Below are 69,510 nucleotides of genomic sequence, written 5' to 3' on the forward strand. Positions count from 1 at the left end.
CCACAAAAACCATCCTGGATGGACTGATTGGTGTGAAAAGATGTTCAATATCATGTTATTTAAGAAACACTTATTGAATGCTGAAACACCTATTTATTGATATTTTAACAATTTAATTGTTTTTTATCAATACGATCTGGCCCTTTAAGAACATTCAGATTTTTGATCTGGACCAAAATGGAAATCAGTTTGATGCCCCTGAAATACGGGATACAAACAAGTGAATCATGGACCATTTTGAATGTAAACAAGAATAAAGAGTGAGATATTTGCTGGTGGAATGATGTCAAAGCAAAGGAAGACTCTGTGATGTCACAGGCGATGAGGTCTGTGATGTCATCAACTGCAGAATTGTATGAAACACAAATCTGCATATCTTTCATTGCTTGCAATATCACTGACCCGTTCAGACATTCGCAAAGCTCTTTTCAGGTAGTTTACGATCAACGATTTTAGCGATTTAGTGTATTTAGGAGAAGATGTCTCATCATACGCCGATATACCAGAGTGGAGTGATGGGGCCCCATCACTCCACGAGAAGGGGAGTCCAGCAAAACCCCCAAGGCAGGTTCCCTCCTGCGGACCCGTATGCCTTTCACAGGGAAATCCAACGACTGCGATCCCTCCTGGAAATGGAGAGAGCCAGAAGTTTTGAAGGCAACCAGAAACTGGCCCACCTGGAGGCAGAACTGGAAGAGACCAAACTCCAGTTAAAAAGGCAGAAAGCTCTCAAAGAAACTTTTATTAACAAGAACAAAGAGGTCAAGAGGGAACTTGAGAGAGTAGAGAAGTTCAGTGATCCAGCGGTCCTTAACGCTGCGGTCATTGCTTCCAAGGTTCACAACGATGTGAAATGCAAGAAGAAGAAGGACTTGCAACAAGATTTTGAGGAATTGAAGGTGGCCCACCTCCTCAGCCAGGAATCCTTTGTAGCTGAAATACAGGCTGAGAGAAAGAAAAGCAAGACCCTCCAAGAAGAACTGGACGCAGTTCAGACTTCCTACAAGGAGCTGCGCTCCAGGTACGAAGCCGACGTTTCTAAGGTGAAGCAGGAGGCCGAGACACAAAAACTTTGTGAAGCAAAGCTTATTGAGGAACGACGGCTTCTGGAGGATCTGAGAGCCGAGAAGGACCATATGTTTCAGGACATGTCAGAGAAGATCGCTCTACTGCAAGACAACGAGAAACTGTTGAAGGAAGAAATGAACCAGGTCAAACTTTCGTACAACAATCTCATCTGCCAGTACGAAAGCCAAGTTTCTGGATTGGAAAGAGACGTGAAAACATATCGACAGCAGGTGGAGCACGAGAAAGACTCCAACTCAAAAAGAGCAAATGAGAACCTGCAGCTCATCGACACACTGAGAGCTGAGAAGGAGGAGATGTTCCAAAAAATGTCTAGAGAAATCACAATTATGCAAAAGATGGAGAAGCTGCTGCTAGATGACCTTGATCGAGTTCACCTGTCAAAGGACGAGCTAAAAAGTAAGTATAATACAGACGTTATGGAATTACAGCAGCAGCTCGACACATACAAGCAGAAGACAAGGAAGGAGGAAACGGCTCTTGTAAGCAGAGAACAGAACGAGAAGCTGATCCGTGAGTTACAGCGTAGGTTTTCTACTGCACTGCACCAGAAAGTAGAAAACCTGGAGCTCCAGCTAATTCAGGAGAGAGAAGCTCATCAGCAGAAATCGGAGGAGGACGTGGCCGTCCTCCTTGAAAACACGACAAAAGAGATTCAACTCCTGAAGGAAAAGGAAAGAGACGCCCAGGCTGAGCTGGAGAAAGTCAAAGCTTTGTACCAGCAGCTAACCTGCCGGTATGAATCCGATGTAACCTCTCTGGAACAACAGGTAAAAAAATATCAGGAGATGAGTTTTGTGAACGAGTTGGAAAGAGCAAAACAAGATCTACTGGTACAAGACACTCTGAGAGGTGAGAAGGAAGATCTCCAAGGGCAGGAGGAAGAAAACACGCAGAGCCCAGTCAGCCTGGTCAAAGCTGTAAGCCAAGAGGGTTCCTCAGAGGAGGATCTATCAGGAGAAACCTTATCAGTCTCTTCCTCAGATCCGGAATCTGCGGAAGAGACTGAAATCGCTGCAGAAACCATCCTGGAGGATTTGGTCGATCCAGGCACTGAAACCATTCAGGAGGGTAAAAGGAAGAAATCCAAAATTTCTATTTGGAAAAAAATACAAAATACTTTCCGGTTCAAGAAACAAAAACGAAAACAAAAGAGTGAAGAGAGTCAAGAACAGGAGTAGAAATGATTTTGATATTTGGAGAAGGAGAAAGATGTGCGAGAGAGGAACCGTGGACAGGAACCAAACCCAGAGGTGGCAGCCTCTGAACGGTGAAACGCTCCGTCAAGATCAAATTTAAAAAGACAAAGTTTTTTCCCCCTTTGACAAACTAGAAAAAAGATCCTTTCCCAACCCAATTGTAAAAAAACGTGGCAGCACGGTGGTGCAGCGGTAGCGCTGCGCCTTCACAGAGTTGATCTGTGTGGAGTTTGCATGTTCTCCCCGTGTTTGCGTGGGTTTTCTCCGGGTGCTCCGGTTCCCCCCACAGCTCCCAAAACATGTCGGTCAGGTCAGTTGGTCGCTGTAAATTGCCCCCAAAACAGTTTAAGAAACTCCAGACATGTGCAGTGTTATTGTTAAGCTAACCGGGCGTTAGCCCTTTTCCCTTCGCTGTTCTAGCAGCAGACGGCTCGATGTTTATAGCAACACATTGATTCAAGAATTAAATTTCTTCCTTTAATAGTAACGATTTCTGTTTATTTTCACTGTACTTGTGCTTTTATGGTTTGTCCTTTAGTTTTGCCTTTCTACTCACTTTTTGTATTGAATTGCACTGAATTGTAGCTCGTTATGCTGTTTTTGTCCCAATTTTAAAACAGATTAGAAAAAGGATCATGCAGTGGCTTTTTCAGGGCGGCTGTGGCTCTGAGGGTAGATGGTCTTCTTGTGATCAGAAGGTTGTGAGTTCGATTCCAGCTTCCTCAGCCACATGTTGAGTTGCCCCGGGGCGGGGCACTTAGCGGCACGCTGCCTCCCAACCTGCTTGTTGGTGTGTAAATGCGACTGTAGTGTGAAGCGCTTTGAGTGATCAACGTGACTAGCAAGGCCCTTCATAAGTTCAGTCTATTTACCTTTGATAAATCCTGTTTTTATACCAAACATAAAGCTGATTTAACACGTTTGGACCTTTTCAGTTCGGACCCTGAAGAAGCCCAAACTTGTTATATCTGGTTTGTTTGTTATAAGAAACAAACAGGTTTTATCAAAGATAAAAGTTACTGTGTGATCTTTATGTTATGATTTAGAATAACGGATTCAAGATAGCATAACAAACTTAACAAAAAAGTGCAATTTAACATGAAAAACTGTAGAAAAGGGAAAAAAGAAGAACAATCCATGAAAGTATGAAAACAGAGAATTTAATCAGAAATCATTTCTGTTTCAGGAAGAAATCGATTCTTAGATGAAGACTTTGTAATAAATATAAAGTTTTTGTGTTGTTGAGCTTATGAGTCGTCTGCTGCTACAAAAGAGAAGGAAAAGGGGCTGGAAATGCCCAATTCGCTTACATTTTAACCAGCTTTACAACAAAACTGCAAATTATGTTCCGTTTAGGATGTTGGTTGTAGGTTCTGTTTGTCAACCTGGATTTAATTCCCAGTCCTGAGGAATCTGCTGCATGTCATTCCTTCTCTCTCCCAATTCCTGTTCAACCCTCTCATTTTCTCTCTTTCTTACATAATTAATAGGTTACTTAATACACACACACACACACACACGCACACACACACACACACACACACACACACACACACACACACACACACACACACACACACCTACACACGCACACACACACACACACACACACGTCCCCTCCATGGGCTGCCACCTTATCGTGGTGGGGGGGTTTGAGTGTCCCAGTGATCCTAGTTGTGCTGTCGGGGCTTCATGCCCCCCAAAGCAGACGGTCCCAGGTGAGGAACCAGACCAAGTGCAGCCCAAACATCCCTCATCATGAATACGACCGTTGGAAACGGATTCACTCAAAGAAATAACTGTTTGGATTAACATAAAAAAATCATGGAAAGATTTTCCTCCTGATTACTTTGCTTTATGTCAGCACTATGTAATTCTGTTATCAAATCAAATGTGTTGGATCAACTTAACTTCTGAGGTTGATTCAACTCATTTACTTTAGTTGGACCCAACTCATTTGCAATGTTTTGGACCAAATAATTGACTTTACTTGATTAAGATGAATGCAAATTTAGTTGAAACCAACTTATTTTACAGTGATACCTTCACACTACTTAATTAAGTTGATCCAACTCGTGAAAATTAAGGTTAGCTCAACAAACATGCTTCATGCTGAAAGAAAGCTATTTAATCATGTGGAAAATCTTTCCATGATTGAATTATGTTAATTCAAAGACATTTTCTTAAGTACAATTAAATTAAGTGTTTTAAGATTGCACTATTTCCAGAAACATTGTATTAATATTATCAATATGATCGAATTTACAACTATGTTTGCCATCTCCTTTGGCAATTCATTTACTAAATTAGGACCAATATTAACAAAGTACCTATTAAAGACTTCAGCAATATCCTCTGTTGTGCTATAGTGTTATGCTTAATACGTATTGGAAAATATCTATCTTTCTTGTTTTTGTAATACTATTAATTGTATTCCAAGTACCCTTAATATCATTACAATATTTGGGCAGTAGCTCATCATAATAATTCTGTTTTTGCTTCCTCAGCACTGTTGTTAACTTATTTCTATATCTTTTATATTTTTCTTCTTCTTCCTGAGTTGGGCACTTAATGAAATCTTTATAACTTGTTTTTCTTCTTACATGCCTTCTCCAAACTCTTTGTCATCCAGGGAGTCAATCTGTTTTTGGATGTTTGTTTAGTGTTGTGCTCCTTTCTGTGTTCATGCCATTAAATCATGAGGCTTCTTACTCAGTCACCTGTCACCTTCATTCCATTTTGTGTTCCAAGTAATAATTTACATATAGAAATGTTTTTCTCAACAATTCATGTCCAATGTTTCCATTTGATTCTTAATCATCTACTGACCCTGTAGATGTTTGAGGCTAATTGTGTCAACGCGACCAGTTTGGCAGCTAAGACTTTAGATTTTGTTAGTATGTGGTCATAGGACTAAAGCTGGCCCTCTGATGATGCACTGATAACTGCTACCTAGATTAGACAGACAGACATATTGCATAAATAATATGTTTTTTATTATTATTCAGTTCCACGGACTGGACTTTTTATATATGTGCTGCTTATTTTTATGTCACTTTGGCTTTGCTCTACCGCCATCTAGTGGCTAAAGAGCAGATCTTCACCTTCTCATTGAGTTTTAATTTGGAAAACTATGTAATATAATTATTATATCAGCTATTAAAGATTTTAGGGATAAATATCAGGTGTAATTACAGATGAAGCTAAAATACAGCAGACTTTATGAACTAACATGCTAAATTCAATGTTAAGCAGAAAAATAATTAAACATGAAACCAAAAATCATTTCTCACACTCTATGGTAAATGTTAGCATTTATTGTGTCTGCAATGTTAGCAGGCTCATTAAAAAGGTATTTTAGAAAAGGCTAAAAAAAGAAAAGTTGGATAATTGGACAAAACTTCAAAGTGTTTGTATCTGTGCAGGACAGAAGGTCAGTGACAAACTCCAGCCCATGACGACCAACCACCCTGCCCTCTTCATGAAGCCAAGCTTACACAGTGCAGCTCTTTCTCTAATGGGCTGACTTAGCTCTTCTGTCAACAGGAAACACTTCCAGAGAAATCATTGAGGAAATTTTCAATCTCTTTAGATGCTAGCTCTTCTTAACAAATATCTAGAATCACCAGCCTTTGCAGTTCCATTTCCAAAATTATAAAACCTACCTCCTCTGCATACTTTACCTCCGATTACAAATGTACTTTTTTAAAATGTCACATATTTTACACTCCCAACAGCATAAACAAATATCCTTTGCAAAACAGCATGCAATGGAGTTTTACATCTTCTCAGCCTTTGAGGAGCTAGCAGAAAGTTTGTTGCATTGTGCCAGAGTACGCTGGTCTGGAGCTTTAGCCACTTTTCAACACCCTTTAGCTTGGGGTTTGCCTGGGGCATTGATTATATTCCCGCAATATCTAAACTTTATATTACAATTCTTACAGACAGGTTGTAAACTGTCCCATAACAACAGATTAAGATTCTTAACAGTGAAATATAACACAGAACAGGTCAACAGGCTTTTATCAACAGGAAAAAGCAAGAAAAGAAAATGACCAAATGGATTTAAATTCTTTATTAATTCCTTCTGAAATTGAGTACATATATACTACTTTGTTTATTTCAATGTATGTATTTTACAGTCAATGGTGTTAACAACAATTAATGATTACAGAAATTCCACAGAAGAAACAAAAATAACTGAACATTACATTAAACCCACAAATGATCTAAAGCACAACGGTGCTCCACATGTTAAAATCAAAATTACTTCTGCTTCTCACCTAATTACGAGAACCAACAGAAACCCAGAAAACACCTTTTACCAACATAAATCATAGGTCACATAATTTGAACAGATTTTAAAGTGTGGATATTCTTCATCTCAAATGACCAGAATTCCGAGCATCAGCAAACTGACAATCAGGATAACAATTGATGCCAGATGGCCTGTACCATCTGATGTCAATATCTTTGGATTAACACCGTTTCTTTGGATTAGTCCACCTGTGTAAAAGAGAAAAGTGAATAAATTTTGTCAAACAATCGCAATATGATATTTGAATTTACAAATCAACAGAATGACAATTTTACCAGTGTTTGGTTGTGCCCCTAGAACTAGTGGTCCAATAGACAGAGCTGCAGAGTCATGATAAGATGCATCCCTCCTGAATCGGGCGTGGTGACCCAGATAGCAGTGCTGTAAAAGAACAACAGCAACATTAGAGACTTCTGCGGGTTTACAACTTAATTGTACATGATAAAGCTGCACCACAAACACAATAAAACTTACAGCTGTGCAGTTGTTGTTTCTCAACAGACACAAGTGGACATTGCAGTGCAAGTAAATCTCTGTGTGGTTGGTGAAGGAGAACATCCTGAAGGAGAAACGAGACACAGTGGAGACACCGTTCTGAATCACCTCTACGGTTCCATCTTCTGGATTAGGACACCTGTGAAGCAGAAGCAGATGCATCAGTTAGACTGTCAGCAAGAAGACACTGAAATAAATTATAAAGAATGACAAGATGGTCTAATTTACTGTGAAGCAATTAGATCCCAGCGGACAGGGTAGTTTGCTTGGTTGACTGGTGTGGCCCAGCAAGAGTCCAGAACTATGGCAAATTGGCGCTGATCCACCCCTTCTGTTCGCACCTCCACGTAAAACATCTCATCAACTTCCAGTTCTATGTTTCCATTAGTGCTGAAGGGAGTGAGGAAACTTTCATCCTCATAGGGGATCATCCTCACACTATATGATCCAGTGCCAGCAGGAAGCTTTTTCCTCAAAATGCTGCAGAAGAAACATTTAATGTGACAACCCTGTTAAATACGTCTGATAGGCTGGCTAAGCTATGCTAATTTGTTTAGAGGATTCAGTTATAGATAATGAATAACTGATTAAGATATAGAAGTAGAACTGGACATAATGGCACAACTAGTTAAAGGAAGCAAACAGAGAAACTGGTATCATCACCTCTCCACAGGGTTGATGCCCACAGCCATTGAGAGAGCTTGAGCCAGAGGGTAAACACAACAGAAATCCAGATGAAGATTCCTCTCACGGTTGATCAAACCTCCATGAGGATCCACATTCCCCTGAATAGTGTTCTCATACATGAAGTGAGTTCCATTGCTCTAAACAGTGAAATGACAGAATGCTATCAATAAAGTTAAGTAACATATTGGAAGCTTTAAAGAAGATGTTCCAGTTCATGAACTTTACCCTAAGAGCTGTCCCACACAGATGGTTGCCATTGTCAAAGTGGAAGACGAGTCGTCCGTCCTGAAGAGTCCCGTTGCAGGAGCTGTCTCGGAGATGGAGAGCACTGGAGTGGAAGCCCGCTTCAAACAGCTGGCAGCGAGATACTGACATGGTACCAGAACTGCTGGAGCATTCGATGTTTGAGTCTGCTCACCAGAGGGAGAAAAACACTTTGAGATTTCGTGATAAACTACACAAACTGATGCAGAAAAGCAAAGATGATGCTTCAAACTTGAACACCGACAGTAAAGCACCAACAAACAAATTATGTTTGGAAAATGACTATCATTACAGTTCTTCGTATAAAAACAGAAGGTTTAAATGGTGTTGCGCTTACCGTAGCTCTCATTGTTGGGTCGATGATGGTGCTCGTCACAGAAACAGCCATACACACCATTTTTCTTACCACACCACTCATGCTCTGCGCAGTCCAGCTGTTCACAGGGGTCCGTCTCAGCTGAGTCAAATATATCAGAAAAGGCCAAGAAAGTTTAAAAACACAAACATTGTGTAAAACCACTCATTGTTCTGACAATGTATTGATACAAATAAGCATACCACAATGCAAATGAGAGCGCCAGTCAGGGATGCTTAGACCCAAATTGGTGCAGGTTTTCTCATAAGCAGAGATGGCTGAACATAGCATGCCATTGGCTGGCGTATAGAGGCAGAGATCGTAAACACAGGAAGTGAAAAATGGTTGTGGGTCAGAATGCAGGTGACAAGAACTGAATGGGCCACTGGTGTTGGTGATGACTCTGCAGAGTTCTGTATATTCTTCTATGAAGCGGCAGTCACTTAGTCCGTCACCAGTACTTTCATCAGTGGATCCGCATCTAGAAAAGTTTTTGGTTATAAACAATTTAGAAACAGATTTTTGTAGAAATGTTTGCAATTGTTGAGATTTTTAGAGTAACCGTAATCACCCTGCTTGGCTTGTCTCAGATTTCCAGCTGTGGCCAAACTGGTTGTCGTTTTTGGCCAAAGTACCGTTGGGCAAAACTTTGTCATCAGTGGGATCACCATTGAAGTTCCCACACATTCCACTGACTCTGTTCTGGTAGTTGCTGCCCATCCTGACCAGTAATATACTAGAGCCATCAAACTGGACTACAACATCGACAGCATCAAACATTATATAACTTCCCTGCCTCATCACCTGACCAAACGTTCCTGCAGTCGTGGGAAGAGAAACCTCAGTCCCATTTACCTGTTATGATGAGAGTTCAGAGAGTAAACCAACTTTGGGGAAAGAAAACAGATTTTTTATCCTGTATTTAAAATAAAACTTACCTTGACTCTCTTGTAAGGTCCGAGCCTGACATGAACACTCTCTGGATGATTTGAGAGGTATATATCAACTGATGACACGAAAGACACAAGGTTGTTTCCTCTGTGTTTGTTGGTGGCCACGACTTTGTACTGAGTTTCACTGCTGCTGTGTCTCAAACTTTCAGTGATGATGTAAGAGCATGATCCCTGAAAATGAGCCAGGGCTCCATCGAAGGTGACGTAATGTGGGTCACCCCATACTGTACAGGTAGACATGGCATCATAACAGCCCAGCTGGCCATCTCTGATGGTGCACTCTTGTGCAGGAGTGCATGATGAGGGACTGCAGATCAGGACATTGGGTGCTTGACATTCACACCGTTGGGAGCAACCGTCTGTCCAGAAGGACTCACCAGCCTGCAAGGTCAGAGAAAAGTTAAAATATCAGGCTTTCTGACAACATTAAGAAGAAATTAAGCTTGAGGTAAGATGGCACAATTTGTTGAACTACTTGCACCATAAAATCATTAGATAACATTGGTGCAGTCATTGCCTTGCAATGGATGGGTGACTTGTGCAGGGTGTACCCCACTTCTCACCCGTTGACCACTGGTGCCATGCACCAGCACTCCAGTTGACCCTACTAGGGACAAATGTGTGAATTTGATGGACGGACGGACGGATGGACAGACTGACTGTAAAGTCATGTTCAATAAATTAGAATATGTGTGTCAATAAGGCTCATTTGTCAGATGCAAAGTACACTATAATGCCGAAAGTATTTGCCCACCCATCCAAATGATCAGGATGGGTGGGCATCCTGATAATTTGGATGCCCATGGAAGTGATTGGAGGTGCTCCAATCACCTCCATGGCCACAGGTGTGTAAATTTAAGCACCTAGCCATGCATAATTTTACAAACACTTGTGAAAGAATGGGTCAGTCTCAGGAGCTCAGTGAATTGCAGTGTAGAGCTTGTAGCCACCTGTGCAACAAATCCAGTCATGAAATTTCCTCGCTCCTAGCTATTCCACAGTCAACAGTCAGCTGTATTATGAAAAAAATGGAAGTGTTTAGGAACAACGGCAACTCAGCCACGAAGTGGAAGGCCACGTAAACTGACGGATTGGGGTCAGTGAATGCTGAAGCACATAGTGCAAAGAGGTCGATGACTTTCTGCAGAGTCAATCATTACAGACCTTCAGACTTCAGGTGCCCTTCAGATTAGGTCAAGAACAGATCACAGAGAGATTCATAGAATGGGTTTCCATGGAGCAGCTGTATCCAAGCCTCCAAGCCATCCATCATCAAGTGCAATGCAAAGCGTCAGATGCAGTGGTGTAGAGAGCACACCGCCATAGGACTCCAGAGCAATGGAGGTGTGTTCTCTGGAGTGACAAATCATCCTTCTCCATCTGGCAATCTGATGGACATGTCTGGGTTTGGTCAGTTGAGAACGGTACTTGTCAGACTGCACTGTGCAAAGTGCAAATTTGGTGGAGAGAGAATTATGGTGTTTGGGGTAGTTTTTCAGGAGCTGGGCTTAGCTCCTTAGTTCCAGTGAAAGGAACTCTGAATGTTTCAGCATTCCAAGACATTTTAGACAATTCCATGATCCCAACTTTGTGGGGAACAGTTTGGAACTGACCCCTTCCTCTTCCAACATGAATGTGCACCAGTGCACAAGGTACTGTCCAAAAAGACATAGATGGCAGAGTCTGGTGTGGATGAACTTGACTGGCCTGCACAGAGCCCTGACCTCAACCCAACACATATTTGGGATGAATTTGAGCAAAGACCGAGACCCAGGCCTTCTCATTCAAAATCAGTACGTGAACTCACAAATGCGCTTCTGGAAGAATGGTCAAAAATACCCATATGGACATGTGGACAGTCTTCCTAGAAGAATAGAAGCTGTTCTAACCAATGGATAGCAGTGGGATGTCACTTAAGCTCATATGAGATTCAAAGCAGGTGAGCGAATACTTCTGGCAATATAGTGTACCTTTGGAAAAATATTTAAGACCCCATCTCTTAATCCACCAGTGCTCTATTGTTCGGCAGGGTCACATTGATCTCAGTCCATTGCAGGGCAACACAGAAACAGACAGGACAAACAACCATGCATGCACACACTAACACCTAATGAGAATTTAGAGAGAACAGTCCTGTTTTTGCACTGTAGAAGAAGCCAGGGTACCTGGAGAGAACCCCTACATGCCCAGGGAGAACATTCAAACTCCATACAGAAAGACCCAGTGTCTATCCAATGCTCTATTTCTTGGAAAACTACGGCCTGTCTTTTATGTTAATTCTGAATTAATGACTACTTCAAAACCTTTCTGAACAGTACATTTGCTAGACATGCCTATAATTTTTTTACTTGCACATCAGTTTGAACAATACTTGTTAATTTACCAAAATAAATTGGAAGTGAAAGAACATGATACTTTCAAATAAATAGAAATTGTACCAAATGATGAATTAGATTTGTGGAGTTCCACAGATCTCTTCTTGATATTTGGGCTAATCCTTCATTTTGCTATGTCATTATGTTTTAGTTGTTGACTTGAAATGCAACAACTCAAATGGACATGAATATTTCAATGCCCCATGAAAGTGTTTTTTAGGACTCAGGGTGCATTCACACTGCAGCCTGAAGTACCCAATTCCGATTTTTTGGCAATTCCGATGTTTTTGCCGGGGCCGTTCACACTGCCACACATATGCAACCTGTATGTGTTCTGCAGTCTGAGCGGGCAAACAACCTGAAAGTATTCTGCATGCGCAGTAGAGGGCGCAATAGCGTCAGCGTTCTCAGTGTTCTGCCAACTGCCATAAAAAGAAGAAGTGCTCAGGGTTTGCAGAAGTAAACATGGAGGCTAACGGTGGAGCTTAGCTTACACATCTGAAGTTGTTGTCCAACCAGAGCAGGACATTAACAATTTAATCCTCATTATAGTCCGTCAAAGTTCTCGTTTTTCTTCCCGCTTGCGCGTATCAAGAGGCAGAACAGTGAGATTTGTTGAGTATCAGTGACGTTCATTTCGGACGAATGCGGCCTGGATGTTAGGTCACATTTGAATCGGATACTTATCGGATATGGGTTGCATTCGAAAAGAATCCGACCTGTGCTGTTCACACTGCCATGAAAAGATCAGATACAGGTTGCATTACGTTAAAAAAATCGGAATTGGGTCAATTCAGGCTGCAGTGTGAACGCACCCTTAGATTTCAACTTTCAGAGCTAACTTGATGAAGAATAAAGTTACATGAAATGACCTACATTGAAATAGAATCCATCATATTGGCAGCCACAACTTTCCACAGGGACACAGTTTGATCCACTCCTGGAAAAACCTTCATCACAGAAACATCCCTCAGAGCAAACATGGTCACAGGCAGCATTGATGCTGCTGGCACAGGTGTTGCCACAGTCTGTTCCACACAGCTCATAATGACTGTTGGCTGGGCACTCAATACCTTTACACATGAGGGAAAACAGATTGAAGAGAGTTCAAACTTTTGAGGAACATGCTTGTTTGATGGATTACTTTAATAGCACATTACCTTCCATACTCACTGCAAGTGGTGCTTTCCCTCCAAGGGTAGATTCGAACATTAGCATACTGACAGGCACTGACGTATGTCTCAATAGCCCTGCATAAAAGATCACTGCCTTGACTTCCCGACACGCAGACATCAAAGACGCAGTCATTGAAATACGGTGCTGGATCCACCTCCTCGTGGCAGAAGCTGAAGGGGCCGTCAGCTGCCTGAATCACCTCGCACTGAGCCCTGGCAGATCGGTCATCATTGCATTGTGCACATGAAGAGCCACAGCCATCACTACAGGTGTAGTTCCCAGGAACCTTCCAAGCTGCCCCAAAAACATCTGTTGAGTTGACCCAATTTCCTGTTGGGGTGTGGAAGTCATCATTTGGATTTCCATTGAAGTTTCCACAAAGTCCACACATGTTTCCTCTGATGAAGAGAAGATAATTTGAATAAAATTTAATGCAACTGAATAACGATGAGAGACTCAATCAAAGGCAGGAAAACACAACAGTATTACAAAAGTATTGAAAATAAATAGGACAAAACATGTTTAAATAGGTATTTTCAGTCGCAAACTTGCTAGCTGTGTTGGTAAAATGTCCTTAACAAGCTTGTTAGGTTGCAGGCGATAGTTCTAAAATATCATTGCAAAGCTAGTTAGCAACATTTGAATCTAAGGTTGTGAGCTTCTGACAATAGCCAAGTAAAAGCTTTTCAAATAAGATCAAATTTGATCAGATATACTTTATTGATCACCTAATTGGGAAGTTTTTGGGCAGTGGTGGGTTGGCATACAGAAAACAAACAAAAATCCTCTGCAAAACTAAAGTACAAAATATAATGTACATTTTACAATAAAACTGCAATCTAAAAAATTTACAAACATTCAATCTCTCTATACTATTTAAACAGTCCTAAATGTGCATAAAATTGAGTAAAATGACATTGAACATAATGAGACTTAAGTTGTGTGAAAGAGTAGATAGGCTACCTGTAGTCTGGAGATACAGAAATGGACACTGTGCTACTTCCATCATACATGACGCTCAGTCCAAAGTCTGTTTTGACAAATGTTTGGGATCCACTTCCAAAAATAGACAGACCTCCATTGAAGACCACAGGCAGGTTTCTTGTGATTCCATTCAACTGTGAAAAAGAAAGTATTTCATGGAGGATGTTCATGAAATGAATCCTCTATGTACATATATGATACAGACATTCCAGAATTTAACAGTTTATGAGGTTGTGACAAGAATAAATGTTTGGCATTTTAAAAGTACTTTCCAATCTACTTCATACAGTTTAATCATCAGCAGCACTCTTTTATCAGCAAAAGGTTGACTTACATCCACAGTACCCTTCTTGTCTCTTGACATACGCACTTGATAGCCAAAGATATCTACAAAAACTTCAGCCGTGATTGAAACTGGCAGTCCAAACCACGGTTCATTCTTTGCTTCTACAGAAAACTGATGAAGGTCCACAGTGTCATTGCAAACTGTTGCCAGAACATAGCGGCAGGTTCCCTGGAAGTCGTAGGCCTTGCCATCAAAGGTCAGGTAGTGAGGGTCTCCAGAGGCAGAGCAGGTGCCATGAGGGTTGGGATGGCAGCCAAACTCACCATCCACAACATTGCAAGACTCCTGAGGTCCACATGTTTTTGGCAAACATTGGACTATACCAGTTACACCATTACAGGTGCAAAAGCTCTGACATTCTTCCCCGTCCCAAAACTGTTCACCAGCTTGCCGGTAGCGTCCATCATGAAAGCATCCACAGGATGTTGGAGGCACACACTGGTTACCATTGAGGACAAACCCATCATTACACTGGCACCCCTCCTGACACTGAGTGTCACAGGTGAAGGGGAAGGAGAGGCTGGGGCAGGAAGACGGACATGAACTTCCACAGAGTTCATAATGGCTGTTTGATGGACAGGTTAGTTCTGTTGGGGGGGCACAAAGGCAAAAGAAGTAAAAAGTGATGAATATGTTCATTTTACAAGCATCTCTATCAAATGTGGTTCTAGAACTTACCACAGCCAGTTGCATTCCTCCACTGTCCCAGGGATACACTGTTATGTTGACACATTAGTGCATAATCTCGTAGGACCTCACATAGTGTTGATGTTGGATCATCGGAGCGTTGGAGGATTTCTACACATGCATCTACCTGCTGCCATGGGTTCACTGCAGCCCAGCATGATGTAAATGGTCCAGTGGGTGAAGTAAGAACTCCACAGTACTCGGTGGAATTGAAATTAGTTGTAGAGTTATGAGGTCTGTTTTCCACACAGTGATCTGCTAGGGAGCCATCTCGCCAACTGTCCCCAAACACCTGGGGGTCACTGACCAGAGTGCCATTGGGTGTACGGAAATCATCATGCTGGTCAGCATTGTAGTTTCCACAAAGTCCACCTAATAAACCACTGTAGACACCTGGTGCAGTGACACGGACAAAGTGAGGCCAGACAGTCTGCAGAGTTACACCAAAGTCTGTGCGAACGATGACACTGTGAGTGCTGCTTTGGAAGATGCGGATTCTGTTGGACCCAGAGCTGAATGGCAGTCTGATCAGCTGGCCATCAACCTTTAACAAATTAAAACAAAACACTTTTAGAAATTTCCGGTGCAGATTTGCAAAACTCTTGAAATGTGTAGAGGAATTCTCAAAAACATAACATTCAAGTCATATACTTAAAAAAAAATTCAACGTAATAATTGTTTGCAGACATTATGTGAAAAGTTTATTCACTACAAATGTTGAAAATCATTAATTCAATTGAGCCAAGAAAATGTTACTAATTTTTTCTCCTTTGCTTATTTTACATATGTCCACTCAGGATAATTTTTCAAACTGGCTGCAATAAAATACAAATTATTTAGCTCCTGCACTAAAGGGATTGAATGTATTAATAATGAACCCAAGTTCTGTTTATGCATTACATGGAGTCCAAAATCGTATACTGTTTTCAAAATTTGTTTTGTGTGTGAACATTAGTTGTCTTACTTCACTAACATAAGAAAACAGATGCTACTCTTCATTTCATGTTGTTTTATATGTAGATATGTATTTGTCACTCACCTTAACAGTGCTATTACTTGTCATCTCAATATCAACTTGTGATCCTTTTGCCTCAAACTTTAGCACATTGGAGAAACCCTGTGGCCCCTGTGGAACTTTTTCCACAGTAACCATGAAGTGCGAGTGATTAGAGGATCCCATAACTTTGGCAAGGGTCAAGCGACATGCTCCTGGGTACTGGTACATCACTCCATCAAATGTATGATATGATCCTGGGCCTCTGATCCAACATGTTGCAAAGCTGTTTGGTGTGCACCCTCTTACTCCATTCTCCACCCTGCAGGACTCATGTTGACCACAGCTGTGAGAGCTGCAAGTCATGGATCCATAGCTGCATGTACAGCGCCTCCCACAGTCTGCATCCAGTATGACAGTTTCTCCTGAGCGGTAGTAGTGACCCTCAAAGCTGCAGCCACAGTCAGCATGAGGGACACAGACCCCTCCACTCAGGATGTAGCCTGAATTGCAGACACAGCTCTCTTGATCAGGCAGGGGGCAGTTGTCAGTGGAATTGGGATTGACACATGTAGGTGGACATCCTGTACCCTGGGCCTCAAAGTGGCTATTGGCTGGGCAGGGGATTTCTAAACACAAGAAACATTTATTCTCAAACTTTGAATATTTAACACCACTTACTTTTAAAATTGAGACTAGCAGACATACCACAGAAGCCAGGACGCCGCCAGCTTTGAGGCTGGATCCCATTTTGTTGACACTGACTTGAGTAGACATTTAGGGCTTGGCACAGAATGGGCTGATACCCTTCACTGACACAGAGATCATACACACAGCTGTCTACAAAAAATCCTGGAGGGAGTTGTTGATGGCATTCAGCAAACGGTCCTGTGCTGTTCTCCAGAATACCACAGTGAGCAGAGTTTCTGTACAGTGCTGCCTCAGATTCTGTGCAGCCGGCACAGGCCAGACCTTCACACTGAGGGTCACAACCAGGCTCATCATCACCAGATGCTTTCCAGCTGTTGGCAAAAACCACATCAGAGCTCACCACTTCACCTTGACGGGTTCTAAAGTCATCTTCAGGGTGATTGTTGAAGTTTCCACAGAGTCCACACGTGCTATTTTGGTAAGTGTAGGGCACACTGATCCGGACATATAAGTACTTGTCATATGACACCATCAGGCCAAAGTCAGTGCTGACGATCACAGAGAAACCTGACTGATAAACCTGGATAGAGCCGTTTCTGAGGGAAAACGGAACTGTTGCAAAACTTCCATTGACCTGTAAGGATGACAATAAAAATAGTTACAAATATAAACACAATAAAAAAATTTAACATCTGTTTTACAGAAAGTAAGAAATTCCTGTTACCTTGGCCTGACTCTGATCTCCTTTAACCAGCTCAATAGTTTCATCATGAACAAAGACTTTGACCAGTTGTGTCCATGAAACATGCCTGCTGCCCTGATGCCCGTTCTTCCCCTCCACTCTATAGTAGGGCAGTCCGTTCTGACACTGCTCTGACAGGACGTAAGTGCATGTGCCTTGAAAGTGAAACACTGAGTTGTCAAAGGTGTAGTAATGTGGATCTCCACTGACGGTGCAGGTTTGTCTTTGTACTGTCTGGCAGGAGTACTGAAAGGCAGCTGGCCGACAGATTTGGGAAAAGGAGCAGGGATTGTTGGAGCATTGCAGCCCTTGGTTGGTGCAGGTGCACTTCTGTGCACAGGTGCTGTCACTCCAGAAAGAGTCGCCAAGTTGAACAGGCTGACCTTTAAACAAGGAAAGAACAAGAGTCATTTCAAGGCTGCTTTAATGGTGAATTAGTTTGTGGTGTTTCTGACATCACATCTAGAATTGTCAGAAAAATGAATGGGTGAAAGTAAAAAAATTAAACTACTGGCGTAGGGGATGAGTTGAACTCAGCCTAGGTGTCCACTGTCTTTTGTGTTCTGGGCATTTTCTGAATGTTAGGGTCAGGTGTAGCTTCTCTTTTGTGATAGCCTGGGTGGAACAGCTTTGCGTAGGGATCAGGCGTTGTTTGGGTGATTTTGGTTCAGATTCTGATTCCCTATGTAGTCTTTGGTATCTAGTGGCTCTGGTTTTGTTTTGAGGCAGTGTCAGGGGGTCTGTGTGGTTTGGATGGTCTGGCCTGGGTTGTTTCGGGATGTGATGGACTTGACTTCACGGTGGATTTTGGTTTTCACTGTGTGCACTTTTTGCTCCTGATGGTTGTGGGCTTTCTTGAAAAGGTGTTTTTTGGCTGCTGTAGGGATGTGCTCCTGGATATTGATGTCGTGGAGTGTTTTTTCCAGGGGGGTGCGCTTTTGCAGGGGTGTTTTGATTTTTTGGGCTTGGTGAAATGCATCTACACAATGTGGGATTTGTGTGCAGCTCTTGTTTTGAGACATGCCTTACCTGATATGAATCACATTTTATGACATGACTATTATTCTGCATGGTTATTCTGCTAAAAATAGCCATCAGAAGATGGGTACACTCTGGTTATAAAGGGATGAACATGGTCAGCTACTATACTCAGGTAGGCTGTGGTGTTGACACTCTGATCAATTGGTACTAATGAGTCCAAAGTGTGCCAGGAAAATATCCTCCACACCATTGCACCACCACCACTCTGAACCGTTGATAAAATCCATGTTTTCATGTTGCTGACATTAAATTCTGACCCAACTATCCGAATGTTGCAGCTGAAATCGAGACTCATCAGACCAGGCAATGTTTTTTTCAATCCTCTTTGTTCCAATTTTGGTGAGCCTGTGTGAATTGTAGCCTCAGTTTCCTGTTTTTAGCTAACAGGAGTGACACCCAGTGTGGTCGTCTGCTGCTGTAGCCCATCCGCCTCAAGGTTCAACATGTTGTGCATTCAATGATGCTCTACTGCATACTTCGGTTGTAACGAGTGGTTATTTGACTTTCTGTTGTCGTTCCATCAGCTCGAACCAGTCTGGCCATTCTCCTCTGACCTCTTGCATCAACAAGGCATTTGCACCCACAGAACTGCTGCTCACTGAATATTTTCTCTTTTTGGACCATTCTCTGTAAACCCTAGAGATGGTTGTGTGTTAAAATCCCAGTAGGTCAGCAGTTTGTGAAATACTCAGACCAGCCCGTATGGCACCAATCACCTTTCTTCCCCATTCTGATGCTCGGTTTGAACTGCAGCAGATCGTCTTGGCCATGTCTACATGCCTAAAGGTATTGAGTTGCTGCCATGTGATTGGTTTATTCGACATTTGCGTTGATGAGCAATATATATGGGTGATTCTATAATTGGAGATACATTTGGCACTTCAAGAAATGACAAAAAAAAACTTTTCATTTCTTAAAAATTTTCTTAGGTAGTCTATTGAAAAGGCATTAAACTTTAAAAAAATCTGTAATTGCCAAACATTAGCTACATATTTTATAATCTTTTCTCAGAAAAAACGTATATTTTGCGGTATGTTATGTCAACTCTGTTACGGACAATATAGACAGTGAGTGAAAAAAACAATAAATTCTAGCAGACTAAAATATTTTTATTCCATTACACCAAGTGTCCTACTACCCAAATACTTTAAATGGAGATGTTTTACTTAAAAATACATTTTAAACAATCAAAAGATACTCAACTTTTCACAGAGTTGTTCGCATAGGGTCAAACGTTTTTCATTAAAACTCATTGAAAACCATCATTCTTTTAGAAATAAAATTGGTCAGTAATACTAAATCACAGCAGAAGTCAACCAACAATGTATATGGTGCTCTAGACAACAGTTTTCCTTTTTTTTTTGGTGAAAGTATGTCATAAACATGTCAACTCTGTTACCTAACAGAGTTGGTGTTGGTAACAGAATTGACAGGACCATAATAATTTAGAACTGAAAACTCTGTTACTGTCAACTCTGTTACCCTATTTGGTAACAGAGTTGACAGTAACAGAATTGACAATTTCAAACATTTTTATTAAAAACTCCACTTGTGAGTAGAAATTGTGAAAAAACATGACACCACTGAGATAATGGTTTAAAAACCATTAAAAAAACTTGTCTCTGATCAAAAATCTGTTGTATTTTTCTCATGATTCTTTGGTAACAAGATTGACGTTGAAAACGATAACACCTGGTGATTGTGATTTTTAAACTAAAATATTTCCCAGAGAATGGCACATAGACCTCTGTGTGTTTCAGGTCTTATCAGTAAAAGTAAATGACTTAATTTTATGCAGTTTATATAGCCGTAGAAGGCAATTTCCCAGATTTACAGGGACAAAACCATATGGTAACAGAGTTGACAAAAAATTCTCGGACACATATTTTTTCAAAAATAAGGGTATTTTGAGTTAATTTAATGTGATGTTGTTATTAAATTGACCTTTTAGGCAGTTTAAAAAAGACAGAAAAAACAAATTCACCAAAGAAAAATAATAAAACATAGGTTTTTGCATCATTTTTCAGGTTAATAAAAAAGACAGTACCCAACTCGGACGACAAGAAATCTTGGTTTTTCAGCTATATAAAACAATTTTAAATGTATTTACTTAAATGTTTTTACTTGTTAAATATTATGATCCATTAAAATGAGTAATAAATTACGAAAACATTTAAAAATTGAAATATTTTAATATACCAGACCAAAAATAATGACTCTGGACATCAAATGTATCTGCAATTATAGAATGACCCATATATATATATATATATATATATATATATATATATATATATATATATATATATATATATATATATATATATATATATATATATATATATATATATATATATATATATATATATAAACTGAAGAGTTTTAACCCTTGTGTTTACAAATGGTGTCCAACCGACCCCACACATGTAAAACTTGTATCATTTGCAACAGTCCTCCATGTTTGCCTGAGTCCTTGCACGCACAAGGGTTAATAGCTTTGCTGTTCTACCATGAAACACAGATTGGAGTTGTACCTTATATTCCTGATACATGTGTTCATTGTTATAAAAAGGTACGCTATGTGACTGTGTTCTTACCACTGAAATTGCACCCTATTGATCCATGATCGACATGGAAGGCCCAGCGTCCGGGTACATTGACATTACTGCCAAGACGAAAAACTGAGTTTGGTCCGGTTGCCTGACTAGAGAGTGATCCAGGGATGGTGAAGTGATGAGGGGAATTGATGGTGTCATATCCAGCCTGGAAATGTGCATAGATATAGAAGTTGTTTATATTTCATGTAAACATATATCTGCTGGACCAAGACAAGGCAAGTAAAAGTAGTTTAGTATATGAACATCTAACCTGTACAGGCATTGATGTGGAGGCTATTGACCCATAATTCATCAGCACAAATGAATAATGGCCATTGGTAGTCAAGACTGCCTGAAAGGTTGTTTGCTGGGAAAAATAAGTGTATTTATTGGAGATTAATTTGCAGATTATACATAGTTTGTTTTATTTGTAGATCAAATAGGTGTCATCAGTTAAAAACAGATCACTTACTGTTCCAGTCATTGAATAATAGGCAACTTCATGCCATGTTGCTATAAAGATCCAGTTGGCCTGAAAGTTAAGAGCTGGGAAGTACGTGTTGATGTCCTGTGTAACTTGCTGGAGAAGAGAGCCGTTGGTGTACTGAACATAGTAGATATCACCATTGCCTCTGTTGTCTAAATCAGTCCAGAACGGAGCAATGACGTCTCTGGTTCCATACATTGGAAAATGTTGAGGAGTATAACTTGACCATGGATAATCAAAGGTCAGATGTCCGTTCAGATTCACCTGAAAAAAAGAAAATATAAATTAGGTATCACTATTGATACTATTTTGTAAACATATACAAAAGTGAGGTGACATACATAAATCTGAGGGTAAGACTGCCCGAAATACTTAAAGGATCGTAGGAGAGGAATTCTAGGTGAGCTTCCATCATCTGATCCAGACATTATTGTTCCACCAATTGGATAGAGGGGTCCTAGAAAATACAAGAGAGAACTTGATTAAATTAGACTCTTTTTGGATAAAAAAATAAATCTAAAAGTGTCAATGTTGTAACACAACACAGAATGCAAGGTGACATGGATACTTTGTCTCACTTAGGCTATTAAAAACAAATTTCATTGATCATCAAGCCAAGATAACTGTCAGAAATAAAACCTGTTTGATATGAATGGAAAGATTTAGACAATTACATTCATTGCAATTTTATTTATTTATTTTTTTTTTGCGTGACTCTCTTAGTTTTAAACCAATAACTCGTTAATCTGTTAAACTATATTTTCCTTTTAGTTAAAAGATCAACAACAGTAAGATCAGACAGAAAAAAAATTAAGTTAGCTGTCAATAAGAAAAGAGCTGTTTTGTGTGTGGCAAGACTTTAAAACATTACTTTGACTGGAATGACAACTATTTTTACAATGTAATATACAAGTTTGCCAATCTAGTCATACATAATTTAATGAAAGCAATAAACAAAAAATCAAAGCATAGCTTTAAACTTCAATTTTGTGTGTGGCAAGACTATTTAAACTATTCATTTGTTTAAAATGACTAACATAATGTATCAATTAATGAAAAAATAAATCAATAATGAAAAAAATAATAGCTACAGGCAAAGGAGAATAAGTCTAAAATTTAAGCTTGCCTTGATTGTGAGTTGTCACTGGAGCTATAAAAAGACATCATTAAACATCATAATTTCATTAAACATGAAATTATGATGTAAGGATCAAACCATTACGTTCATTGGAATAACTAAAGTTTCACATTGTAATGAATACTTATGCATCAATTAATTCAATAATATTAGCAACAAAAAATTATATTTACATATATATAGATAAAGATGAATTCAGAGAATGGGTCTAAAATTTAAGCTTACTTTGAGTTGTATTAGGAGCTGCTGTGGTTGTTGGAGCTGCTGTGGTTGTGGTTGGAGCTGCTGTGGTTGTGGTTGGAGCTGCAGTGGTTGTAGTTGGAGCTGTTGTGGTTGTTGTTGGAGCTGCAGTGGTTGTAGTTGGAGCTGTTGTGGTGGTTGTTGGAGCTGTTGTGGTTGTGGTTGGTGCTGCTGTCGTTGTGGTTGGAGCTGCTGTGGTTGTGGTTGGAGCTGCAGTGGTTGTAGTTGGAGCTGTTGTGGTGGTTGTTGGAGCTTCTGCAGTTGTGGTTGGAGCTGTTGTGGTTGTGGTTGGTGCTGCTGTCGTTGTGGTTGGAGCTGCAGTGGTTGTGGTTGGACCTGAAGTGGTTGTGGTTGGAGCTGCTGTGGTTGTGGTTGGAGCTGCAGTGGTTGTGGTTGGAGCTGCAGTGGTTGTAGTTGGAGCTGTTGTGGTGGTTGTTGGAGCTGCTGTGGTTGTGGTTGGACCTGTTGTGGTTGTGGTTGGACCTGTTGTGGTTGTGGTTGGAGCTGTTGTGGTTGTGGTTGGTGCTGCTGTCGTTGTGGTTGGAGCTGCTGTGGTTGTGGTTGGAGCTGCAGTGGTTGTAGTTGGAGCTTCTGCAGTTGTGGTTGGAGCTGTTGTGGTTGTGGTTGGTGCTGCTGTGGTTGTTGTCGGAGCCGCTGTGGTTGTGGTTGGTGCAACAGGGATTGTTGTGGTTGGAGCTGCAGTGGTTGTAGTTGGAGCTGTTGTGGTGGTTGTTGGAGCTGTTGTGGTTGTGGTTGGTGCTGCTGTCATTGTGGTTGGAGCTGCTGTGGTTGTGGTTGGAGCTGCAGTGGTTGTAGTTGGAGCTGTTGTGGTGGTTGTTGGAGCTTCTGCAGTTGTGGTTGGAGCTGTTGTGGTTGTGGTTGGTGCTGCTGTCGTTGTGGTTGGAGCTGCAGTGGTTGTGGTTGGACCTGAAGTGGTTGTAGTTGGAGCTGCAGTGGTTGTGGTTGGAGCTGCAGTGGTTGTAGTTGGAGCTGTTGTGGTGGTTGTTGGAGCTGCTGTGGTTGTGGTTGGACCTGTTGTGGTTGTGGTTGGAGCTGCAGTGGTTGTAGTTGGAGCTGCTGTGGTTGTGGTTGGACCTGTTGTGGTTGTGGTTGGAGCTGCAGTGGTTGTGGTTGGAGCTGCTGTGGTTGTTGTCGGAGCCGCTGTGGTTGTGGTTGGTGCAACAGGGATTGTTGTGGTTGGAGCTGCTGTGGTTGTGGTCGGAGCTGCTGTGGTTGTGGTCGGAGCTGTTGTGGTTGTGGTTGGAGCTGCAGTGGTTGTAGTTGGAGCTGCAGTGGTTGTAGTTGGAGCTGCAGTGGTTGTGGTTAGAGCTGCTGTGGTTGGAGCTGCAGTGGTTGTAGTTGGAGCTGCTGTGGTTGTGGTCGGAGCTGCTGTAGTTGTGGTCGGAGCTGTTGTGGTTGTGGTTGGAGCTGCAGTGGTTGTAGTTGGAGCTGCAGTGGTTGTAGTTGGAGCTGCAGGGATTAGTGTGGTTGGAGCTGCAGTCGTTGTGGTTGGTGCTGCTGTGGTTGGACCTGTTGTGGTTGTGGTTGGTGCTGCTGTGGTTGTGGTTGGAGCTGTTGTGGTTGTGGTTGGAGCTGCAGTGGTTGTAGTTGGAGCTGTTGTGGTTGTGGTTGGTGGTGCTGTGGTTGTGGTCGGAGCTGTTGTGGTTGTGGTCGGAGCTGTTGTGGTTGTGGTCGGAGCTGCTGTGGTTGTGGTTGGTGCTCCAGTTGTTGTGGTCGGAGCTGCAGTGGTTGTTGTTGGAGCTGCTGTGGTTGTGGTTGGAGCTGCAGTGGTTGTGGTTGGAGCTGCTGTGGTTGTGGTTGGACCTGTTGTGGTTGTGGTTGGAGCTGCTGTGGTTGTTGTCGGAGCCGCTGTGGTTGTGGTTGGTGCAACAGGGATTGTTGTGGTTGGAGCTGCTGTGGTTGTGGTTGGTGCTTCAGTGGTTGTGGTTAGAGCTGCTGTGGTTGGAGCTGCAGTGGTTGTAGTTGGAGCTGCTGTGGTTGTGGTTGGACCTGTTGTGGTTGTGGTTGGAGCTGCAGTGGTTGTGGTTGGAGCTGCTGTGGTTGTTGTCGGAGCCGCTGTGGTTGTGGTTGGTGCAACAGGGATTGTTGTGGTTGGAGCTGCTGTGGTTGTGGTCGGAGCTGCTGTGGTTGTGGTCGGAGCTGTTGTGGTTGTGGTTGGAGCTGCAGTGGTTGTAGTTGGAGCTGCAGTGGTTGTAGTTGGAGCTGCAGTGGTTGTGGTTAGAGCTGCTGTGGTTGGAGCTGCAGTGGTTGTAGTTGGAGCTGCTGTGGTTGTGGTCGGAGCTGCTGTAGTTGTGGTCGGAGCTGTTGTGGTTGTGGTTGGAGCTGCAGTGGTTGTAGTTGGAGCTGCAGTGGTTGTAGTTGGAGCTGCAGGGATTAGTGTGGTTGGAGCTGCAGTCGTTGTGGTTGGTGCTGCTGTGGTTGGACCTGTTGTGGTTGTGGTTGGTGCTGCTGTGGTTGTGGTTGGAGCTGTTGTGGTTGTGGTTGGAGCTGCAGTGGTTGTAGTTGGAGCTGTTGTGGTTGTGGTTGGTGGTGCTGTGGTTGTGGTCGGAGCTGTTGTGGTTGTGGTCGGAGCTGTTGTGGTTGTGGTCGGAGCTGCTGTGGTTGTGGTTGGTGCTCCAGTTGTTGTGGTCGGAGCTGCAGTGGTTGTTGTTGGAGCTGCTGTGGTTGTGGTTGGAGCTGCAGTGGTTGTGGTTGGAGCTGCTGTGGTTGTGGTTGGACCTGTTGTGGTTGTGGTTGGAGCTGCTGTGGTTGTTGTCGGAGCCGCTGTGGTTGTGGTTGGTGCAACAGGGATTGTTGTGGTTGGAGCTGCTGTGGTTGTGGTTGGTGCTTCAGTGGTTGTGGTTAGAGCTGCTGTGGTCGGAGCTGCTGTAGTTGTGGTCGGAGCTGTTGTGGTTGTGGTTGGAGCTGCAGTGGTTGTAGTTGGAGCTGTTGTGGTTGTGGTTGGTGTTGCTGTGGTTGTGGTTGGAGCTGCAGTGGTTGTAATTGGAGCTGCAGGGATTAATGTGGTTGGAGCTGCAGTCGTTGTGGTTGGTGCTGCTGTGGTTGGACCTGTTGTGGTTGTGGTTGGTGCTGCTGTGGTTGTGGTTGGAGCTGTTGTGGTTGTGGTCGGAGCTGCAGTGGTTGTTGTTGGAGCTGCTGTGGTTGTGGTTGGTGCTCCAGTTGTTGTGGTTGGAGCTGCAGTGGTTGTTGGAGCTTCAGTTGTTGTAGTTGGACCTGTTGTGGTTTTTGTTTATTAAAAGTATTCCAAAAAGTAATAATAGCTATAGGTAAAGTCAGTTGATAGGTCATAAACTTACCTTGATCACTAGTTGTCACTCCACCTATAAAAACACCAAGATTGAACATAAAATTTATACAACTAATATGAAAACATAAGACCGGCAGCAGAAACAGGTAATGTAGTGTCCAAATCCTAGGTAGCAACTACTGCTTTCATTTGTTGGAAAACACTTTTATTCAGAAACTTATCAGATCTAATTCTTGAGTAAATTAAACTCTATTTTTTCTGGATTACAACAGTATGTTGCAACATATAGTTTCTTTATCTGGAAGTAAGATCAGGAGTTATATTGTTACTTTGTTTCACTCTGACTACAAAAACCCACAGATGTCATTGAATATCAAATGTTCAATGTATAAAAAAGACCAGTTTGAATATTAATACAAGTTTTCTATCTGTTTTTCTCTCTTTCGTAATCAAGTAGATTTTATACATTGATTTTCTTTCTACTTTTTGTCCTTTATGTATTGGTGTGACATTAATCAAATTTTTTTCCTTTCTTTCCTTGTTTTTGTTGCTTTTTTGTGGACGTTATTAAAACAATTGCTCTGGCTGAGAAAAGTGCACAGACAAGCCAGGATTGCTGCCCAGAATGGTATATTTATTGCTATTGTTACTATAATACTTTATGGACCTGATCTACAAAGATTCCAGTAAACTGCATATAGAAAAAACTGTAAGAGCAGTAAGTGTGTGTTTTGCACTCACTTTACAACAACTGACTGTGCAAGTGATTACAGGAGAATCAGTGGTGCAGACTTCCCTATTTAAAAGATGATGATACAATTCACTAAAATAGTATACAATGTGGTAGAACACAACAGTATAAAAGCTTAACGATCAATCAAAATAAAACTCTCTAAACTGCTGTATTTAATGCCACACCCTACCACCACACTCCCCACCGGCGCGCCCTGTTCGGCTCCATCGGTTCAGCGTTATCTCCAATCGTAATGTGATCATTTCAACATAAAGGATATAATGGTCTTTTATCGCACAAGTGTGTTTCATATGAGCCAGTAAAGGAACTGGGTGGGGACTCTTGACTCTTTTATTTGTTTTATCACTGATATCTATCTTGGCTCTGTGATGTTGTTTTGAACTCGGCTGTTCATGTTGAGTTGTGTTTAAGTAAGGTGGGCCAATGTTTAAGCTTAGTGATTATGTTTTTTGATATGGTTTAAATGCATTAATATTGTCCTGAGGATTCCATCTGTCACATGCAGACATTTTGTACCTGCACAATTTGTGGAAAATGGAGCTGATATAATCTGCATCACATTTTTGGGGTAAAATAGACATGCTCTTGCAGAGCATCAAGACATAACAGAGTTCTACTGTAACTTGATGATGCACTGGAATTATTCAGTAATTGAAAGTGGACCAAAATAAATTTTTAAAAGAGTATTAGAAGCATGTTTTTAAAAATGTATTTATTTTGCATTTGTATTTACTCTTAATAAGTATATCCACTTGATAAATTACTAAAAATGTATTTGAGAACAATACAGCATATTCAAAATATACCTAAATATATTATTTTTGCACAGGGGAACACAGACAACAATTCTGCCACACAGAAAATCGCCAGCATAAGAAATGTCACCTACGTTTTGCTTATGTCAAAGAGATTGACAGACGGACACACTGACACATCACTGATGTGTAACACTGAGCATGAAACCTCCCTTATAAAATAAAGGAGCTATTATGTGTGGACGTTATGTATTCTGCCACAAGAGGGAGCTCTTATGCAGCATTATTTGAAGCTGCTCTGACCAGCTGCAGGAAACCTGTGAGAGTCTGCAGCAGCATCACATTTTGTTTCTTAATTGCAGCTGCGGAACGACTGCAAATATCTCTGGAACTGCAAATCCCACATTAATCAGAAATATATTTTCTGTGCTCTGATACAGATACTGATACAGAGCACAAAGCCAAGCAAATATCTCAACTTTGACAGGTGTGGCGGCGCAAGAGTTCTCAGAGTTTCTGCAAAACTATTAAGCGAGAGTATGAGAAACACACACACCACAAATTATTGCTTGTTCACATGTGGGCTCAGATCAGCCTTTTTCTTTTGGTCTCTGCTGTATGAAGTGGTGCAGTCATAACTTAGTGGCACAAATAATACCATAAAGAGGGAAAGAAGCAAGAAGAAGCTGCACAATTACAGCTGGAGACAAAAAATGCAGCCAAGTATCGTTGAACAAAACGAAATTTTCAGATGAGACTGTAGCAGCATAAATGATGCGCTGCCACTTTAAGGCCAATTTCAGCTGCTGCATATAAGCAAGCCTTCACCTGTCATGAGGCTGCTTGCGTTGTGACGTCAACCAAATCTGCTTCCTTTGTTTGCACTGTTCTGGGTAAGCGTGGCTGTTTTATTGTTTGTTGGCTTTAATAATTGCTAGTAATACTAATTGGTTTATCTGCTTAGCCTCCTTTGCTGCACCTCTAATATTTGGACCGATCTGTCCGTTTATTCATTTGCTGACAGTAAGGTAAGGGCTTAGCGTGGCTAAGTAGCGTCTATCCATGTAAACAAAACCTTCACATAGCGTTTTCTTACAGTTGCACTACTTCTAGGTGGAATTGGGGATCTGATTATTTGGCAGTGCAGTCATTTATCAGTTCACAGGTAAGCGGCTGCTGCAAGTTATGTTTTTGTTAGCAGTTGTATTAATAATTTGCTCTATTCTTCTTAGCCTTCTGACTCATCAGCATTGCACCTGGAGTGATGCTCGCTGCTGTTTTGCCTACTTAGAAATTGTTTTAAAATACTAATCTGCACTTTTCTTGGCGATAAAGTGCAACATTGTAAGGCTATTGTATTACTGTTTTACTTGTATTGTTTTATTTTCTTGTCTGTCTTTTAGGGACTAAGGCTTCTGTGGTGGCGGTGGTGACCCCTGGTGGCGGTGTCTTGTCTTGTGTGTTTTGTTGGAGCACCTTTTTTTTTCTTTCTTTTGTTTGCCGTGTTCTTGTAGTGTCCAGGGTGGTCCCTTTTTCTGCACTGGATGTTGCCCCTTCCCTCACTACTTCCCCCATCGGTAAGCCTCAGTTTCCTTTGAAATTTAGACATTTGATTATTTTGTTAAATGCATTCACTGTTTTAACCATTCAATTTCTCTGTAGATTATTAGAAATTAAAGATATTTTGAAGCTTAATAAATTTTGTAGAACTTTCTGAATCTTGTCTCCTCATTTCCAGTAGAACTTACCTGTGTCCTTACTACATTATATTTTCCTGGATTTATTCCAGGTGGCGTTGTTGGTCATCATAACCTTTAATATTTTATATTTGGGTTCATATTAAGAAAATCCACCCCCCAGGTTGCCACAAATTGGCGTTGTTGGCAGGATCTCTGCTGTGTAAAGGGAGACTTGATTCTTTTGTTTTATTTTTGGTTTTGTTTCTTTCTTTTTTTTTTCTGTTGTAGTGGCATTGTGTTTTGTTTGTTTTGGAGGAGAATTGTATTGTGTGTGTACAGGCAAAACAGCAGCGAGTCCATCTAATAAAGTATCCAAATCATGGAGGAGGAGGAGATCCAAGAAATGCGGGACTTGATTGCCCAATTGAAAGCAGACAACGAACGATTGCGTCAGGAACAGTCATGCTCTGCCCCAGGTACTTCTACTGCCCCTTCTACTTCAAGCACATCTCAGAGTGCTTTGCCCGCCCCGGATCCCCTTGTGTCAGAGAGGTTGGTGTTTGTGCCTCGTGACAGGAAATGTCCAATGTTTAGGGGAAGATCAGGTATAGGGTTAAATGAATGGTTGGAGGAGGCTGAGGTCTGTATGAGGGCACGTCACTTATCACTTGTTGATCAGGCTTTTTATTTGTATGATCATTTGGAGGGTGAGGCGCGAGAGGAGCTCAGGTTCCGCTCTAGTGCTGAACGGACTGATCCAGCTTGCATTATAAGAGTGCTAAAAGAGGTATATGGTTGTACTGATTCCTATGTCTCGTTGCAAGAGGCTTTCTTTTCTAGAAAACAGCAAGAGGATGAAACCCTTCAAGAATTTTCACTTGCACTAATGGGATTAATGGAGAAGGTTAAAGCCTCTGCACCCACTAACATGGTTAATGCTGATGTATTGTTGAGGGATCAGTTTGTGGAGCATGTTCTAGATGGTCCACTGCGGCGTGCATTGAAACAGTTTGTACGGGAGAAACCTGCAGCTACCTTACTTGATGTCAGGACTGAAGCTATTAGGTGGGAACGAGAGGGCTCATCCGGTGGTAGTAGGGCCCGGAGTCTTTCAGTTCCATCACTTGGATTTCAGTATGCTGTCCAAGGCACTGCTCAGATTAATCCAAGGGATCAGGGGTCAGAATTAAGGGCACTGCATGATATGTTGGCACGTCAACAAGAGCAGTTAAATCAACTTACTCAGAGCGTTGCCTCTCTTAGTCAAACTCATCAACGGAGTCGTCCCCCTCGTAATGTCTCTATAGTCTGTAGACGGTGCCAACAGCCAGGTCATTATGCTAGGGAATGTGATGGTGTACGTGTCCCTTCACGTTTTCACTCTCAAGGCTCCCAACAGCCCTCTAGTTCCTTGCCTCATAACTCTGCGGTCTCGGAAAACTAGTTCCCACTGAATTGTTGAGCCGCAGTTCGGGTGGGGTCACTATTGGCTCAGTCGCAGCACCATGTAATGGTAGGGAAACATCAGAGCTTGTTGCACCGTGTCCTCATTTAGATGTGTGTTTGGGAGGTGTTCGGGTGCCCTGTCTAATTGACACTGGTTCTATGGTGTCAACCCTTACAGAAAGTTTCTTTAAGGATCATTTTAGGTCTGGGGGCCCTGATGGTTTACACCCTTGTCACTGGTTGCAGCTTAAGGCAGCAAATGGGTTAAATATCCCCTACCTTGGCTACATAGAGCTTAGTGTCGAACTTTGTGGCAAAGATATCCCAAACTGCGGGGTTTTAATTGTAAAAGATCCTCCTGGCAAAGTGCCTCCCACACCAGGTGTTTTAGGCATGAATGTAATCCAAAAATGCTATCATGAGCTTTTTGTGCAGCATGGTGCAGGGTTGTTTAATCGAGACAATGTCCCACAGGCTCCACATGAAATCTGGCCTGCATTACAAAAGTGTCATCAAGCAAGCTTGCAGGATGCATCAGACTGTGTGGGGAAGGTAAAGGTGCGGGGTCGGGCAGCATGTAGAGTTCCAGGTGGGGTTATGAAGCTGGTGGCTGCTACATGCACTGATCAGCTGTCACAGGCTGTACTATTTGAGCCTCCTGAGTCAGGTCTGCCTGGGGGTTTGCTTGCCTCTCCTGCTCTTGTCCGTGTGGTGCGAGGCACAGCCTACATACCAGTTGTTAATGTAGGCTCTACAGACATCTTGCTTTACCCACATACTGTAGTCGGTACTCTGCATCATGTTAATGTTATCAGTCTGCCAGCTGGTGTTACAGAAGAGCCCTCATATACAGCTAAGGTGTCCTCTCAGGTTGTAGTCTCAACTGTGCAGGACCAAGTTGAGGCCATTGACCTTTCCCAACTACCCAGCACACATCAGGGTCATGTGAGGACCCTTCTTAGGGAGTATTCATCTGTTTTTGCAGAAAATGATGGTGACTTGGGGTGTACAAATATAATTAGTCATGACATACCCCTTATTGATGAAATTCCTGTAAAGCAGCGTTACCGGCGTATACCACCGTCAGACTATGAAGCAGTAAAGAATCACATCAATCAGCTACTTAGTACTAATGTGATCAGAGAGAGCTGCAGCCCCTATGCATCTCCCATTGTGTTGGTCAAAAAGAAGGATGGGAGCCTGAGGCTGTGTGTGGACTATCGGCAGCTTAACAGCAAAACCCGCAAAGATGCCTTTCCATTACCACGCATTGAGGAGTCTTTAGATGCACTCACAGGTGCTTGCTGGTTTTCTACCTTGGATCTGGCAAGTGGTTACAACCAGGTACCTGTTACAGAAGCAGATCGTCATAAAACGGCGTTCTGCACTCCATTTGGTCTATTTGAGTGGAATAGAATGCCATTTGGCCTTTGTAATGCGCCCAGTACGTTTCAGAGGCTTATGCAGCGCATTTTCTCTGACAAACAGAATCAGTCATTACTTCTGTATCTTGATGACATAGTTGTATTTTCTTCCACTGTGGAACAGCATTTGGAGCGCTTGGGGATGGTTCTTGGACGCCTGAAGAAAGAGGGTCTCAAGGCAAAGCTGACAAAATGCTCCTTTCTTCAAACGGAAGTTAAATACTTGGGCCATGTCATTTCTAATAAAGGTGTTGCAACTGATCCATCTAAAATTGAGGCAGTGGTTAACTGGCCGCGCCCCACCACGTCAACTGAGCTGAGGTCCTTCCTTGGGTTCGCCAGTTATTATCGGCGGTTCGTTGCAGGCTTTGCTAAGCTGGCTGCGCCCCTTCACCACCTAGTGGGACAGCTAAGCAGTTCAAGAGCAAAGAAGCGGCCAAGACAGGACATCACTGAGGGCTGGACTGCAGAACACCAACAGAGCTTTGAGGAACTGAAAAGGAGGCTAACTACCTCACCTGTGTTAGCCTACGCTGACTTTTCTCTGCCTTTTATTCTAGAAGTGGACGCGAGCCATGGTGGTCTGGGCGCTGTCCTCTCCCAACAACAGGATGGGGTGGTGCGTCCTATCGCTTACGCCAGCCGAGGATTAAGACCGACTGAACGTAATATGGATAACTACAGTTCCATGAAACTTGAATTTTTAGCCCTTAAATGGGCCATGACTGAGAAATTCAGAGAGTACTTGTTGGGCCATAAATGTCTTGTATTCACTGATAACAATCCCCTCAGTTATCTCAGTACTGCCAAGCTGGGTGCCACTGAACACCGATGGGCTGCACAACTTGCCTCCTTTGACTTTAAGATCCAGTACCGGTCCGGGCGTACAAACAGGAACGCAGATGCCCTTTCCAGAAAACATCCATCTACTGGAGAACAGGTTGGTGCTCTCGTTCCAGGGAGTAGTCTGCCTGAATCTCTGCAGCTGATGATGGAGAGACAGGATGCTACTCAAGCTGCCATCACTGTTCTTCCTGAACGCACCACAAAGGATATGCAAGTATTACAACATGCTGACCCAGTCTTGCAGGAACTTTGGAGCTTCTGGGCTTGCAAGAAACAACCCGACCGCACAGAGCGAAAGAACTTACCGTCACCTCTGTTGGCCCTCCTGAGGCAGTGGGATCGCTTGGTGGAGAGGGATGGTGTACTCTACCGCAGGACCTTTCGCCCCGATGGTGCTGAGGAGATCCTACAGATGTTGCTGCCCACAGCCTTGAAGGAGGAGGTCCTGACTCAGGCTCACCAAGACCATGGACATCAAGGTGTGGACAGGACTCTCTCACTTCTGAGGACAAGATGTTATTGGCCAAAAATGTCCTCTGATGTTGTTGATTGGTGCAGGTCATGTGAGCGATGCCAAGTGGCAAAAGATACTCGGCCTACTGCACGGACCTATATGAGCCATTTGTTAGCATCACGGCCCAATGAGATCCTTGCCATGGATTTTACAGTCCTAGAGCCTTCTCAAGATGGCCGAGAGAATGTGCTCATCTTAACTGATGTTTTTAGCAAATACACCCTGGCCATACCAACCAGAGATCAACGTGCCTCTACTGTGGCCCACGTCCTGGTGACGGAGTGGTTTTCGAAGTTTGGTGTACCAGCCCGTGTTCACTCAGACCAGGGGCGTAATTTTGAAAGTTCCCTTATCCAGCAACTCTGTCAGTTCTATGGCATCAAGAAGTCCAGGACCACACCGTACCACCCTGCTGGAAATGGACAATGTGAAAGGTTTAATCGTACGCTTCATAACCTGTTGCGTACCCTCCCCACCACCAGCAAGAGAGCATGGACTGCTTATTTGCCACAAGTTGTCTTTTGTTATAACACCACACCACATCAGAGCACTGGAGAAAGTCCCTTCTTTCTGATGTTTGGCCAACAACCTAGGCTTCCTTTAGATTTTCTGCTCAGCCATGTATCGGAACCAAGTGCTGGCAGTGTTAACAAGTGGGTTGCAGAGCACCAGACGCGCTTGAAACTGGCTTTTGAGGAAGCAAGGGAGAAGCTGAAGACTGCTGCAAATAGGAGAAAGAGAAATAATGACCAGCATGTTCAAGACTCACCTCTGCATGAAGGCCAACTTGTCCTACTTCGAAACACCAGTCACCAGGGAAGACACAAAATTCAAGATCTGTGGCGCTCCAAGGTGTATAAGGTCCTGAAAGTACTAGGTGACACTGGAGCAGTTTACACTGTTGCTCCTGCAGATGAATTGAACAGAACAAAAAGGGTCCATCGGTCTCTATTGAAGCCAGTTGTTTGTAGTGATGTCCCAGCATCACCTCGTGGTGAACCACTGTTGAATGATTCATCCTCTGAGGATGAATATGATCCTGATTTGTTTTTGAAGGTGAATGTCAACCCGCCACCACCTTCTTTGCCCGCCGACCCACGAATGGTCAGAAATGACACTGTTCCTCTGTCCTCCGGGGCATCCCTTCATGAAGCTCCTTCAACATCTGCATCTCAAACTCCTAGTGTTGCCAGCTCAAGTAACGATCAGGGCCCTCCGAGGGTGATGAGGAGAACTACACGTTCAACAGCAGGTCAGCACTCCAATGTCCACCATCTCCCAAGACCAATGGCACTAGCTCATGGGGCTGCAAACTCTCCTGATTTAAATTGCAATGCTGTTTCTGTAGTATTTAGACCTTGGTGCTAGTATGTTTAGGGGTCGTCGTCGGGGCGTCGACGCAAGTTGGGGGGGTAGACTGTAGCAGCATAAATGATGCGCTGCCACTTTAAGGCCAATTTCAGCTGCTGCATATAAGCAAGCCTTCACCTGTCATGAGGCTGCTTGCGTTGTGACGTCAACCAAATCTGCTTCCTTTGTTTGCACTGTTCTGGGTAAGCGTGGCTGTTTTATTGTTTGTTGGCTTTAATAATTGCTAGTAATACTAATTGGTTTATCTGCTTAGCCTCCTTTGCTGCACCTCTAATATTTGGACCGATCTGTCCGTTTATTCATTTGCTGACAGTAAGGTAAGGGCTTAGCGTGGCTAAGTAGCGTCTATCCATGTAAACAAAACCTTCACATAGCGTTTTCTTACAGTTGCACTACTTCTAGGTGGAATTGGGGATCTGATTATTTGGCAGTGCAGTCATTTATCAGTTCACAGGTAAGCGGCTGCTGCAAGTTATGTTTTTGTTAGCAGTTGTATTAATAATTTGCTCTATTCTTCTTAGCCTTCTGACTCATCAGCATTGCACCTGGAGTGATGCTCGCTGCTGTTTTGCCTACTTAGAAATTGTTTTAAAATACTAATCTGCACTTTTCTTGGCGATAAAGTGCAACATTGTAAGGCTATTGTATTACTGTTTTACTTGTATTGTTTTATTTTCTTGTCTGTCTTTTAGGGACTAAGGCTTCTGTGGTGGCGGTGGTGACCCCTGGTGGCGGTGTCTTGTCTTGTGTGTTTTGTTGGAGCACCTTTTTTTTTCTTTCTTTTGTTTGCCGTGTTCTTGTAGTGTCCAGGGTGGTCCCTTTTTCTGCACTGGATGTTGCCCCTTCCCTCACTACTTCCCCCATCGGTAAGCCTCAGTTTCCTTTGAAATTTAGACATTTGATTATTTTGTTAAATGCATTCACTGTTTTAACCATTCAATTTCTCCGTAGATTATTAGAAATTAAAGATATTTTGAAGCTTAATAAATTTTGTAGAACTTTCTGAATCTTGTCTCCTCATTTCCAGTAGAACTTACCTGTGTCCTTACTACATTATATTTTCCTGGATTTATTCCAGGTGGCGTTGTTGGTCATCATAACCTTTAATATTTTATATTTGGGTTCATATTAAGAAAATCCACCCCCCAGGTTGCCACAATACTTTTATCCTGAGTCTTCTAACAGACAATCCCAACAGTCATAAAGCTGCTGCAGAAAAGTTTGTTTTATGGTGTGACTCTCATAAGCTACAGATTAACACCTCAAAAACTGTTGAGTAATTTCTGGATCCTAAGTCAATCAGGGACCGAAGCCCCATAGCCATACATGGCTGCTCCATCAAACAGGTTACATCTTTTAAATATTTAGGTGTGCACATAGATGGTGATCTGAGTTGGCGCACATATGTGACAAGCGTGTGCAAAGGTTCACCAGCGTCTTTATTTTCTTAGACGACTTCAGTTGTGTTGCATTTCTGAAATGATTATGTTGATCTTTTATAGGGCGACTGTCGAGTCTATTCTGAGATATGGCATCACTGGATGGTTTGGAAATCTTACTGTTAAATTAAAAACTCAAATTCAAAGTCTGGTGAAGACAGCAAGTAAGATCATTAGCACTTCAGATCTGTCTTCTCTGTCAACAGCTGTTTGAGCAGGTTACCATCAGGCAAGCTCAGAACATCTTGTCTGATGGGTCACATGTGCTCACATCAGAAAATGTTCTCATGAATTCAGGGAGAAGGTTCAGGGTCCCCCTGTGCAAATATAACCGTCTGTACCACTCGCCATGAACCTGGTAAATGGCAGACTAGCCGGGCCTGGACAGAGTAATAGGAGGTCCAGACGGTGATCAAGACTAGTAGTAGAGGATGTATCGTATGTGAATGGAAATGGTTATGGGGATGTGCTGCCTTTCTGACATTTGACTTGTATGTATTTTTTGTTTTTATTTATGGTTACTGTCCTTTTGGATGAGCTTTTATTGTTGCATTGCAGTTTTGCCCCTGCTTCCAAGACAAATTTCTCCTGTGGGAGACTAGTAAAATTGTCTTATCTTAAAATAATAAAATGATAAATACAGCAGCAGTATAGACAAAAAATGCTTCAAAGACTATTTAAAAATTAGTTAAAGCCTGTTATTATGAAATAACTTAGTGTGAAGAAGTTTTGCATACTGAGGTATTTTTGGTTTTACAGTTTCTCTCTGTTGCCTTGGTGAATTTCTCACATCACTGTTAACATTCGTTTATTTCTAATTTGCTCGCAGCATTGTGCAAAAGCAAAGCACAAAATTAATTAATTATTATTTAAGAAACACTCTTTGGGTAAAGCTGGGCACTAAAGCAAATAAGATCAAATATTTGTTCAATCTGGAAAATGTTTTCTGGTAAGAATCACAAAGAAATGCATAAAATTGACAGATAGTGAGAATGGCTCAAGCAATGAAATAAAAACTTAATGTTTTACACAGAACAACTTCAGCATTCATTCATGTAGTTAATTTTGATTGACAGAAGTAAATTAAAATTATATTAAGCAGCAATCTATTTTTTTTAAATTCAGTATTTTTAAAAACCAATTAATAATATGCTCAAATTTGACTCACCTGCATCTTGAAGACTTACTCCACCTGTGAAAATGAACACATTTTGTCAAACAATTAATTATTAATATCAACCAAATACAAGATTTTTCTGCAGATAAGCAATACAAAGGATGTGATGTAAAATACTCACTTAAGGTCAAAAGCAACACAAGCAAAGTGAGTTGACCTGCCATTCTCTAAACCTCCAAACTCAAACCTGTTGATCAAATGACTAAATACATTAAGTACGTGTCAGTACAGACTGATAGATTTCAGTTTCAAACTGATAGGTTTACCCCCTGTACCTCTCGTGTTCATGAGGTAAGACAGAAATGTAGCGGGATTTTATTCAGTAACATTTGGCACATCTCCAAAAAAGGGGCTGGATTATCAAGTTTATTTCCTCATAGAGGCCAATTCTGACATTGAGCCATGACAATGATCAAGGCTTTGAAACCAATGAAAGACTTAAAAGTGGTCTTGGGTCCACAAATAAAGCAAACAATCCAAAACTGTATATTTATATCAAAGGTGTTCCAGTATCTTCATGTCAAATGAAGCAAGAATACAAGACAATAAAAACTGTTTGGTCTCAAATTTGTCAAACTATATACTAAATTTTGCTTCAATGTTAAGAAGGATCTAAAGGAATATTGGGTAACACTTTATTTGAAGGGGGTTGCATAATACTGTCATAAACATGACATAATACCAGGTGTGAACATGAATGAGTCTGCATGAAGGTTTATGATTGTTATCATGAAGTGTTATTCTGGGAATAATAACACTTTTAATGAAAAGTGGACACTTAATCTTAATTTGAAGGAGGTGTGCTATGGTAACGGTAAAGTGAAACTGTGTAAACTAGAAGAACAAAAAGCCTGAAAGAAGTAAATGAACACTTGGGATAACAAAGAGATTTGTAATCTAGCATGCATCACCAGATGAAAGCATGGTGCTTTAATGTGGCAGCGACTCACATCCTCATCTCTCTCCTTTGACTTTTCACTTACACACTGACAGCAAAGACACGTTTTATGAACAAATGTTTGGTTTTAGAAATAGATTAATCAGAAGGTGGGTTAGTGTTTTCCTTGCATTTTACGACCTTTTTATTAGCTGTGATATTTATCTTAGAATTGGAATGATTCTGCAATTTTTAAAGCACTTTGGATCTTGTACCCATAAAGTACGACATTCTTTGCAGGAACAGATTAAAGGTGTGTCAGTAATAGAGTTTCCAGTGCAGCTTTGTGAAATATGGTAAAAGCTTCATCAACCCCAAAGCTTTTCACGCTACATTCAGTTATTATCTTTGGGTCTTAAGAGGAACGATCTAGAGTCAACGCAGAGCTTCAGTTATTACAGCTAGAAACTGGAGATCAGGTCCAAATCTGGGTGAAGTGATGGACTCCGACCGGAACCTTCAGAGCCACATGAAGACGGTTACAAAGTCGGCCTTCCATCACCTGAAGAACATTAGAGGACTAATGTCTCACCAAGATCTATAGAAACTCATCCATGTGTTTATATTCAGTCGCATTGATTACTGCAACAGTGTCTTCACAGGTTTGCCTAAGAAATCAATCAGATCCAGAACGCAGCTGCTGGTGTTGTTCTGACTAAAACCAGGAAGCAGTAACACATCACCCAGTGTTAAACTCCTTACACTGGCTCCCTGCAGCTCTGTCTCAGTCTGTGGTGAGTATGGAAACCAGACTGATAGATGTTAACGCTGTTGGTTATTGTTAGAAAGCTATTTAACTGTTTAAACTGCTTTTTCAACAATTTTGCTCATGAATGAGGTTGGAGATCGGCCTGTAATTCTGCTGATGAGAGGAATGAGTTACTATTTCATTTAGATCAGATGCAATGACAGGAAGAACTTTCTTAAAGACAGTTGTGGGTTGGATATCAAGACAGTAGAAGCTTAATTTATTTATTATTTTATTTACTTATTAATTTATTTATTATTTCTTCCAAGTTTTCATGGTGGATTTGCTATGTTTGGGCATAGCATTGGCACCGGATTGCAGACTAACTTTAATTTTTTTAATTTTCTATGTCAAAATGTTGGAAAATTCATTGCGGACTCCACCAGAGTGAAGTTCAGATACTACAGTCACAGGAGGGTTTGTCCTTTGTCTGTTGCCAACAAGGCAGAGGCATTATTGATGTTTTTGTAAATGATTTCCACAAAGAATGTTCCTGTTGTGTGTTTTAGTGTTGAATGAATAATTCACCTTCCCTCTTTGTAGATTTCATAATTAACTTGGAGACGAGTTTTACAAGCCTACGACAAAAGTTTCTTTCAATTTTTCTAATGGAGCATTTCTTCACCGAGGCGACGTCTTGACTTTAATGTGAGCAATGGAGTCGATTTTAAAATGCAAATTATCTTCAAACCCATCTATTGGGTTACAGGAAGTGGAAGAATAAGTTAGATTATACAGGAGAAACTCACAGATTATCTGCTCTGAAAAAAAAAGAAAATAATTGAACCAACTTAATTGAATTGCTTCAGTTGGTAACAAGTAATCCAATTAAGTATCAGTCTTACTGAAATAATATATTTTCTGGCAGAAATTTGCTCATTTGAGACATTTTCTGATTAACCTCAGAAATTTCCAAGTTTTTCATAGAAAATTTTTGCCATTAATGTCAAAATTTCAAAAAAAATTTATCTCACAAATCTTCGACTTTTGGAGTGCTTCTTTTTTCTAGAAAACTTATGAGCTTACTTTCAAAATTTGAGTTTTTTGACAGAAATTTACCACTTTTTTCCCTCACTATCTACAGTGGCCCTAATACATCATAGTAGATCCTTTGGATTTGATTGAATAAATTTATATTTATATTCATTAATAAGAACAGGTTTTTGGTCACTTTTTCAAAACACTTGTATTTAGCCAAGAATAAAAGCTGATTTGGCTGAATAAAGTAGGCTTTTCAATAAAGGTTTCTGGATAAACTTGGTTTTACATTTTGTTAAGACTTGGTTATGAAATATGAACAATTTTCTGTACTTTACATTTCCCTGTGGAAAACAATTATGTTGGTAATCTTTTTACAAATTAAAAGTCTCCATCTGCAACATTTGTATCCTTTTTAATTGCAGTTGGGGGCCGCACAAAATTAGTCCCAGGGCCACAAATGGTCCCCGGACCGCACTTTGGACACCCTGTTCTAGATTATTTCCACTGGGTTCATTTTCTTGTTTTTTCTGTATTTTTATCGTGAAGCTTTCTTGTTTTAAGATACCACTTTTACTCATGCTTAACTTTATTGTTATTACACTTTTTCCTGCTCCATCCCAACCGTCAGCCTGTTATGGGAAAGCTGTTATAAACTGGAAGGTTGTGTGTCCTCCATAAAAACATCCAACAGTTTCTGCTCATCTCAGGTTCTACAGTTGATGAGCATAGAAACTAAAATCTGCTACAAGAAAAAAACAAAAGTTGTTTTTAAATTTTAAATTTAAGTCATGCTTTTTTCTGATTTGCTTCCTTTTCCAAGTGTTTTCCTAGCATATCCAGTTGTACAAGCACAAGGCGAAGGTGAGGAGAAACTTCTAAGCAATGCCTCTACTGACTAATGAATGGGGTCATATTATTGTTAATCCTCAAAACAATGAAGCCAGTTTCGATATTTTACAAATGCAAAACAATGTTTAATTACAAGCGTTGATAAAAAAAAAAATACTCTTACTTTACTGAAAGGATTTTCAGCAAGAGCAGCAGCTATGCATGAAATGGGAAATCTTAGTATTGTGGTTGGAAATAAGGCTGGCATGCATTCTCTTCTTTTTACGGAAGTTAAATGGAGAACATGAAAAAAAAATTCTGAAAAAAAATCATTGTCACACATTATATTAATAGTCATGGACTGATTGTTCTCTTTGAAGTGTAATGAAAACACAAAACACCGCAGCTGCTGTTATAAGATGATAAACTGAGTGACTGGACTCAGACTCATTTTTACCTTTGTGACATTTTGCATTGTTTTATTGGTCTGTTTCACTCTGAAATATAACAGAGTGAACTAAGATAAAAATTTACTTAACGCAGGAATAATTAGACAAAAAGCACCTAGAGCAGTATAATGGTTTACATATTGCCTTCTTACAATAATAATAATAATAATAAAAATAATTCTGAGTTTATTAAGCTTACTTGTAAAATAAAACTGCATTAAACATTTCTGTGTCACATTTGTTTGGCTTTTCTAGTTTCTTGTTGTTGTTGTTGTTTTTGTTGTTGTTGTTGTTGTTGTTTTGTTTTGGCTGAATACTTTTGACTTGATTTTTGATCACATGGCAAAATGTTTGGACACTCCTGCAGTAATGGAGGCAAATGGTGGCAGAACACTGTCTATATATTATATTAGCTATATCTATGCAACAAGGTTACAGCAGATTATCTTTGTTTATTTTATTTTAAATGTGTTTGTTTCATAGCTGAATTGTATTAAAAGGTTTTAGTTTTAGATCCACTACATATTATCTGACCTGATCTAGTCAGAATCATGCCTGAGTTACAATGACATTGTAGTACTTAAAAAATAACAGACATGCTACAATGCAGTTTTAAATGTTGATTTAAGAGTTTATATTTCTAAGAGGCTCTAGAAACCTGCAGCTAAAAGGCAGTCCATTTTATTTACCTAAGCTTAATGGTTATGTAACTTACAGCTGAACACAGTTTAAAGGAGGTGGGTTATATTTCCTGTAAAGTGAAAATGTGTAAACTATAAGAACAAAGGCTGAAGAAGCTAGTAAATATAAAGTATTAAATAAACTCTTGGGAAAATAATGTGATTTGTAATCTAGTGTGCCTTATCAGATGGAGCGGTGCTTTAATGTGGCAGTGATTTAGCAGAATTGATGATATCTGCTAAATCAATAATTTAGCAGAATACAGTAACAAACTGTTTATCACAAACACAATGCCAAACGTTTTAAGGTGAAACAGAGGTCGATATTAAAAATTGGCTGTTGATATTTCAACACAGAAATGAGAAATTGTAAGTAATTTCTGTCGGCTGCAACACTGGCCTGTGTTTTGCTAGATGTAAAGAATCTTTCAAACTCTCCCGATGCTCGTGTTTAAATTGGGAGTGAAATGGCGCCATCTGCTGTCGCTGGTACCGTATAGCAGTCATGGGAACTGTGGGTCTGTTCTGTTGCACAGGACGCTAGAAACCAGGTGAAGTATAATATTTGAATCATGTCAGAGTACTTGAGAACCAAAAGCTAGCTATATTATGTTGTGTTTTATGCTTCTTGGTCTGTTTTATCCATGTTTGGCTGTTAGTTATTGGATTTTATTGTCTATGGCGCAATTTTATATCCAAGCATTCAGCTAGGCTAGCAGCTAACTGTTTTCAAATCAAAATGGAGCGCATGCCAATTGTTCACAAGATCTCTATCTACAACGACTGAATAACTGGTATTTTGTGCAGATATGTTACTATGCACAATTTGGGAATGTTATGTAAATGCAAATGTTATGTGATCATTTTTATAGAGTTGTATTCTTTTGTTGTTCACGAGAGTTGCACATTGTGACATTTTAAAAAACTGTAAAAATGACAAAGCAGCTTTTTTGGGTCCTATTTTAAAATAATTTTATATAACTTTGTATTTATTTTTGTTATTAAAGTTTTTATTTGTTTCAGAACACACACAATCCCCCACATCCTCCAAAAAGAAAAAAAGGTAAGAATATCAATAACATAAAAGTTTCACAGATTTTTGTATATAAATATCCTCAATGGTAACAGAAACAACCACAATAAACAATATTTTTTTTATTATTCTACTGTACAAGCACAAGATGTGAATATTACCTGTACTGTTATCATTAATGAAGAAAATACTATTGTATTAATTTGGCATAGCTGGGCTTATTGCATAGGATGACTCAAGATGAGGCAAAACAGTTAAATGTCCAAAAGATCTTTATGCACAACTGAAATTTATTTTGTGTGGATAATGAACTGCTGTGGATAATGAGTGGAACATTGAATTTTCCACTCAGTGGAACACTGAGTAGCAAAGAGATATGACCAGACACACTTTGGTCACATACATCCATACCTATCAATCTATCTATGCGGACATATATAGATAGATTTATCATCAGTTTTTCTCATGAGAGCAGACTAGTAAAAAAGTGGGTAGACTTCACAGAAACACATTCTTTGAGCTTTCACTGTGTCCGTAGTTCCTAGTGGAGCGAGCAGATCGCGGTGGTTGCTAGCCCTGAACAACTGCCGCTTGACCTTTTTTGATACGCGGTCAGTGCAGAAATGCAGAGAAAACAGCTTCTGATGAGGATGCAACACCCAGCACTACTAGCAGAACATCCGCCTCACCAGGTTGGGGACAGACTCCAGTTAAGAGCTGCTGATGTTCCACAAAGTGGAAAACTTATGAGGGAATATCCTCTAGTTTACTTGTCTGCTCATGATCCCTGACCCTCATCCTTCAAAGTGTCTTCAATTTTATTTTCCAAGGATTTTATTGGTGATTATTTACTAACCCATTTTTACAACTGCTGAGGTTGAATGCCGTACCATAAAAACTAAATATTAAGATCCTAAACTGGGGAAAATATAATACAGAACATCTCATACATGAAATGGACAATTTAACGCTTTTATCATCAGGAAAAAGCATGAAAAGGTACACAATAAAATCAATTGGGTTTTTTTATTAATCCCTTTCATAACAGAGTACATATATCTCCCATCACATAAAACATCCTTAAACAGAATTTAGATAATGACAAAATCATACTTAATTTCGTTCAGTTTGACATTTCAAGATCATTCCTCCAAACATTAATTAGCTTTATATGCATACATGGAACCTAAAATTCAAGAGAGTTAATATTTAACATCTTGTGATATTACCACAAATAACTAAGTAAACAAATCCCTGAAAAGAAACAAGAAAACTGAACATTACATTAATCCTACAAATGATCTAATACACAACAGTTCTAGATGTTTGAAAAGCAAAATTCTGTTTCTCGCCTAATTAGGAGTACAATCTAAAACAGAGAGAACACCTCTTATAGCTAATAAAATTTACTGGATTTTAAAGTCTGATTATTCTTTGATCTCAATTGACCAGAATTCCGGTCATCAGCCAACTGACAATCAGGGTAACAATTGATGCCAGATGGCCTGTACCATCTGACATCAATATCTTTGGATTAACACCGTTTCTTTGGATTAGTCCACCTATAAAAAAAGAGAGATGCATAGATTTTGACAATCAATTGGAATATAATCTTAGTAATTACAAAATAATAAAGATGTGATAGAACTTTACCAGTGTTTGGTTGTGCCCCGAGTACCAGTGGTCCAATTGACAGAGCTGCAGAGTCATGGTAAGATACGTCCCTCTTGAATAGAGTGTGGTGACCCGGGTAGCAATGCTGGACAAAAAGGAGAACAGCAACATTAAAGGTGTGCAACTTAATATAGCCACAAAAAGCACACAATGAAACTTACAGTTCTGCAGTTGTTGCTGCTCAACAGACACAAGTGGACACTGCAGTGCAAGTAAATCTCTGTGTGGTTGGTGAAGGTGAACATCCTGAAGGAGAAACGAGACACAGTGGAGACGCCGTTCTGAATCACCTCTACGGTTCCATCTTCTGGATTAGGACACCTGTGAAGCAGAAGCAGATGCATCAGTTAGACTGTCAACAAGAAGACACTGAAATAAATTATAAAGAATGACAAGATGGTCTAATTTACTGCGAAGTAATGAGATCCCAGCGGACAGGGTAGTTTGCTTGGTTGACTGGTGTGGCCCAGCAAGAGTCCAGAACTGTGGCAAATTGGCGCTGATCCACCCCTTCTGTTCGCACCTCCACGTAAAACATCTCATCAACTTCCAGTTCTATGTTTCCATTAGTGCTGAAGGGGAAGTGGAAGCCTTCATCCTCATAGGGGATCATCCTCACACGATACGATCCAGTGCCAACAGGAAGTTTCTTCCTCAAAATGCTGCAAAATCCAAACCAAGATTAAATGTGAGCATCCAGTTAAATGCATGCGATAGACCGACAAAGCTAATCTAATTTGTTTAGAGGATTCAATGATAATGAATAACTGATTAAGATATAGAAGGAGAACTGGACATAATGGTCAAAGGAAGCAAACAGAGAAAATAGTATGATCACCTCTCCACAGGATTGATGCCCACAGCCATGGAGAGAGCTTGAGCCAGAGGGTAAATACAGGAGAAATCCAGATGAAGATTCCTCTCACGGTTGATCAAACCTCCATGAGGATCCACATTCCCCTGAATAGTGTTCTCATACATGAAGTGAGTTCCATTGCTCTAAACAGAAATGACAGAATGCTATCAATCAAGTTAAGTAACATAACTGAAGATTTAAAGGAAATGTTCCAGTTCATGAACTTTACCCTAAGAGCTGTCCCACACAGATGGTCATCATTGTCAAAGTGGAAGATGAGTCGTCCATCCTGAAGAGTCCCGTTGCAGGAGCTGTCTTGGAGATGGAGAGCACTGGAGTGGAAGCCCGCTTCAAACAGCTGGCAGCGAGATACTGACATGGTACCAGAACTGCTGGAGCATTCAATGTTTGCGTCTGCTCACCACAAAAGAGAAACATATTTTGAGATTTCGTGACAAACTAAACCAACTGATGCAGAAAAACTAAGTTTATCCTTGAAACTTGGAGAACACCAACAGTAAAGGATCATCAACCAAATCATGTTTGATTCTGGAATGCGACTATAATTACAGTTCTTATGAAAAACAGAAGGCTTAAATGGTGTTGCACTTACCGTAGCTCTCATTGTTGGGTCGATGATGGTGCTCGTCACAGAAGCAGCCATACACACCATTTTTCTTACCACACCACTCATGCTCTGCGCAGTCCAGCTGTTCACAGGGGTCCATCTCAGCTGAATTAAATATATCAGAAAAGGCCAAGAAAGTTTGAAAACATAAACATTGTGTAAAATCACTCATTATTGTGATAATTTATTGAGCAAAACAAGCATACCACAATGCAAAGGAGAACGCCAGTCGGGAATGCTTAGACCCAAATTGGTGCAGGTTTTCTCATAAGCAGAGACGGCTGAACATAGCATGCCATTGGCTGGTGTATAGAGACAGAGATCGTAAACACAGGAAGTGAAAAATGGTTGTGGGTCAGAATGCAGGTGACAAGAACTGAATGGGCCACTGGTGTTGGTGATGACTCTGCACAGTTCTGTGTATTCTTCTATGAAGCGGCAGTCACTTAGTCCGTCACCAGTACTTTCATCAGTGGATCCGCATCTAGAAAAGTTTTTGGTTATAGACAATTTAGAAACAGATTTTTGTAGGAATGTTTGCAATTGTTAAGATATTTAGCATAACCGTAATCACCCTGCTTCGCTTGTCTCAGATTTCCAGCTGTGGCCAAACTGGTTGTCGTTTTGGGCTAAAGTACCATTGGGCAAAACTTTGTCATCAGTGGGATCACCATTGAAGTTCCCACACATTCCACTGACTCTGTTCTGATAGTTGCGGCCCATCTTGACCAGTAAAGTACTTGAGCCATCAAACTGGACTACGACATCAACAGCATCAAACACTATGTAACTTCCCTGCCTCATCACCTGACCAAACGTTCCTGTAGTGGTGGGAAGAGAAACCTCAGCTCCATTTACCTGTTATGATGAGAGTTGAGAGAGTAAGACCAAAGGTTTTAAAACTAAAAACTTGGTTTTTCTGAACTTAAAATAAAGTTTACCTTGACTCTCTTGTTAGATCCGAGCCTGACATGAACACTCTCTGGAGGATTTGAGAGGTATATATCAACTGATGACACGAAAGACACAAGGTTGTTTCCTCTGTGTTTGTTGGTGGCCACGACTTTGTACTGAGTTTCATTGCTGCTGTGTCTCAAACTTTCAGTGATGATGTAAGAGCATGATCCCTGAAAATGAGCCAAGGCTCCATCAAAGGTGACGTAATGTGGGTCACCCCATACTGTACAGGTAGACATGGCATCATAACAGCCCAGCTGGCCATCTCTGATGGTGCACTCTTGTGCAGGAGTGCATGATGAGGGACTGCAGATCAGGACATTGGGTGCTTGACATTCACACCGTTGGGAGCAACCGTCTGTCCAGAAGGACTCACCAGCCTGAAAGGTCAGAGAAAAGTTAAGATAAAAAAAGGTAAGATGGCACAATTTGTATCATAAAAATCATTATTTAACATTAGTGCAGTCATTGCCTTGCAATGGACGGGTGACTTGTGCAGAGTGTACCCCGTCTCTCGCCCATTGACCACTGGAGATAGGCACAGGTACCCCTGGTTACCCTACTGGGATGGATAGTGAAGTCATCCATCCATTTTCTGTACACCCTTGTCCCTCAGTGGGGTCAGCAGGGTTGGCGGGGTACACTCTGGACAGGTTGCAGGGCAACACAGAGACAGACAGGACAAACAACCATACACATACACACACATACACACTCACATCTAGGGAGAATTTGGAGAGGCCAATTAACAGTCATGTTTTTGGACTGTGGGAGGAAGCCAGAGGAGGAAGCCAGAGTACCTGGAGAGAACCCACGCATGCACAGGGAGAACATGCAAACTCCATGCAGAAAGATCCAAGGCCGGGAATTGAACCCAGAACCTTCTTGCCGCAAGGCAACAGCTCTACCAACTGCACCACTGTGCAGCCCTAGTGAAGTCATATTCAATAAATTAGAATATGTGTTCTAATAAGATCCATTTGTCAGATTTAAAGTACACTATACTGCCAAAAGTATTTGCTCACAACAATCTGATGGATGAGTCTGGGTTTGGTCGGTTGCCAGGAGAACGGTACTTGTCTGACTGCACTGTGCCATGTAAAGTTTGGTGTAGGGGGAATTATGATGTGGGCTAGTTTTTCAGGTGCTGGGCTTGGCTCCTTAGTTCCAGTGAAAGGAACTCTGAATGCTTCAGCATACATTTTGGATAATTCCCTGCTCCCAACTTTGTTGGAACAGTTTGGAGCTGACCCCTTCCAACATGACTGTGCACCAGAGCAAAAAGCAACGTCTGTAAAGACATGTATGGCAGGTCAAAAGACCCCCATAAGCAAGATCCCCATAAGCACACTCCTAAACCTTATTGCCACTCTTAGGACTTGAAGCTGTTCTATCCTATGGATTAGGAATGGGATGTCACTTCAGCTCATGTGTGAGTCAAGTGAATACTTTTGGCAATATAGTGTACCTTTGGAAAACCTTTAAGACCCCATCTCTTAACCCACCTGTGGTCTTAAAAGATGGGGTCATTTGTTTCCCACAAGTTTTTACTCTGTTCGTTGTCCGGCAGGGTTACACTGATCCCAGTCCATTTCAGGGTAACACAGAGACAGACAGGACAAACAACCAAGCATGCACACACTGACACCTATGAGAATTTAGAGAGAAAAGGTTATGTTTTTGCACTGTGGAGGAAGCCAGAGTACATGGAGAGAACCCATACATGCACATGGATAACATTCAAACTCCATACAGAAAGACCCCAGGCCAGGATTTGGACCCTGGATCTTCTTGCTGCAAGGCAACAGTGCTACCAATGGTCCCTCTGTGCAGTCCGAGAAATTTCCAAACTGAGTGCCAGTGTGTAACATGATCTCTATGACTTATTCTCAAACGTAACTCAGGAGCACATAACACCCAAATAGTTACAGGGCAATTAAGATAAAGTCACTACAGCTAATTTATCCCAAAAATGAACAGAAATGGACTGAAATGTTGCGCTTTTCTAGTCATAGACACAACTCAAAACCTTTTAAAACATGGCAACTTCATCCAATTAGACTCATTAAAGTGCATTCTGATTTGCAACTAAAATCAGAATGCACTGATTTTAGTTGCAATGTTGTTGTAATTATGCCATGCCATGTAATAATGTTGGCATTATGCCATGCCAACATTATGGCATGGCATAATGTTGTTGCACATTATGCCATGCCATTTGGTGAAGTGCACCAGTCAGTCTCTTCAATGTTGCATTTCTTGGAAAACTATCACTTGTCTTTTATGCTAATTTTGGATTAATGGCTGCTTCAGAAACTTTATTAAGAGTACAAGAAGCATGCCTATAATGTTTATACATGCACACTAGTTTGAACAATATTTGTTAATTTATCAAAATACAGTGAAAGTGAAGAATGTTGATGCTTTCAAATAAGTAAAAATTGTATCCAAGAATGAAATAGATTTGTGGAGTTCCACAGATCTCCTCTTGATATTTGGCTGATTATTTTGTTATGTCAAACCAGGAGTCATTATAATTAAGTTTTTGCCTTGAAATCCAAAACTCAAATTACCTTCAATATGTCAACGCCTCACAAGAGTTTTTTTTAGGACTTCAACAGTAAGAGCTAACTTGATGAAGAATAAAGTTACATGAAATGACTTACATTGAAATAGAAGCCATCATATTGGCAGCCACAACTTTCCACAGGGACACAGCTTGATCCACTCCTGGAAAAACCTTCATCACAGAAACATCCCTCAGAGCAAACATGGTCACAGGCAGCATCAATGCTACTGGCACAGGTGTGGCCACAGTCTGTTCCACACAGCTCATAATGACTGTTGGCTGGGCACTCAATTCCTTTATACATGAGGGGAAAAAAATTAAAATAAGTTCAAACTCAATAAATTAGTTTGAAGTCCAATTTGAAGGACTTTAGAGAAAAATACTTGTTTTATGGATTACTTTAATAGTACACTGCCTTCCATACTCACTGCAAGTGGTGTTTTGCCTCCAAGGGTAGATTCGGACATTAGCAGACTGACAGGCACTGACATATGTCTCAATAGCCCTGCACAGAAGATCACTGCCTTGACTTCCCGACACACAGACATCAAAGACACAGTCACTGAAATACGGTGCTGGATCCACCTCCTCGTGGCAGAAGCTGAAGGGGCCGTCAGCTGCCTGAATCACCTCACACTGAGCCCTGGCAGATCGGTCATCATTGCATTGTGCACATGAAGAGCCACAGCCATCACTACATGTGTAGTTCCCAGGAACCTTCCAAGCTGCTCCAAAAGCATCTGCTGAGTTGGACGATGCTCCACTTGGAGTGTGGAAGTCATCATTTGGATTTCCATTGAAGTTTCCACAAAGTCCACACATGTTTCCTCTGATCAAGATAAGAAAGACTAAAGCTAATTTCATACAACTGAATAATGATCAGACAGACCCAATCATAGGCAAGAAAACAAAATATTATAAAAGTATTGAAAATGAATAGGACAAAACATGTCTAAAACATGTATTTTCAGTAGCAAACTAGCTACCTTGCTAGTGTCATGATATGGTGTGGTGGAGGTGAGGCAAACGCAGCAGGACCCAGGTAGAATGAAGAAAAATGATGATTTTAATGAAGAATCCACAAAATCCAAACATACATGCAGCACAGGGAAGAACAGAAGGAAAAAGGTCCACGATTGAACAGACTGGCACAGAAAACAATGACATACGACAACAACCCAACAAGAGACAAAGACAACCAACAGCTGGGGTTAAATACACAGAGGGTAATCAACAAGATGAGACACACCTGGGAAACAATTAGGGAGCAGACAGGACAACACAGAGACTCACAGGGAACAGGATCAAAATAAACACAGAAAAAAACCAAAATAAACAGAAAACTCAAATCCTCACAGCTAGCTGTGTTGGTAAAATGTCCTTAACAAGCTTGTTAGATTGCTGGCTAAAGCTCTAGAATATCATTAGCAAGCCAATTAGCAAAATTCGAATCTAAGAGTGTGAGCTTCTGACAATAGCTATGTAAAAGTTTTTCAAATAAGATCAAATTGGATCAGATATACTTTATTGATCTCATAATTCGGATGTTTTTAGGTAGTGGCAGGGTGGCATACAGAAAACAAACAAAAATCCTTTGCAAAACTAAAGTACAAAATATAAAGTACATTTTACAATAAAACTGTTACCTAAGAATGTACAAACATCCAATGATGATATATACTCTTTAAACAGTCCAAAATGTCTGTAAAACTGAGCAAAATGAAATTGAACATAATATGAGACTTATGTTCTACGAAAGAGTAAATAGGCTACCTGTATTCTGGAGACACAGAAATGGACACTGTGCTACTTCCATCATACATGACGCTCAGTCCAAAATCTGTTTTGACAAATGTTTGGGATCCACTTCCAAAAATTGACAGGCTTCCATTGAAGACCACAGGCAGGTTTCTTGTGATTCCATTCACCTGTGAAAAAGAAAGTATTTCATGGAGGATGTTCATGAAATGAATCCTCTATGTACATATATGATCCAGACATTCAAGAATTGAACATTTTATCGGGCTGTGCCAAGAAGAAATGTTTGGCATTTTAAAAGTACTTTCCAATCTACTTCATACAGTTTAATCATCAGCAGCACTCTTTTATCAGCGAAAGGTTGACTTACATCCACAGTACCCTTCTTGTCTCTTGACATACGCACTTCATAGCCAAAGATATCTACATAAACTTCAGCCGTGATTGAAACTGGCAGTCCAAACCACGGTTCATTCTTTGCTTCTACAGAAAACTGGTGAAGGTCCACAGTGTCATTGCAAACTGTTGCCAGAACATAGCGGCAGGTTCCCTGGAAGTCGTAGGCCTTGCCATCAAAGGTCAGGTAGTGAGGGTCTCCAGAGGCAGAGCAGGTGCCATGAGGGTTGGGATGGCAGCCAAACTCACCATCCACAACACTGCAAGACTCCTGAGGTCCACATGCATTTGGGGAACACTGGGCTATACCAGTTACACCATTACAGGTGCAAAAGCTCTGACATTCTTCCCCGTCCCAGAACTGTTCACCAGCTTGCCGATAGCGTCCATCATGAAAGCATCCACAGGATGTTGGAGGCACACACTGGTTACCATTGAGGACAAACCCATCATTACACTGGCACCCCTCCTGGCACTGAGTGTCACAGGTGAAGGGGAAGGAGAGGCTGGGGCAGGAAGACGGACATGAACTTCCACAGAGTTCATAATGACTGTTTGATGGACAGGTTAGTTCTGTTGGGGGGGGGCACAAAGGCAAAAGAAGTAAAAAGTGATGAATATGTTAATTTCAAAGACATCTCTATCAAATGTGGTTCTAGAACTTACCACAGCCTGTTGCATTCCTCCACTGTCCCAGGGATACACCGTTATGTTGACACACCAGTGCATAATCTCGTAGGACCTCACATAGTGTTGATGCTGGATCACCGGAGCGTTGGAGGATATCTATACATGCATCTACCTGCTGCCATGGGTTCACTGCAGCCCAACATGATGTAAATGGTCCAGTGTGTGAAGTAAGAACTCCACAGTACTCAGTGGAATTGAAATTAGTTGTAGAGTTATGAGGTCTGTTTTCCACGCAGTGATCTGCCAGGGAGCCATCTCGCCAACTGTCCCCAAACACCTGGGGGTCACTGACCAGAGTGCCATTGGGTGTACGGAAATCATCATGCTGGTCAGCATTGTAGTTTCCACAAAGTCCACCTAGTAAACCACTGTAGACACCTGGTGCAGTGACACGGACAAAGTGAGGCCAGACAGTCTGCAGAGTTACACCAAAGTCTGTGCGAAGGATGACACTGTGAGTGCTGCTTTGGAAGATGCGGATTCTGTTGGACCCAGTGCTGAATGGCAGTCTGATCAGCTGGCCATCAACCTTTAACAAATTAAAGAAAAAGTTACTGTTTTTTTCTCCTTTACTTATTTAATTTAAGTCTACTCAGAATAATCTTTCAAACTGCCCAAACCAACATGTTACTTGAGGGACACCAAGTTTCATTTTTAGTTATACTTATGACCTAAAACCTTATACACTCATCTTTATCAGCATATCTTTTTGCACAGGCTACCAACCAATAACACTGAATATTACAGTTTTAGATAAATGCCTTTTTCCAAAGGTTGCTAGCAAAGTGAGTCTGGTTGAACTAAAGTACAAATTATCTCCTATTTACACCCACACTAAAGGAATGGAAGTTAATAATAGATCCGGGCTCTGGTAATTATGCATTTTATGCAGTCCAAAATCTAAAACATATGCTATTTTTGAAACTTCTTTAGTGTGTGAATAGTAGTTGTCTTACTTCATAAACATAAGAAAACAGATGCTACTCTTAATTTCATGTTGTTTTATATGTGAAAATGTATTTGTCACTCACCTTAACAGTGCTAGTACTTGCCATCTCAATAGCAACTTGTCTTCCTTCTGCCTCAAACTTTAACACATTGGAGAAACCCTGTGGCCCCTGTGGAACTTTTTCCACAGTAATCATGAAGTGTGAGTGATCAGAGGATCCCATAACTTTGGCAAGGGTCAAGCGACATGCTCCTGGGTACTGGTACATCACTCCATCAAATGTATGATATGATCCTGGGCCTCTGATCCAACATGTTGCAAAGCTGTTTGGTGTGCACCCTCTTACTCCATTCTCCACCCTGCAGGACTCATGCGGGCCACAGCTGTGAGAGCTGCAAGTCATGGAGCCATAGCTGCATGTACAGCGCCTCCCACAGTCTGCATCCAGTATGACAGTTTCTCCTGAGCGGTAGTAGTGACCCTCAAAGCTGCAGCCACAGTCAGCATGAGGGACACAGACCCCTCCACTCAGGATGTAGCCTGAATTGCAGACACAGCTCTCTTGATCAGGCAGGGGGCAGTTGTAGGTGGAATTGGGGTTGACACATGTAGGTGGACATCCTGTACCCTGGGCCTCAAAGTGGCTATTGGCTGGGCAGGGGATTTCTAAACACAAGAAACATTTATTCTCAAACTTTGAATATTTAACACCACTTACTTTTCAAATTGAGACTAGCAGACATACCACAGAAGCCAGGACGTCGCCAGCTTTGTGGCTGGATCCCATTTTGTTGACACTGACTTGAGTAGACATTTAGGGCTTGGCACAGAATGGGCTGATACCCTCCGCCAACGCAGAGATCATACACACAGCTGTCCACAAAAAATCCTGGAGCGAGTTGTTGATGGCATGCAGCAAACGGTCCTGTGCTGTTCTCCAGAATACCACAGTGGGCAGAGTTTCTGTACAGTGCTGTCTGAGCTGCTGTGCAGCCGGCACAGGACAGACCTTCACACTGAGGGTCACAACCAGGCTCATTGTCACCAGGTGCTTTCCAGCTGTTGGCAAAAACCACATCAGAGCTTACCACTTCACCCTGAGGGGTTCTAAAATCATCTTCAGGGCGATTGTTGAAGTTTCCACAGAGCCCACACGTGCTATTTTGGTAAGTGTAGGGCAAACTGATCCGGACATATAAGTACTTGTCATATGACACCATCAGGCCAAAGTCAGTGCTGACGATCACAGAGAAACCTGACTGATAAACCTGGATAGAGCCGTTTCTGAGGGAAAACGGTACGGTTGCAAAGCTTCCATTGACCTGTAAGGATGGCAACAAAAATAGTTACAAATATAAACAAAACACAAAATTCAGGGTCTATATTACAAAAAGTAAGAAAGTCCTGTTACCTTGGCCTGACCCTGATGTCCTTTAACCAGCTCAATATTTTCATCATTAACAAAGACTTTGACCAGTTGTGTCCATGAAACATGAGTGCTGCCCTGATGCCCGTTCTTCCCCTCCACTCTATAGTAGGGCAGTCCGTTCTGACACTGCTCTGACAGAACGTAAGTGCATGTGCCTTGAAAGTGAAACACTGAGTTGTCAAAGGTGTAGTAATGTGGATCTCCACTGACGGTGCACATTCGTCTTTGCACTGTCTGGCAGGAGTACTGAAAGGCAGCTGGCCGACAGATTTGGGAAAAGGAGCAGGGATTGTTGGAGCATTGCAGCCCTGCTCTGGTGCAGGTGCACTTCTGTGCACAGGTGCTGTCACTCCAGAAAGAGTCGCCAAGTTGAACAGATTGTCCTTTAAGCAAAAAAAGAGCAGGCATAATTTTAAGGCTGCTGTAATGATAAATTAGTTTGGGGTGGTGTTTCAAATGTCACATTTAGAATGATCAGAAAATGAATGGGTTAAAGAGAAAGAATTAAAATACTGGTGTGGGGTCAGGAGTAGTCCTTGGGAGGGGATAAGATAAAATCAGCCTAGGTGTCTTATGTCTTTTGTGTTCTTGGCATTTTCTGAATGTTAGGGGCAGGTGTAGCTTTTCTTTTGGGATAGGCTGGGGGGACAGCCTTGCATAGGGATCAGGCGTTGTTTGGGTGATTCTGGTTCAGATTCTGATTCCCGGCATGTAGTTTATGGTATCTAGTGGCTCTGGTTTTGTTTTGAAACAGTGTCAGCTGGTCTGTGTGGTTTGGTTTATCTGGCCTGGGTTGTTTCAGGATGTGATGGACTTGACTTCACGGTGGATTTTGGTATTCACTGTATGGACTTTTTGCTCCTTATGAGTGTGGGCTTTCTGAAAGGGCTGTTTCAGGCTGATGTAGGGATGTCAGGCATGTGCTCTTGGACATGGATGTTTTGGAGGGCTTTTTTCCAGGGGGGTGCACTTTTGCAGGGGTGTTTTGATTTTTCAGGCTTGGTGTAATGCATCTTCACAATGTGGGATTTGTGAGCAGCTCTTGTTTTGAGACATGCTCTACCCTCCTCTGTGTGGTGCTGGTCTGTGGTGACTTGTTTTTTTTTGTTTGTTTGTTTTTTTTTGTGGTCCCTGATCGGTGATGTGTGTCTGCAGTTGATGGTTCTGGCTGTGTCCCTGAGGACATATAGTGATGTTGCTGTCTCTGTGGTTGGCTTGATTTTGTCATTATTGCTTAGCTGACCTGGATGTTGGTGGTTCCTGGTCTGAGAGGAGGTGCTGCCTCGTTCACAGTGCGTGCTGCGGCATTTCTGTGCCACAGTGTGATTTGTTGCATTGGGATCCTTCCTTTAAGTGGTGTGGTGGGCATGGAGGTGCATGGTGAGGTCTGTGTGACCTACTGGTGCTGACAGCCTCTGTTTGTTTGCCTATGTAGTGGTGCATGTGCTTGCTCTGGCTAGCTGTTTTCATTAGGGTTGGTCCGCCTTTTTGGGTCTGATTTATTGGCCAACTCAGTGTTGGCATAGGGTGTGTTTCATTGTCTTGATTGGCTGATTCTGGCTATGGTAGGCTGGGGATAGTGGCCGAGGGTTGGTGCCAGTTGCCACTGCAATCTATGAAAGTGTGGCTGCAGCTTCCTTTGTCTTCTACTTTGTAGTTGCTCGGAGGGTGAAAGGAGGTGTGGTTGTCACTGCAGTAGAGCTCCTGGTGCTCTTTCCTCCAGGGCCAGTAGATAACTGTGGCTATTGAACATTTTTGTATACACCAGCATGATCACAACCACACACATACACAGGTGTTTCGATTCAGGTGTGTTTTCAGTTTTGTTCTGCAGTTGCCTCTAAAAACGTTTTGAATTAGCTTATGCTTTTTTATGATCTTATAATTGTCATTATGTATGCATGTGTTGTTTGTTGGTATGGTTTCTTGACTGCTTTTCTCCCTCTTTCTGCAAGTGTAGAAACAGACTTCTAGGTTGTTGACATGTATTCTCTTTTCATCTCTCTTTTCCATGTCTATTATATTTGAAATGAACCCAAAGAAATGTCCCATGTATATATTAAGTGGAGTATCATAGCGGAAGCCAGACTGCTCCACATGTGAAAAAAAATCAATTGGGTCTCACCTTGGCACTCAGACTACATAGATACACTTACTGCCCACTTTAATAGGTACACCTTACTAGTACCAGGTTGGACCCTCTTGTTTTCAGAACTATCTTAATCCTTTGTGGCATAGATTCAACAAGGTACTGGAAACATTCTTCAGAGAGTCTGGTCCATATTGACATAATATCATCACTTAATTGCTGCAGATTTGTCCATGACTCGAATCTCCTGTGTCACCACATCCCAAAGGTTTTCTATTGGATTGAGATCTGGTGACTGTGGAGGCTATTGTGAGGTGATTCGCACTTTGTGACATGGCGCATTATCCTGCTGGAAGTCGCCGTCAGAAGATGGGTACACTCTGGTTATAAAGGGATGAACATGGTCAGCTACTATACTCAGGTAGGCTGTGGTGTTGACACGCTGCTCAATTGGTACTAATGGGTCCAAAGTGTGCCAGGAAAATATCCCCCACACTATTGTACCACCACTCTGAACCATTGATAAAATCCATGTTTTCATGTTGCTGACATTAAATTCTGACCCAACTATCCGAATGTTGCAGCTGAAATCAAGACTCATCAGACCAGGCAACGTTTTTTCAATCCTCTTTGTTCCAATTTTGGTGAGCCTGTGTGAATTGTAGCCTCAGTTTCCTGTTTTTAGCTAACAGGAGTGACACCCAGTGTGGTCGTCTGCTGCTGTAGCCCATCCGCCTCAAGGTTCAACATGTTGTGCATTCAGAGATGCTCTTCTGCATACCTAAGTTGTAACGAGTGGTTATTTGACTTTCTGTTGTCGTTCCATCAGCTCGAACCAGTCTGGCCATTCTCCTCTGACCTCTTGCATCAACAAGGCATTTGCACCCACAGAACTGCTGCTCACTGAATATTTTCTCTTTTTGGACCATTCTCTGTAAACCCTAGAGATGGTCGTGTGTTAAAATCCCAGTAGGTCAGCACTTTGTGAAATACTCAGACCAGCCCGTATGGCACCAATCACCTTTCTTCCCCATTCTGATGCTCGGTTTTGTCATAAGGTGTGGTTGTTGGTGGTGAGGAGATGATGCAGAGAACCCAGGTTATGGTGAAGATGAATTTAATGATGAATGTAGTTCACATAGTCCAAATCAGGCAGCACGGCAGGAACAACTAGCACGCAGCTAAGCACCGGTAGCAACTGACAACGAAGACTAAATCAACTGGAACTGACGTCGACACAGGACTTAACCAGTACAACTGGGAAGACGGACGGACGGACAGACGCAGACTGCAAACGTTTGACAATTGACAAGGACCCGACAAGGAACACAGACAACAGGAGGGTTTAAATACACACGGGGTAATCAAGGGAATGAGACACACCTGGGGAGCAATCAACGGGGAGGACAGGATAGAGACTCACAGGGAAACAGGACTGAACACAGAAAACTCAAATATAAACACACAAAAACACGGATCTTGACAGGTTTGAACTGCAGCAGATCGTCTTGGCCATGTCTACATGCCTAAAGGTATTGAGTTGCTGCCATGTGATTGGTTTATTCGACATTTGCGTTGATGAGCAATATGTATGTGTGTATATATATATATATATATATATATATATATGAAGAGTTTTAATAGCTTTGCTGTTCTACCATGAAACACAGATTGGAGTTGTACCTTATATCCCTGATACATGTGTTCATTGTTATAAAAAGGTACGCTATGTGACTGTGTTCTTACCACTGAAATTGCAGCCTATTGAACCATGATCGACACGGAAGGCCCAGCGTCCGGGTACATTGACATTACTGCCAAGACGAAAAACTGAGTTAGGTCCAGTTGCCTGACTAGAGAGTGATCCAGGGATGGTGAAATGGTGAGGGGAATTGATGGTGTCATATCCAGCCTGGAAATTAAATGTGCATAGATGAATAAAATTGTTTATATTTCAGGGAAACATACATTTGCTGGACCAAGACAAGGCAAATAAAATATGTTATATTATAGTTTAGTATAAGAATATCTAACCTGTACAGATCTTGATGTGGAGGCTATTGACCCATAATTCATCAGCACAAATGAATATTGGCCATTGGTAGTCAAGACTGCCTGAAATGTTGTTTGCTGGGAAAAATAAGTGTAATTATTGGGGATTAATTTTCAGATTATACAAAAGTTGTTTTATTTGTAGATCAAATTTGTTTCAGAAGTTAAAAACAGATCACTTACTGTTCCACTTGTTGGGTAATAGGCAACTTCATGCCATGTTGCTATAAAGATCCAGTTGGCCTGAAAGTTAAGAGCTGGGAAGTACGTGTTGATGTCCTGTGTAACTCGTTGGAGAAGAGAGCCACTGGTGTATTGAACATAGTAGATATCACCATTGCCTCTGTTGTCTAAATCAGTCCAGAACGGAGCAATGACGTCTCTGGTTCCATACAATGGAAATTGTTGAGAAGAATAACTTGACCATGGATAATCAAAGGTCAGATGCCCATTGTCATTCACCTGAAAAAAAATCATAAATTAGGTGTAACTATTTATACTATTTTGTAAACATTTACAAAAGTGAGGTGACATACATAAATCTGAGAGTAAGACTGCCCGAAATACTTAAAGGATCGTAGGAGAGGAATTCTAGGTGAGCTTCCATCATCTGATCCAGACATTATTGTTCCACCAATTGGATAGAGGGGTCCTAGAAAATACAAGAGGGAGAACTTGATTAAATTAGACTCTTTTTCTGGATAACATAATTTTGTAACATATAGTTTCTTTATCTAGAAGTAAGGTGAGAGGTTATATTATTTGTTTCACTCTGACTACAAAAACCCACAGTTATCATTGAATATCAAATTAAGATTTGATGTTCAATGCATAAAATAATCTGTTTGAATATTATTAATACAAGTTTTCTATCAGTTTTTCTCTCTTACGTATTTAGTAGATTTTATACATTGACTTTCTTTCTACTTTTTGTCCTTTATGTATTGGTGTGACATTAATCAATTTTTTTTTCCTTCCTTTACTTGTTTTTGTTGCTTTTTTGTGGACGTTATTAAAACAATTGCTCTGGCTGAGAAAAGTGCAGAGACAAGCCAGGATTGCTGCCCAGAATGGTATATTTATTGCTATTGTTACTATAATACTTTATGGACCTGATCAACAAAGATTCCAGTAAACTGCATGTAGAAAAAACTGTAAGAGCAGTAAGTGTGTGTTTTGCACCCACTTTACAACAACTGACTGTGCAAGTGATTACAGGAGAATCAGTGGTGCAGACTTCCCTATTTAAAAGATGATGATACAATTCACTAAAATAGTATACAATGTGGTAGAACACAACAGTAAAAACACTTAATCAATCAAATTAAAGCTCTCTAAACCGCTGTATTTAATGCCACACCCTAACACCACACTCCCCACCGGCGCACCCTGTTCGGCTCCATCGGCTCAGTGTTATCTCCAATCTTAACGTGATCATTTCAAAATAAAAAAATATTTACATGACCCAAACATTGCAAAGGAAGGTATGCTCATAATGATCTTTTATCTGACAAGTATGCTTCATACAGCCTAGTAAAGGAACTTTACTGGAACTTCACATTAATATTGTCAGGAGGCATTGGTCAGACATTTTGTACCTGCACAATTCGTGGAAAATGCAGCTGATATAATCTGCATCACATTTTCAGGGCAAAATAGACACTCTTGCAGAGCATCAAGACATAACAGTGGTCTGCTGTTAAGTGATGGCGTGCTGGAATTATTCAATAATCCCGCAGCTGAAAAATCAGCATTGCTAGATGATATTTCTAATTTATTTTGCTATTATTATTATTATTTTGCATTGTTTAGATGTTCCAAATAGTTGACAAGCAATGACTTGTCATTGTGTCTATAGACATAATGACACACAATGTATGATATAATGTGTATTTTTAAAAGAATTATCCAAAGTATAATTTTAATAATATACTTAATTAGAATTTTAAGTATATTTTAGAAAAAAAAGTGGACCAAAATACATTTTTAAAACGAGTATTAGAAGCGTGATTTTAAAAATATATTTATTTTACATTTTTAATCTAATCTAGTATATCCACTTTATATCGTACTAAAAATGTATTTCAGAAAAATACAGCATATTTAAAATATACTTAAATATATTATTTCTTCACAGGGGAACACAAAAAACTTTATGTATTGTAATTCTCAATTTTGCCACACAAAAAAGCTCCAACACAAGAAATGTCACCTATGTTTTGCTTATGTCAGAGAGACTGACAGACAGACACACTGACACATCACTGATGTGTAACACTGAGCATGAAACCTCCCTTATAAAATAAAGGGGTTATTATGTGTGGACATTTTGTATTCTGCCACAAGAGGGAGCTCTTATGCAGCATTATTTGAAGCTGCTCCGACCAACTGCAGGAAACCTGTCAGAGTCTGCAGCAGCATCACTTTGTTTCCCAATTGCAGCTCTGTAATGACTACTGCAAATTTCTCAGGAACCGCAAATCCCACGTTAATCTGACATATATTTTTTGTTCTCTGATGTACAAAAAATATATCAGAGCTTTGTGCTCTGATACAGATACTGATTCAGAGCACAAAGCCAACTAAAAAATCTCAACTTTGACAGGTGTGTGGCAGCGCAAGTGTTGTCAGAGTTTCTGCAACACTATTGAGCGAGTGTGAGAAACGCACACACCCCAAATTATTGCTTGTTTACATGTGGGCTCAGATCAGTCTTTTTCTTTTGGTCTCTGCTATATGAAGTGGTGCAGTCATAACTTAGTGACACAAATAATACCATAAAGAGGGAAAGAAGCAAGAAGAAGCTGCACAATTACAGCTGGAGACAAAAAAAATGCAGCCAAGCATAATTTTGCATGAACTACCGAAGCAACACTTCAGCGCTTTGAACAAAAGGAAATTGTAAAATGATAAATACAGCAGCTGTAAAGACATAAAATTGATCCCATGTACAGACTGCTTCAGGATTTTTGGTTTTACACTTTCTCTCTGTTGCTTTGTTGCATTTCTCACATCACTGTTAACATCCGTTTATTTCTAATTTGCTCACAGCATTGTGCAAAAGCAAAGCACAAAATTATTTAGAACAAATATAAGAAACACTCTTTGGGTAAAGCTGGGCACTAAAGCAAATAAGATCAAATATTTGTTCAATCTGGAAAATGTTTTCTGGTAAGAATCACAAAGAAATGCATAAAATTGACAGATAGTGAGAATGGCTCAAGCAATGAAATAAAAACTTAATGTTTTACACAGAACAACTTCAGCATTCATTCATGTAGTTAATTTTGATTGACAGAAGTAAATTAAAATTAGATTAATTTACTTCTGTCAATTAATCTAGGCTAAAAATGTAAGCATTTTTTCTGTATTTTTAAAAACCAATTAATAATATGCTCAACTTTGACCCACCTGAATCTTGAAGACTTACTCCACCTGTGAAAATGAACACATTTGATCCAACAATTAATTATTAATATCAACCAAATACAAGATTTTTCTTCAGATAAGCAAAACGAAGGATGTGATGTAAAATACTCACTTAAGGTCAAAAGCAACACAAGCAAAGTGAGTTGACCTGCCATTCTCTAAACCTCCAAACTCAAACCTGTTGATCAAATGACTAAATACATTAAGTACGTGTCAGTACAGACTGATAGATTTCAGTTTCAAACTGATAGGTTTACCCCCTGTACCTCTCGTCTTCATGAGGTAAGACAGAAATGTAGCGGGGATTTTATTCAGTAACATTTGGCACATCTCCAAAAAAGGGGCTGGATTATCAAGTTTATTTCCTCATAGAGCCATGACAATGATCAAGGCTTTGAAAGTCCAACTTTCATATTCAAGACTTAGAAGTGGTCTTGGTTCAACAAATAAAACAAACAAATAAATATACAAATAAAGCAAACAATCCAAAACTGTATATTTATATCAAAGGTGTTCCAGTATCTTCATGTTAAATGAAGCAAGAATACAAGACAATAAAAACTGTTTGGTCTCAAATTTGTCAAACTACATACAAAGATTTGCTTCATTATTAAGAAGTGACTTTGGGTAACACTTTATTTGAAGGGGGTTGCATAATACTGTCATAAACATAATATAACACCAGTTATGAACATGAAGGAGTCTTCATGAATGTTTATGACTGTTATCATGAAGTGTCATTCTGGAAATAACACTTTTAATGGACTTTTAATGCAAGTTTTAGTATAACTTTGCATTATTATTCACTGAATAACTCTTCATGACAGTCATAAATATTCATGAAGACTCCTTCGTTGACCATTGTTGTGTCATGTTTATGACAGTATTATCTCAGTTTTATGTATCCCTTTCCAATAAAGTGTTACCCATTTTTGTTTATGAGATACTGTATCTTGCAAGCCACTGTGCAGATAAATACAGATATCGTCATTTAACATTTCATTGTGTGGAGAGGAGCTGCTGTCAACTTGTTTACATAGAATATGTTGCCTATGTTCATAAATTTAGATGACTGAGACAAAAAAAGAAATAATTTCCAAAAGTTTAAAATTAAAGGCCTGATCTCTTATGAGTCTTCCCCCTTTTTATTTATTACTATTTTTAAATCACTTTTATTTGTTGAACCACCTATGAATCGTTTGCCCATAAGGCCAAAATTACAAAGAGTTGAAAAGATCAACCGTTGTTTATCATTTAGAGAATATAAGTACCAATTTAAATATAAAAATATTTACACACAACAAAAACAAAATTGTGCTTTATACATTTTCTTATTGAATTTGTGAAAAATACCAAAGATATCATGATTAGAAAGACAGAAAACTGCCAGCGTGGCTCACAGTTGATCAGCAAATAATCATGTATCTTTTAAATGTGATTTGTTTTTAATAACTTGACTTTCAGATACAGTTAAGATCTAATGTAGATGTTAACAGTGTCTGCTTGTATATACTATACTTGATATACTATTTATCAACATAAGCAGATTAGAACATGTAACTCATTAGAAGGAAAATATGCACAAATAACAGAAACCTATGAAAACACCAAACAACCAGACATGGCAGGCTTTATTGCTCAATTCTGATTTTTTGTGAAATCCTAATAATTTTTGCGTGGTCGTTCACAATTCCAAATATATGTGACTTCTCCTAATCAATCAATCAATCAATCAATCAATCAATCAATCAATCAATCAATCTGTTTATTTATATGGCATATTTCAACAACCAGGAGGTTCCAAGTTCTTTGCATCATAAAAACACAAAAATACAAAGTCATCAACAATTGAAATTTAATTTTTCCAAATGTCGTTACTTCAGAACGTCGGTGAGTGTTTCACTTATGTTTCAAAAGCAACTCTAAACAGGTGGTTTTAGTCTCAGTGTTTCGGCTGTTTTGCAGTTTTCTGGACGTTTGTTCCAGATTTGTGGTGCATAGAAGCTGAATGCTGCATCTCTGTGTTTGGTTCTGGTTCTGGGGATGCAGAGGAGACCTTTCATGTACTGTGGTTCTAAGCCATTCAGTGCAGTCTTGAATATTGTCTCTTAATGTGAACTGTCAACAACCTGAAAGTGTCCCGCAAGCACAGTAGAGGATGCAATGACCCAACACATAGCAAACGTGCTCAGTGTTTGTAGAATTCAACATGGATGCTAATGTTAGAGCGTATCTTGTGATTTTGAAGTTTGTTGTTCGATCAGAGCAGCACATTAACAACTTAATTCTCGTCATCGTCCGCCATGGTTGTTGTTTTTCTTCCTGCTTGCAAATATCAGGCCGCAGAATAGTTTGTCTAATCAGGTCGGATGAATGCGACTTGGGTCACATTTGAAAAAAAATCAAATATGTATTGTTCAGATCGTCATGAAAAGATCAGATACAGGTCACATAAAAAAAAGGAATTGGGTCACTTCATGCTGCAGTGTGAACGCAACCCATGACAGCACTTGATTCACAAAGTCTGGTGCAGATTGGCAAACAAGAACAGGGAAGCAAACCCCATTGAAACGGGCCTTGTGTAAAGGGTAAGTGCTGTACACAAAGGTGTGTCTAGTTTAGTTGAATAAAAAACAAACAGTACATTGATAAAGAAATGAAAGAAGCCAACTATGTCAAACATGAAAACCCGTAACTAAACAGGAAGAGGTAAACCCAGATTTAATGTTTTACATTCCTGACCAAATAATTTACTACTGTGAGAGGTTTCTTGGTCATGTTTGGACCATAAGGCGACAACGACCCTAACAATGTTCTGATTAGAGGGTTGGGACAGTGACTCACTTATTTTCATTTCCCCATTAGTGATTTTAAAGGCCTTGAAAGTCTTATTTTACAGAATTACCAAGTCATAACATTTAGATGGTGCTAAGTTTCATTTTTCTTTTCTTTTATAAAAATAGTAGCTCAAAATTGCACAGCGTATTCAGGCTGTGTATCTAGAATTAACCGTTTATCAATTAATGCTTTGGAAATAATAAGACTGCAATTTTTAAAGCACTTTGGATCTTGTGCCCATAAAGTACGACATTCTTTATAGGAACAGATTAAAGGTGTGTCAGTAATAGAGTTTCCAGTGCAGCTTTGTGAATTTTCTATGTCAAAATGTTGGAAAATTCATAGCGGACTCCACCAGAGTGAAGTTCAGATACTACAGTCACAGGAGGGTTTGTCCTTTGTCTGTTGCCAACAAGGCAGAGGCATTATTGATGTTTTTGTAAATGATTTCCACAAAGAATGTTCCTGTTTCATGTTTTAGTGTTGAATTAATAATTCACCTTCCCTCTTTGTAGATTTCATAATTAACTTGGAGACGAGTTTTACAAGCCTACGACAAAAGTTTCTTTCAATTTTTCTAATGGAGCATTTCTTCACCGAGGCGACGTCTTGACTTTAATGTGAGCAATGGAGTCGATTTTAAAATGCAAATTATCTTCAAACCCGTCTATTGGGTTACAGGATGTGGAAGAATAAGTTAGATTATAGAGGAGAAACTCACAGATTATCTGCTCTGAAAAAAAATAAAATAATTGAACCAACTTAATTGAATTGCTTCATTTGGTAACAAGTAATCCAATTAAGTGTATCCAACTTAATTGATTAAGTTGGTTTAATTTTCCAAATTTAAGTCAGTCTTACTGAAATAATTTAGTTTACTTGAAGTAAAGAATTAAACTAATACAAATTTTTTGACTTTTCAGTAAAAGTTTCTGGACAAACTTGGTTTTACATTTTGTTAAGACTTTGTTATGAAATACAAACTCTTTTCTGTACTTTACATTTTCCTGTGGAAAAAGATTATGTTGGTGAAAATTAAAAGTCTCCATCTGAATCTACAAGCAACATTTGTATCCTTTTTAATTGCAGTTGGGGGCCGCACAAAATTAGTCCCAGGGCCACAAATGGTCCCCAGACCGCACTTTGGACACCCTGTTCTAGATTATTTCCACTGGGTTCATGTTCTTGTTTTTCTGCATTTTTATCGTGAAGCTTTCTTGTTTTAAGATACCACTTTTACTCATGCTTAACTTTATTACACTTTTTCCTGCTCCATCCCAACCGTCAGCCTGTTATGGGAAAGCTGTTATAAACTGGAAGGTTGTGCGTCCTCCATAAAAACATCCAACAGTTTCTGCTCATCTCAGGTTCTCACGGACTTGGTTCTACAGTTGATGAGCATAGAAACTAAAATCTGCTACAAGAAAAAACAAAAGCTGTTTTTAAATTTAAATGTAAGTCATGTTTTTTCTTTCTTTTTTAAAATAATTCTGAGTTTATTAAGCTTACCTGGGAAATAAAACTGCATTAAACAATTTTGTGTCGTTTTTTGTTGTTGTTGTTGTTTTTGTTGTTTTGGCCAAGTACTTTTGACTTGATTTTTGATCACATGGCAAAATGTTTGGACACTGTCTATATATTATACTAGTTATACCTAGTATAATATATACTAGGTATAACTAGCTAGATTACAGCAGAATTTCTTTGTTTAATTTATTTTAAATGTGTTTGTTTTATAGCTGAATTATACTAAAAATGTAAAAAGTTTTAGTTTTAGATCCACTACATATTATCTGTAGTCAGAATCCTGCCAATTCGTTACAATGATATTTGTAGTATAAAAAATTGACATGCTACAATGCAGTTTTAAATGTTGATTTGAAAGTTTATATTTCTAAGAGGCTCTAGAAACCTGCAGCTAAAAGGCAGTCCATTTTATTAACCTAAGCTTAATGGTTATGTAGCTTACAGCTGAACACAGTTTAAAGGAGGTGGGTTACATTTCCTGTAAAGTGAGATAATGTGTAAACTAGAAGAACAAAGGCTGAAGCTAGTAAATATAAAAAGTATTCCATAAACTCTTGGGAAAACAATGAGATTTGCAATCTAGTGTGCGTCATCAGATGGAGCGGTGCTTTAATGTGGCAGTGACCCATCATCATCTGCATCTCTCTCCTTTGGATTTTCACTGTCACACACTGCAAAAACACATTTTATTTCATTAGGAAACATCTTAGACATGGATTAATAAGAAGGAGATTAAATGCATTTCAGGACCAATTGATTGTGATTCGCTCTGATATCTGCTTAAGAAATGGAAAAATACTGAACATTTTAAGGCATTTTGTACCTTGTGTCTATAAAGTTTATAGTCATTGGTTAACGGTGTGACAATAAAAGAGTTCCCATTGTAGATTTGCGAAATACACCAATTTATATGCTGCTGAAACATTTACTAAAATGATTTTTTTTTCCTGCTAAATCACTGATTTCACAGGATTACTGTAGCATATCTCAAATTTAACAAATCCTCTCTAAAGAATCGCTAAATAAGGTTTATTGAAAGTCGGATGATGTAGACCAGGGGTGTCCAAACTTTTTGTCACATGGGCCAAAATAGTTCAGTCAAAAGGACTGGCAGTCCAAGAAAATAAAAATTAAACAGAAATCACGCAACCAAAGTGGTTTAATTTAATTGTTTTTGTAGATAAGGGATGTTATCCATAGAAAAGCCAAACAGAAAAAGTATTTTGCTGCATCAAAAGAAAGAAAATTAGTTTTCAAATTGTTTTGGGCTAAACTGAACAAATTCATCCTCAGTTGCAGTAACAGGATTTGGGTCACTCTCTTTCAAAACGATTTAATAAACTCAATAAAAGCTGATTTGGGTGCGGCAAAGTTTGCCTTTTGGTAAAAGTCTCTGAATCAACATGTTTCTTATAAAACCTGGGTTATAAAAACACAAACAGTTTTTACTATACTTTACATTTTCTATTCTGAGAAAATTATATCGATAATAATTTTACACAAACCAACCACCTGAACTGGACAACTTCAGTGGATCATTCTTAAACTGCAGTTGGGAGTCACAAAAATAAGTGCAAGAGCCAAAAATGGCCCCCTGGCCGCACTTTGGGCAACCCTAATATAGACTATAAATTACTAGTGCCATTCAGCTGTCAATAATTAGAAAAAGTAGCACTGCATTAAAATGCTATAGATGATATAGTTATACTCAGTGAAATTCTGTATTTTTAAAAAATGAATATCATTATCATTAAGCACAGCATAAAGTGTTTTTTCTTTTATGAATAATTTTTTATTTTAACTTAATTGAAAGTGAGACCACAAATATCTGGCAACTTCTAAGGAAGAGCACACAAAAAATCTGACTTCATGTTTTTGTTTTATAAATATATTCTGATTTTAATTTATTCCTGGGTGGTGTAAAATAAATGTGTTTTGAAGTAGGAAAAAGACAAGGATATGAAAACTGACTAATTTGGTCGCTGTGCTATCTTCTTAAACTGTTCAGCTGTGCAGTCTGAACTCAGATTGCATATTTTCTTATGGCCACAAGATGGCACAGTTTTATTACGTCTGGTTGGTCTCGTCCTCATTTCAAATGTAAATATATTTAGATTGTAATACAGTTACAAACTGTTTATTACAAACACGATGCCAAACGTTTTAAGGTGAAACAGGTTGACGTTAAAAACTATATGTTGTTGATAAGACAGAAATAAGAAGTTGTAAGTCTCTGCTCTGTCGGCTGCGACACTGGCTTGTGTTTGCTGTAAAGAATCTCTTTCAAACTCTGCTGATGTTTGTGTTTACTTCTGTAAATTGCTGGGTTTCAGATGACGTAGCATCGACGTCACCCAATGCAGATGGAGGGTCGGAAGTAAATGTAGCCCATTTATTTCTGTTGATCCATCATCAAAATGGCTAAAGTCTGTGTCCTCTACGGTTGTTCCAACCGTTCTAATAAAGAGAAAGATAAACGTTATTTTCGTGTTTCGAAGGTAGTTGGTCACAAGGGAGTTAATTTA

The 69,510-nt window shown here is 40.3% G+C and overlaps 3 protein-coding genes and 1 long non-coding RNA gene across 5 annotated transcripts; 2 read left to right on the forward strand and 2 right to left on the reverse strand.

Moving 5' to 3' along the window:
- The first annotated feature begins 479 nt into the window (after nucleotides 1–479).
- Nucleotides 480–2,380, forward strand: LOC148153746 (uncharacterized). The gene has a single exon (XM_088000947.1). The coding sequence runs from the start codon at nucleotides 480–482 to the stop codon at nucleotides 2,265–2,267; it is 1,788 nt and encodes a 595-aa protein (XP_087857073.1). The 3' UTR covers nucleotides 2,268–2,380.
- Nucleotides 2,381–6,669: 4,289 nt separating this feature from the next.
- On the reverse strand, nucleotides 6,670–21,635 carry LOC106907864 (alpha-tectorin-like). The gene is made up of 20 exons (XM_088001080.1): nucleotides 21,423–21,635; nucleotides 20,951–21,116; nucleotides 17,295–17,695; nucleotides 16,628–17,204; nucleotides 15,965–16,548; nucleotides 14,917–15,469; nucleotides 14,227–14,825; nucleotides 13,872–14,026; nucleotides 12,906–13,306; nucleotides 12,609–12,805; nucleotides 9,343–9,738; nucleotides 8,976–9,259; nucleotides 8,608–8,885; nucleotides 8,387–8,506; nucleotides 8,011–8,195; nucleotides 7,762–7,922; nucleotides 7,327–7,578; nucleotides 7,042–7,237; nucleotides 6,879–6,984; nucleotides 6,670–6,791 (listed from the first exon to the last, which is right to left on the reverse strand). The coding sequence occupies exons 1-20, from the start codon at nucleotides 21,633–21,635 to the stop codon at nucleotides 6,670–6,672; spliced, it is 5,946 nt and encodes a 1,981-aa protein (XP_087857206.1).
- Nucleotides 21,636–31,774: 10,139 nt separating this feature from the next.
- On the forward strand, nucleotides 31,775–35,879 carry LOC148153747 (uncharacterized). Of its 2 annotated transcripts, none has more exons than XR_015761505.1 (2): nucleotides 31,775–35,189; nucleotides 35,260–35,879. It is a non-coding gene; the product is annotated as an uncharacterized LOC148153747 (long non-coding RNA). The 2 variants fall into 2 exon arrangements; XR_015761506.1 differs by having other exon boundaries at nucleotides 35,275–35,879.
- Nucleotides 35,880–44,156: 8,277 nt separating this feature from the next.
- Nucleotides 44,157–56,520, reverse strand: LOC106913599 (alpha-tectorin-like). Its single transcript, XM_088001081.1, has 19 exons — nucleotides 56,451–56,520; nucleotides 55,033–55,433; nucleotides 54,367–54,943; nucleotides 53,704–54,287; nucleotides 52,649–53,201; nucleotides 51,957–52,555; nucleotides 51,602–51,756; nucleotides 50,257–50,657; nucleotides 49,926–50,122; nucleotides 47,244–47,639; nucleotides 46,877–47,160; nucleotides 46,509–46,786; nucleotides 46,288–46,407; nucleotides 45,904–46,088; nucleotides 45,657–45,817; nucleotides 45,229–45,480; nucleotides 44,980–45,139; nucleotides 44,798–44,903; nucleotides 44,157–44,706 (listed from the first exon to the last, which is right to left on the reverse strand). Exons 1-19 carry the CDS (start codon nucleotides 56,518–56,520, stop codon nucleotides 44,585–44,587), a joined length of 5,601 nt encoding a protein of 1,866 aa, XP_087857207.1. The 3' UTR covers nucleotides 44,157–44,584.
- Nucleotides 56,521–69,510: the final 12,990 nt, after the last annotated feature.

This window comes from Poecilia mexicana, unplaced genomic scaffold (genome assembly GCF_051168715.1).
Source record: "Poecilia mexicana isolate PSO_F unplaced genomic scaffold, ASM5116871v1 scaffold_19, whole genome shotgun sequence".
NCBI lineage: Eukaryota > Metazoa > Chordata > Actinopteri > Cyprinodontiformes > Poeciliidae > Poecilia > Poecilia mexicana.

Excerpts from the sequence above, each read along its gene's own strand:
- LOC148153746 (XM_088000947.1), top strand. The coding sequence starts at position 480 with ATGTCTCATCATACGCCGATATACCAGAGTGGAGTGATGGGGCCCCAT.
- LOC106907864 (XM_088001080.1), bottom strand. The coding sequence starts at position 21,635 with ATGTATGGAACCAGAGACGTCATTGCTCCGTTCTGGACTGATTTAGAC. Across the intron at positions 16,549-16,627 it reads GCGGCGTCCTGGCTTCTGTG|AAATCCCCTGCCCAGCCAAT; the intron begins GTATGTCTGCTA and ends TCTTGTGTTTAG. Across the intron at positions 6,985-7,041 it reads TTGTGGTGCAGCTTTATCAT|CACTGCTATCTGGGTCACCA; the intron begins GTACAATTAAGT and ends GTTCTTTTACAG.
- LOC106913599 (XM_088001081.1), bottom strand. The coding sequence starts at position 56,520 with ATGAAAACAGCTAGCCAGAGCAAGCACATGCACCACTACATAGGCAAA. Across the intron at positions 50,123-50,256 it reads GAGGCAAAACACCACTTGCA|GAATTGAGTGCCCAGCCAAC; the intron begins GTGAGTATGGAA and ends TCATGTATAAAG. Across the intron at positions 46,089-46,287 it reads ACCCAACAATGAGAGCTACG|ACGCAAACATTGAATGCTCC; the intron begins GTAAGTGCAACA and ends TGTGGTGAGCAG.